Source organism: Gopherus evgoodei, chromosome 9 (genome assembly GCF_007399415.2).
Source record: "Gopherus evgoodei ecotype Sinaloan lineage chromosome 9, rGopEvg1_v1.p, whole genome shotgun sequence".
NCBI classification, from domain to species: domain Eukaryota; kingdom Metazoa; phylum Chordata; order Testudines; family Testudinidae; genus Gopherus; species Gopherus evgoodei.
This window is the reverse complement of record NC_044330.1, coordinates 53,519,793-53,591,204: the sequence shown is the minus strand read 5'-3', so window position 1 is coordinate 53,591,204 and position 71,412 is coordinate 53,519,793. Positions and strand designations below refer to the sequence as shown.

General features: G+C 45.0%; 2 protein-coding genes across 5 annotated transcripts; both read left to right on the top strand.

Annotated features, from left to right (window-relative positions):
• The first annotated feature begins 23,228 nt into the window (after positions 1 to 23,228).
• Positions 23,229 to 25,374, top strand: LOC115657822 (alpha-1,4-N-acetylglucosaminyltransferase-like). The gene is made up of 2 exons (XM_030576100.1): positions 23,229 to 23,639; positions 24,763 to 25,374. Exons 1-2 carry the CDS (start codon positions 23,229 to 23,231, stop codon positions 25,372 to 25,374), a joined length of 1,023 nt encoding a protein of 340 aa, XP_030431960.1.
• Positions 25,375 to 28,102: 2,728 nt separating this feature from the next.
• DZIP1L (DAZ interacting zinc finger protein 1 like) lies at positions 28,103 to 69,658 on the top strand. Of its 4 annotated transcripts, XR_004002081.1 has the most exons (17): positions 34,833 to 34,919; positions 36,540 to 37,118; positions 38,900 to 38,984; positions 40,402 to 40,526; positions 42,870 to 43,031; positions 43,767 to 43,904; positions 46,665 to 46,727; positions 51,395 to 51,535; positions 52,801 to 52,831; positions 54,238 to 54,288; positions 55,738 to 55,874; positions 57,307 to 57,499; positions 58,435 to 58,645; positions 60,096 to 60,295; positions 63,234 to 63,373; positions 65,129 to 65,571; positions 67,900 to 69,658. XR_004002081.1 is itself a non-coding variant. In XM_030576196.1 (16 exons), exons 2-16 carry the CDS (start codon positions 36,603 to 36,605, stop codon positions 65,306 to 65,308), a joined length of 2,373 nt encoding a protein of 790 aa, XP_030432056.1. In that variant the 5' UTR covers positions 28,103 to 28,350; positions 36,540 to 36,602; the 3' UTR covers positions 65,309 to 66,734. The 4 variants fall into 4 exon arrangements, 3 of the variants coding, with proteins under 3 accessions (XP_030432056.1, XP_030432055.1, XP_030432054.1); XM_030576196.1 differs by lacking the exons at positions 34,833 to 34,919; positions 67,900 to 69,658 and adding an exon at positions 28,103 to 28,350 and having other exon boundaries at positions 65,129 to 66,734; XM_030576195.1 differs by lacking the exon at positions 67,900 to 69,658 and having other exon boundaries at positions 55,741 to 55,874; positions 65,129 to 66,734.
• The last annotated feature ends 1,754 nt before the right edge of the window (positions 69,659 to 71,412 follow it).

Genomic DNA, 71,412 nt, shown 5'->3' with positions numbered 1-71,412 from the left:
GGTATGACAGGACTGCCTATGATGGCATGTGGCCTATTGGTAACTGCCAGTAGCAAACATCCCCAACAGCAGGAGACAGGACACTAGATGTGGAGGGCTCTGAGTTACTACAGAGAATTCATTCACAGGTGTCTGCCTGGTGGGTCTTGCCCACGTGCTTTGGGTCTAACTGATCACCATATTTTGGGTTGGGAAGGAATTTACAGATTGGTAGAGACCTGGGGGAAGGGGTTCCACATTCCTTTGCAGCATGGGGCATGGGTCACTTGCAGATTTAAACTAGTGTAAATGATGAATTCTCTGTAACTTGAAGTCTTTAATCATGATTTGAGAACTTCTGAAACTCAGCCAGAAGTTATGGGGCTATTACAGGAGTGAGCGGGTGAGGATCTATGGCCTGCAATGTGCAGGAGATCTGACTAGATGATCACGATGGTCCCTTCTGACCATAAAAGCTATGAGTCTATGTGTTATTTTTTTTGTTGTAAATTTCCTCTGCTAATCAGAACACAAGATCATACACTTTTTTATGAATTTGCTCCACACAGTGTATTCCCTGTAACCCTGAAGGAACTCCTGGGTAATACTGGAAGTGTCTGATAACCCAGAGAGGATCAGATTGATTTCTTTCTTTGACAGGGTAATTGATTTGGTTGCTAGGGGGAATGTCGTGGACATAATATAACTGGAGTTCAGCAAGACTTCTGACACAGTCCCACATGACATTCTGATAAGTAAGCTGGAGAAATGGGGGCTCAACAGAGCTACCATTAGGTGGATACATAAATAGTTAAGCAATCACAAACAAAACTATTAATGGACTATATGTTTGGAGGGAGGTCCCACAGGGATCTGTTCTGGGTCCGGTGTTGTTTAACATCTTTATTAATGACCTGGATGTAGGAATAGAGAGCATACTGATCAAGTCTGCAGATGACACAAACCTGGGGAGGTTGCCAGTACTATGGAGGACAGAGCTAAAATGTAGCTGGATCTTGACAAATTGGAGAACTGGGCTAGAGACAACAAAACAAAATTCAACAAAGACACATGCAAGGTGCTACACTTAAGGAAGAAAAACCAAATGCACAAATACAGAAGGGGGCTGAGGAGGACTGGCTTAGCGGCAGCACTGCTGAGAAATATCTGGGAGTTGTGGTGGATCACAATCACAGCATGAGTCAACAATGCAATGCTGTTGCAAAAAAAGCAAATGCAATTTTAGGTTGATTTAACAGAGGAATAGCATACAAGTCACGGGAGGTGAAAGTACCACTCTACTCAGTGCTGGTTAGGCCTCAGCTGGGGTACTGTGTCCAGTTTTAGTCAACAATGTATTGAAAGGATGTGGAGAAATTGGAAAGGATCTAGAGACAAGTGACAAAGATGATCAAAGGGATGGAATGCGAGCCATATGAGCAAAGGCTGAAGGAATGGGGTATTTTTAGTTTGGAAAAGAGGAGATTAAGGGGGAATATGATAGTGATCTTCAGACACTTGAAAGGCTGCTCTAAAAAAGATGGAGAAAAGTTGTTCTCTTTTGCCACAGAGGGCAGGACAAGAAGCAATGGGTTCAAACTGCAGTATAGCAGATTTAGATTAAATCTCAGGAAAAAACTTCCTAATTGCAAGAACAGTAGGACAATGGAACAGATGCATAGGGAAGTCGTGGCAGCTCCTTAGCTGGAGGTTTTCAAAAGGAGGCTGGATAGTCACCTGATATGACACTCTGTACCTTAGAGGAACACCCAGCACCCCCACGTTCATCCTTGTAAAATGATTGTGTGGTATCCAATGCAAAGTTTGTCGTGTGTCTTCAGAAGGCTCGTGATGCACTGAGCATTGTTGTTATAGTTCTGTTATAGAATCATAGAATCATAGAAGATCAGGGTTGGAAGAGACCTCAGGAGGTCATATAGTAATGTTATAGGTCATAATTAACCATAGTAGATTATAAGGTCATTATAGTAACGTTATAGGTTATAATTTCATGTATATTGTTATGAGGCTAAAAATGTATCCTCATGGCTTAAAGCAACCCCAGATAAAAACTCTCCAAGAGCAGAGAGGCATTTCACACGTCATCAGGGCAGGTACGGGACAAACCCAGCCCAGCATCACAGGAACAAAGGACGCTGGCCTAGGTGGCAACAAAAGAATCTGTTAGACTCTCATGTGAGTCACCCCCTTCCTTTGGTCAGTTTGTGACTGCAATGAGGTAATGCTCACCTGACTCTGAAAGGGGGGGTAAAGCCAAGAGAGAAGAAAGGACATGATAAAAGGGGAAGACTTTTGCCATGTTCTCTCTCTCTCTTCCACCTACATCTACAGACATCACCACTACCAAGCGACTGAAGTGCTGATCAAAGGGGAGAGACTTGCTGAAGAGCAACCAGCCAGCCTGTGTTGAGAAGCATCTAAATTTGTAAGGACATTGAAAATGTTAAGACCAGCTTAGAGTGCATTTTGCTTTTATTTCATTTGACCGAATCCAACTTGTTATGCTTTGACTTATAATCACTTTAAATCTATCTTTCATAGTTAATACATTTTTTGTTTATTCTACCTGAAGCAGTGTGTTTGGTTTGAAGTGTGTCAGAAACTCCCCTTGGGATAACAAGCCCAACATATATCAATTTCTCTGTTAAACTGACGAATTCATATAAGCTTGCATCATCCAGCGGGCATAACTGGACACTGCAAGATGGAGGTTCCTAGGGTTGTGTCTGGGACCAGAGATATTGGTTAGCGTCATTCGCTTGCAAGTAGCTGGGAGCAGCTTACGTGCCAGAGGCTGTGCGTGAACAGCCTGGGAGTGGGGTTCTCACAGCAAAGCAGGGTAAGGCTGGCTCCCAAAGTCAAGGATTGGAGTGACCTAGCAGATCACCGGTCTGGATAACACCAGAGGGGAACGTCACACCTGTCTTGTCATAAATCCTGCATCTTGGCAGGGGGTTAGCTAAATGACCCATGCAGTCCCTTGTCACCCTATAACTCTATGATTCAATGTTGCCAGACATATTTTACCAGGATAATATTGAGCAGCACATTATGAGTTTCCTAATGATACCTTATTTGACAATGCTGCCTGTGGGAGCCAGCTGAGGTCACTAAGTCAGGGTGAACTGCAAACAGAATGGGGCAGACAAACCCCAAATGCTGGTGGATATTCCAATACTTAGATTTACCAAGCCAGCATAAAACAGCTTCTATATTACAATACAGGTTACTTAGAGGTCTAAATAACACAGTTCCCTTAAAGTACCCAGCCTCAGACACTTGTCAGATATGATGATGATTATTGAAAATCTTATCTCATCATATAAAATAAAAGGTTCTCCTGATCTCAAAGGACCAAGCCCCAGACCCAGGTCAAATGATAACTTAGATCTTACCCAAAATACATGCTTATAGCCAATTCTTATTAACTAAACTAAAATTTATTAAAAAAGAAAAGACAGAGAGTCCTAGTTAAAAGATCAATATACATACAGACTTGAATTCAGTTCCTGAGGTTCAGATACATAGCAGAGATAAGCTTGTAGTTGCCAAAAGTCCTTTTAGAAATAGTCCATAGGTTACAGTCCAATGTCCATATTCAGGGTGACTCCAGACACTGACTGGAGATTTCAATCCCTATGGCTTAAGGTTTCCCCTTCTTGAAACCCAAAGCAGATCTGAGATGAAGAAGGGTCATGTCCCAGGGTTCTTATACATTTCCAGCAGCCTTTCGGCCTGAGAAAACAATAGGCTTAACTCTCCTTCTCCCAAACATCCTGGCAATTAGCACAGGGTAATTTATCCATTAAACAGTTCAGAAACAGGTTACCACATCCTTCAAAGAGACATATAGACAATAATACTATTTCACTCAAGTGTCTTCCTAAATGTTAATATTCCTTTTTTGATCTTTGAATCAAAGCTATTGCAATAGACAAGACTTGCTTGCTTACATCAGAAGACCTGAGCAAACATCTACCCTTCTATCTCTAACAATGCAGACGTGCCTTTCAGAGCTCTACTCATTTACATATCTTCCTAACCAGTCTCTAAAGTTTGGCCATGGGTCAAGTCAGTCTGTGAATTAATTAACTCTTTCTGGCACTGTCATCTTTCAATGAGATATTATAAGGCATAACTTGTACAAAGATTATTACTGTGGTGTGTAGGCTGTGCTTTAAGGAGTGGGTTGGACTAGATGACCTCCTGAGGTCCTTTCCAACCCTGATATTCTATGATTCTATGAATACAAGGGGTGTATTCCATCACATTGGGTCATGGGTGGTCAGGCCTACAGGTGAAAGTGAGAATTCAGCCTACCAGTTAGAGCTGGGTCCAGGATGGGCACAGTACAGGAAACAAGCCAAGGGTGAGCACTGGAGGGACTCAGAAGCCAAATGACAGACCTTGAGGGTAAACCAGAGTCGTAAGCCAGAGGCAGATTTGGGGATTGAAGTCAGAAGTCAGAAGATGGAGGGGCACAGGGACTGCAAGAGGCTGAAGCAAGGACTGGAACAAGGGCAAATGCAGCTCCAGGCATGGTACTCATTGAAGAGCTGCTGATCTGCTGTGGGGGCCAGCTAAAGCAGGGCTGCTAAACCAGCAGCCAGTCAGGAGCTCTGGCCACTTAGCCAGTTTCAAGGCAGTGCCTCTGCGTTCGTTGATTGCCTAGCAGCAGAATTAGTCAGGGAGCAGGCCAGCAGCTGGTCCTAGCTGGTCTGGTCCCTGACAGTCATTGATTGTTGGTAAAGCCTTTCAGGGAGAGAATGGGTCCATCAGTAGATGGGACTGTTAACGATTTCTTTCAGGAAGCCTCTGAAAAAAGCTGTTGCTGGGACACTGCTCAATAAATCATCTCTCAGGATAGATCATCCTTTTGGATACTTATGACCAAAAGGTGTTAGAATCATTGAATCATAGAATAACAGGGTTGGAAGGGACCTCAGGAGGTCACCTAGTTCAACCCCCTGCTCAAAGCAGGACCAATCCTCAACTAAATCACCCCAGCCAGGGCTTTGTCAAGCCTGACCGTAAAAACCTTTAAGGAAGGAGAGTCCACTACCACCCTAAGTAACTCATTCTAGTGCTTCACCACCCTCCTAGTGAAAAAGTTGTTCCTAATGTCCAACCTAAACCTCCCCCACTGCAACTTGAGACCATTACTCCTTGTTCTGTCATCTGCTGCCACTGAGAACAGTCTAGATGCATCCTCTTTGGAACTCCGTTTCAGGTAGTTGAAAGCAGCTATCAAATCCCTCCTCAATCTTCTCTTCTGCAGACTAAACAATCCCAGTTCCCTCAGCCTCTCCTCATAAGTCATGTGCTCCAGCCCCCTAATCATTTTTGTTGCCCTCCACTGGAATCTTTCCAATTTTTCCACATCCTTCTTGTAGTGTGGGGCCCAAAACTGGACACAGTACTCCAGATGAGCCCTCACCAATGCCATAAAGCAGGGAATGATTACATCCCTCAATCTGCTGGCAATGCCCCTACTTATACAGCCCAAAATGCCATTAGCCTTCTTAGCAACAAGGGCACACTGTTGACTCATATCCAGCTTCTCATCCACTGTAACCCCTAGGTCCTTTTCTGCAGAACTGCTGCCTAGCTATTTGGTCCCTAGTCTGTTGCAGTGCATGGGATTCTTCCGTCCTAAGTGCAGGACTCTGCACTTGTCCCTGTTGAACCTCATCAGATTTCTTTTGGCCCAATCCTCTAACTTTCTAGGTCCCTCTGTATCCTATCTCTACCCTCCAGCTTATCTACCACTTCCCCCAGTTTAGTGTCATCTGAAAACTTGCTGAGGGTGCAGTCCATTCCATCCTCCAGATCATTAATGAAGATATTGAACAAAACCAGCCCCAGGACCGACCTTTGGTCACTCCACTTGATACCGGCTGCCAACTAGACATGGAGCCATTGATCACTACCCGTTGAGCCCGATGATTTAGCCAGCTTTCTATCCATCTTATAGTCCATTCATCCAGCTCATGCTTCTTAGACTTTCAAGCAAGAATACTGTGGGAGACTGTATCAAAAGTTTTGCTAAAGTCAAGGAATAACATGTCCACTGCTTTCTCCTCATCCACAGAACCAGTTATCTCATCATAGAAAACAATTAGATTAGTCAGGTATGACTTGCCCTTGGTGAATCCATGCTGACTGTTCCTGATCACTTTCCTCTCCTATAAGTGCATCAGAATTGATTCCTTGAGGACCTGTTCCATGATTTTTCCAGTGACTGAGGTGAGGCTGACTGGCCTGTAGTTCCCTGGATCCTCATTCTTCCCTTTTTTAAAGATGGGCACTACAGTAGCCTTTTTCCAGTCATCTGGGACCTCCCTCGATTGCCATTAGTTTTCAGAGACAATGGCCAATGACTCTGCAATCACGTCCGCTAACTCTTTTAGTGCCCTCGGATGCAGCTCATCAGGCCCCGTGGACTTGTGCTTGTCCAGCTTTTCTAAATAGTCCAGAACCACTTCTTTCTCTATAGAGGGCTGGTCACCTTCTCCCCATGCTGTGCTTCCTGATTTGAAGCCTGCATGCCTGAGCAATATTTTTATACTCCTCCCTGGTCATTTGTCCAATGTTCCACTTCTTGTAAGCTTCTTTTTTGTGTTTAAGATCAGCAGGGATTTCACAGTTAAGCCAAGCTGGTCGCCTGCCATATTTACTATTCTTTCTACACATCGGGATGGTTTGTTCCTGCAACCTCAATAAGAATTCTTTAAAATACAGCCAGCTCTCCTGGTCTCCTTTTCCCCTCATGTTATTCTCCCAGAGGATCCTGCCCATCAGTTCCCTGAGGGAGTCAAAGTCTGCTTTTCTGAAGTCCTGGGCCCATATTTTGCTGCTTTCCTTTTTTCTTTGTGTCAGGTTCCTGAACTTGATCATCTCATGGTTACTGCCTCCCAGGTTCCCATCCACTTTTGCTTCCTCTATTAACTTTTCCTTGTTTGTGAGCAGCAGGTCAAGAAGAGCTCTGCCTCTAGTTGGTTCCTCCAGCACTTGCACCAGGAAATTGTCCCCTACACTTTCCAAAAACTTCCTGGATCATCTGTGCACCACTGTATTGCTCTCCCAGCAGATATCAGGGTGATTGAAGTCCCCCATGAGAACCAGGGCCTGTGATCTAGTAACTTCTATTAGTTGCCAGAAGAAAGTGTGGTCCACCTCATCCCCCTGGTCTGGTGGTCTGTAGCAGACTCCCACCACAACATCACTCTTGTTGCTCACACTTCTAAACTTAATCCAGAGACACTCAGGTTTTTCTGCAGTTTCATACTGGAGCTCTGAACAGTTATACTGCTCTCTTACATACAATGCAACTTCTCCACCTTTTATGCCCTGCCTGTCCCTCCTGAACAGTTTATATCCATCCACGATAGTACTCCAGTCATGTGAGTTATCCCACCAGGTTTCTGTTACTCCAATCACATCATAATTCCGTGACTGTGCCAGGACTTCCAGTTCTCCCTGCTTGTTTCCCAGGCTTCTTGCATGTGTGTATAGGTACTTAAGATAACTTGCTGATTGTCCCTCTTTCTCAGTATGAGACAGGAGTTCTCCCCTCTTGCACTCTCCCATTCATGCTTCCTCCTGGCATCCCATTTCCCCAGTTACCTCAGGGCTTTGGTCTCCTTCCTCTGGTGAACTTGGTTAAATCTCTCCTCATTAGATTAGCCAGCCTGCCTGCGAAGATGCTCTTCCATCTCTTCCTTAGGTGGAGCCCATCTCTGCCTGGCAATCCTTCTTCTTGGAACACCATCCCATGGTCAAAGAATCCAAAGCCTTCTCTCCGACACCACCTGCATAGCCATTTCATTGACTTCCATGATTCGATGGTCTCTACCCAGGCCTTTTGCTTGCACAGGGAGGATGGATGAGAACCCCACTAGCACCTCAAACTCCTTTATCCTTCTTCCTAAAGCCACTTAGTCTGCAGTGATCTGCTCAAAGTCATTCTTGGCACTATCATCGGTGCCCACGTGGAGAAGCAGGAAGGGGTAGCAATCCGAGAGCTTGATGAGTCTCGGTAGTCTCTCCATCAGATCGTGAATCTTAGCTCCTGGCACGCAGCATCCTTCTCAATTTTCTCGGTTTTCCCGGTCGGGGTGGCAGATAGATGACTGAGTCCCCCTGAGGACGGAGTCCCTGACCACCACCACCCACCTCCTTCTCTTGGGAGCAGTGATCATGGAACCCACATCCCTAGGACCCCATCTCATGCCTTCCAATCGGTGGAGTCTCCTTCTCCTCCCTTCCCTCAGATGTATCATCTAGTTCACTCTCAGCATTAGTACCAGTGGAGAAGTACAGCATCTGTCAGTGATAGACAGCAACCCTTCACTGTCTCCATTCTTCTCTGCACCAGAGGACTCATTGGGTACTGTTCGGTAATTGTTGTGTGCCCCTGTCCTGTGCAGAGCACCAGAGAGTTCTACTCTGTTGTTCCATTCTGTCCAGCACGTAAATGAGGCTGGCTGGTAGGGAGGATAGCACAGCTGTTTCCAGATGTGATGTCTCTAATCAAAACAAATAAACAATGTGCCAGTGACGCTCACTTCTCTGTCTGTTTCACTGGGCCAGGCTTATGCAGTTGATTACCAGTTGAACCTGTTTTGCTGGGATTTGGGCATGTCTGAGGGCAATCTTATCCAGACAGAGGCTGATGTTATGATAGCCCTAAAGTGTTAGCAGATGAATCCAGATCTGAACATACTTCTGGAGTGTGGTCTTCAAACTAATACGCTGTTTGAAAGATAAAATCATAAGAGCCTTTCATGTCTTTCTTAACAACATGGCAATTACTGGATTGTGACAAGTCACCTGCTGATTTTCTCATTGAAACAATTTAATTCATTTAAAGTGTAACCAGATACATATAGTGATGGGTGCCTTACAAATACATGTAATAACAATAACAATAATACATTTTTCTGAGACATCACATCTGGGCCATATTTCCCCAGTTTGAGATTGAACACGATAAGGCTGCAAGAGAACCTCCCATACATGTGCAGATGGAAAAGGAAAAACAAGAACAAGAAAAAGTTACTTGACAAACTCTCTTTATAACTCAGGGAATGTAGCCCTGGAGAATTCATTGCAACTTGGAGCAATGGCACGTAAGGAGGTAGGGCTGAACCTTTACATAAAATTTCCCCAAAATTTTCCCCAAAATTATATGAGCTCAAAACAGAAAGAGGACTTTAGTTAGTAGAAAATGCAAGCATTTCTAGCCTGTTATAACAGATTAACCTGCCTGCTTGGGCACTGAAGAATTTACCTGTGAACTCACTTGTATGATAAACTATGGATATAGCTGTGACCATGGCAGTGTATTAGATAGGACCCAATCTGCTGTGACCCCAAAGGATTTGGCTTTACCTGACACAAGACCAGTGGATTCTGTGTACTCAACACATCATCACCAACAATGCAAGAAGAGAATGCAGTTGCTTGTTTAAGACTTCCTGCTGATAGGACTGCCCCAACTTCTGTAAAAATGAGTAGTGGCAAAACTTGCAAAGAAAATCCAGAGACTCATGGGAATATGTAGACTTACTCTTTGTGAAACTATATGGATTGCTTTCCCTACAATAAAGCCTTCGTGGATTATGTAAAAAGGATGATGAGCAGCTCACATTTGTATATGCTGGTAAACTGGTGCAAATGCTTGTGGGATTAGCTACAGAAGCTTTCATTTTAGACTGTAAACACATCCAGGAACTGTCTCATCAGGGTAAATCGATTACCCTGTCAAGTAGTTGCTTTTTCTTGTGCATCAAACAAGATGCCAACTTCCTGGACCTCCTTGACAAAATATTTCTTTTTCTCTTGGTTGTTTCAATATTTCAAACACAATATGGAAATGGGGATGAGGCTGTGAGAAAGACTATGAAGAATGCCAGCTTGTTAAAGTACTGGTAACGTTGTGTGATAATTCCCTCAACTCAGTCTGTGAAATACTTGTTAAAGTAAGTTTCAGTCTAATCACCAGTAAATCATAGAATCGTAGGACTGGAAGGGACCACGAGAGGTCATGTATTCCAGTCCCCTGCACTCATGATAGGACTAAGCATTACTTAGAGTATATCAGCCCTGAGAAGTGTTTGTCTAACCTGTTCTTAAAAAATCCTAGTGATGGAGATTCCACAGCCTCTCTGAGCAATTTATTCCAGTGCTTAACCACTCAGAGAATTAGGAAGTTTTTCCTAATGTCAAACTTAAACTGCCATTGCTGCAATTTAAACCCATTGCTTCTTGTCCTATTCTCAGATCTTAACAAGAACAATTTTACTCCAATCTCCTTGTAACAACCTTTTATGTACTTGAAAACAGTGACCATATCCCCTTTCAGTCTTCTCTTCTCCATACTAAACAAACCCAATTTTTTTCTATCTTCCCTCATAGGTCATGTTTCAGAGTACAGCCGTGTTAGTCTGTATCCGCAAAAAGAACAGGAGTACTTGTGGTACCTTAGAGACTAGTCACTTTAGAGACTAGAGACCTTAGTCTCTAACGTGCCACAAGTACTCTTGTTCTCATAGGTCATGTTATCTAGACTTTAATCATTTTTGTTATTCTTCTCTGGACTTTCTCCAGTTTGTTCACTTCTTTCCTGAAATGTGGTGCCCAGAACTGGACACAATACTCCAGCTGAGGCCTAATCAGAGATGAAAGTAAGCCTGCAAGAGCCAGTACACCGTGCCACACTAGATCAGCTTCTGCGGTGATGACTGAAAGAGCCTAGGGCTCCAGTTGCTGTGGGGAGCCCCTGACACTTTAAAGTGCTGTCAGAGCTCCAGCAGCCAGGCTTGGGAGGGGATTTAAAGGGCCTGGTGCTCTGGCCGCTGCGGGGAGCCCCAGACCCTTTAAAGCAGCAGCACAGGAGCCAGCAAACAGAGCTGTAAACAGGGGAGTTTCAGTGGGAGTTTCCAGGGGGTGGTTGCAGGGGAGACTAAGACAGAGGAACCGACAAGCAAGTCAAGGGATAGGGTGGTGGTCTGGTGCCTGCTGGGGGCTTGTGTTGTGTTGACTACCAGGCGGCAGGTGGGAAGGCTTTGACTGATACAGAGGCAGCAGTGAAAGACACAATGAGGATGACTGGATGTGGAAGCTGTGGCATGTACATGATCCTGGAGGGGGCGCCTGAAAAGAGCTTTGTCTGCATGAAGTGCCGCCTGATAGAGCTGATGGAAGAGAAGATCCGAGGACTGGAGATGCAGGTGCAAACTCTGGTTGAGTTCAGAAGGGGGTTTGAGCAGACGATGGAGCACAGACACGAGGGGGCTGAAGGGATAAGCTCAGATGCGCAGATGGAAGCAGGACCAAAGAATTCAGAGGAGAGACTGCTGGGGGAGGAAAGTGGTCGGTGGAAGCATGTGACTACGAGAACCAGGCACAGGAAAAGATGGGCCAGTGAAGGAGAAATAGAACTCAGGAACAGGTTTGCAGAGTTGGAAAATGAAGAAGGGGCACAGCAGGTGGTCGCTGAAGGAGAGAGGGCAAGGAAAAAGAGAAGAGCTGATAGTCCTGCAAGAGGAGGGGAGGAGTCAATGGAGGCAACACCAAATATGAGCCCCAGGAGGATTGCAAGGGAGAATAGGAATTGAGAGGACTTGCAGCCGGTGGGTGCAAGAGATAGACCGGAGAAGCACACACTGTCACCAGGAAAAGGCAGGTCTACGTGATTGGAGACTCCTTACTGAGAACAATAGACAGGCCTGTGACTAGAGCTGATCGGGAGAACAGAAGGGTGTGCGGTATGCCGGGTGCTAAGATACAGGATGTGGAACTGAGGCTGAAAAGGATACTAGTGGGAGCGGGGAAGAATCCGTTGATTGTCCTTCATGTAGGAATGAATGATACAGCTAGATACTCTCTGGAATGTATCTAGGGAGACTATGCCAGACTGGGGAAGACGCTTAAGGAAATTGAGGTTCAGGTGATCTTCAGTGGGATTCTGCCAGTTCCTAGAGAAGGGCGACAAAGGTGTGACAAGATTATGGCGATCAACAGATGGCTCAGGCAGTGGTGCTATAAGGAGGGCTTTGGGATGTACGGCCATTGGGAAGCATTTACGGACAGAAGACTGTTCTCTCAGGATGGACTCCACCTGAGAAAGGAGGGAAATAGACTTCTAGGATGGAGGCTCGCCGACCTGATTAAGAGAGCTTTAAACTAGAAATTTGGGGGAGATGGTTGGGAGATGTTCGAGAGATCTCCACGCCGGAATTTAACCTTGAGAGGGAAGTAAACAAAGTAAGAGGGGATACAGCCTTGGACAGAAGAATTGGCATAAGGAGGAAGGGTAGTGTAGATAACAGACTAACAGCTGATGTTGGTGGTAGAATGTCAGTGCCTAACAGGGTACAGAATGTGAGTGAGGCCAAACGGGAAAAATTAAGTTGTCTGTACACTAATGCGCGGACCCTAGGGAACAAAATGGAGGAACTAGAGCTACTGGTGCAGGAAGTGAAACCAGATATTATAGGGATAACAGAAACGTGGTGGAATAGTAGTCATGACTGGAGTACAGGTATTGAAGGCTATGTGCTGTTTAGGAAAGATAGAAATAAAGGCAAAGGTGGTGGAGTAGCATTGCAAATCAATGAGGAGGTTAACTATAAAGAAATAAGAAGTGATGGAATGGACAAGACAGAGTCTGTCTGGGCAAAAATCACACTGGGAAAGAAAGCTACTAGAGCCTCCCCTGAGATAGTGCTTGGGGTGTGCTACAGACCACCGGGATCTGATTTGGATATGGATAGAGACCTCTTTAATGTTTTTAAGGAAGTAAACACTAATGGGAATTGTGTGATCATGGGAGACTTTAACTTCCCAAACATAGACTGGAGTACAAGTGCTAGCAAGAATAGTAGGGATCAGATTTTTCTGGATGTGATAGCTGATGGATTCCTTCACCAAGTAGTTGAAGAACCGACAAGAGGGGATGTCATCTTAGATTTGGTTTTGGTGAGCAGTGTGGACCTCGTAGAAGAAATGGTTGTAGGGGACAACCTTGCTTCGAGTGATCATGAGCTAATTCAGTTCAAACTAGATGGAAGGATAAACAAAAATAGATCTGGGACTAGGGTTTTTGATTTCAAAAGGGCTAACTTTAAAGAATTAAGGAAATTAGTTAGGGAAGTGGATTGGACTGAAGAACTTGTGGATCTAAATGCGGAAGAGGCCTGGAATTACTTTAAGTTGCAGCTGCAGAAACTATCGGAAGCCTGCATCCCAAGAAAGGGGGAAAAAACCATAGGCAGGAGGTTGTAGACCAAGCTGGATGAGCAAGCATCTCAGAGAGGTGATTAAGAAAAAGCAGAAAGCCTACAAGGAGTGGAAGAAGGGTGGGATTAGCAAGGAAAGCTATCTTAGTGAGGTCAGAACTTGTAGGGATAAAGTGAGAAAGGCTAAAAGCCAAGTAGAGTTGAACCTTGCAAAGGAAATTAAAAGCAATAGTAAAAGGTTCTATAGCCATATAAATAAGAAGAAAACAAAGAAAGAAGAAGTGGGACTGCTACACACTGAGGATGGAAAGGAGGTTAAGGATAACCTAGCCATGGCCCAATATCTAAATAAGTACTTTGCCTCAGTCTTTAATAAGGCTAATGAGGAGCTTAGGGGTAATAGAAGGATGACAAACGGGAATGAGGATATGGAGGTGGATATTACCACATCTGAGGTAGAAGCCATACTTGAACAGCTTAATGGGACAAAATCGGAGGGCCCGGACAATTTTCATCCGAGAATATTAAAGGAACTGGCGCATAAAATTGCAAGCCCGTTAGCGAGAATTTTTAATGAATCGGTAAACTCAGGGGTTGTACCATATGACTGGAGAATTGCTAACATAGTTCCTATCTTTAAGAAAGGGAGAAAGAGTGATCCGCGTAACTATAGGCTTGTTAGTTTGACATCTGTAGTATGTAAGGTCTTGGAAAAAATTTTGAAGGAGAAAGTAGTTAAGGACATTGAGGTCAATGGTAATTGGGACAAAGTACAACATGGTTTTACTAAAGGTAGATCATGCCAAACCAACCTGATCTCCTTCTTTGAGAAGGTGACAGACTATTTAGACAAAGGAAATGCGGTAGACCTAATTTACCTAGATTTCAGTAAGGCATTTGACACCGTTCCACATGCGGAATTATTAGTCAAATTGGAAAAGATGGGGATCAATATGAGAACTGAAAGGTGGATAAGGAACTGGTTAAAGGGGAGACTACAACGGGTCATACTGAAGGGTGAACTGTCAGGCTGGAAGGAGGTTACTAGTGGAGTTCCTCAAGGATCGGTTCTGGGACCAATCTTATTTAACCTTTTTATTACCGACCTTGGCACAAAAAGCGGGAATGTGCTAATAAAGTTTGCGGATGACACGAAGCTGGGGGGTATTGCTAACACGGAGAAGGACCGGGATATCATACAGGAAGATTTGGACGACCTTGTAAACTGGAGTAATAGTAATAGGATGAAATTTAATAGTGAAAAGTGCAAGGTCATGCACTTAGGGATTAATAATAAGAACTTTAGATATAGATTGGGGACGCATCAGTTGGAAGCAACAGAGGAGGAGAAGGACCTTGGGGTATTGGTAGATCACAGGATGACTATGAGCCGCCAATGTGATATGGCCGTTAAAAAAGCTAATGCGGTTTTAGGATGCATTAGGCGAGGTATTTCCAGCAAAGATAAGGAGGTGTTAGTACCGTTATATAAGGCGCTGGTGAGACCCCACCTGGAATACTGTGTGCAGTTCTGGTCTCCCATGTTTAAGAAGGATGAATTCAAACTGGAACAGGTTCAGAGACGGGCTACTAGGATGATCCGAGGAATGGAAAACCTGTCATATGAAAGGAGACTCAAAGAGCTTGGCTTGTTTAGTCTAGCCAAAAGAAGGCTGAGGGGGGATATGCTTGCTCTTTATAAATATATGAGAGGGATTAATATTAGGGAGGGAGAGGAATTATTTAAGCTTAGTACCAATGTAGACACAAGAACAAATGGGTATAAACTGGACACTAGGAAGTTTAGACTTGAAATTAGACGAAGGTTTCTAACCATTAGAGGAGTGAAGTTCTGGAACAGCCTTCCAAGGGGAGTAGTGGGGGCAAAAGACATATCTGGCTTTAAGATTAAGCTTGATATGGAAGGGATGGTATGATGGGAGAGCCTAATTTTGGCAACTGATCTTTGATTATCGCCAGATAAGTATGCCCAGTGGTTGGTGATGGGATGGAATCTGAGTTACTGCAGAGAATTCTTTCCTGAGTGCTGGCTGGTGAGTCTTGCCCACATGCTCAGGGTTTAGCTGATCGCCATATTTGGGGTCGGGAGGGAATTTTCCTCCAGGGCAGATCGGCAGAGGTCCTGGAGATTTTTCGCCTTCCCCTGCAGTGTGGGGCATGGGTCACTTGCTGGTGGATTCTCTGCAGGTTGAGGTCTTCAGACCACAATTTGAAGACTTCAATAACTCAGGCATAGGTTAGGGGTTTGCTATAGAAGTGGATGGATAGGGTTCTGTGGCCTGCTTTGTGCAGGGGGTCGGACTAGATGATCACATTGGTTCCTTCTGACCCTAGAATCTATGAATCTATGAATCTATAAGCACCTCTGGAGCTCTGGCAGCTGGGCTCACACTGGGATTTAAATTGCCCGGAGCTCTGGCCACTGTGAGGAGCCCAGGGCTCTTTAAAGTGCCACCGAAGCTCCAGCAACCGGGCTGTGGTGGGGATTTAAATGGCCTGGTGCTCTGGCCACTGTGGGGATCCCCAGGCCCTTTAAAGCGCTGCCAGAGCTCCAGCAGCCGGGTTTCCATGGTGATTTAAAGGGCCTGGAGCTCCGCGGCAGCCTGAGCCTCAGGCCCTTTAATTTGCCCCTGAGCCCTGGGGCTCCCAGCCACCTCTGCAGCTGGTAGCTCCAGGGTGATTTAAAGGCCCTGGGGCTCCCAGCCACAGCCGGAGCCCCAGAGTCTTTAACTCTTGAAAGCCCCACCTCTTCCGGTTGAGGCCACTCCCATGCTCAGGACTCCGGTGTACTGGCAAGTCCTTTAAATTGCTTTCACCCCTGGGCCTAATCAGCACAGATTAGAGCAGAAGAATTACTTCTCATGTTTTGTTTACCACACTCCTGCTAATATATCCCAGAATGATGTTTGCTTTTTTTGCAACAGTGTAACAAAGGATTTTAGTTTTTAAGATGAATACATAAATCAGAAGTGATGAGCTGAAGTCTAAGGGTGAAATCCTGTCCCCACGGAAGTAGGTGGAAAAACTCTTTTACTCTGTGGAGGCAGGATTTCATCCTAAGTTTATGCATTTTACAAGAACTAGAAATACTACAGAAGGGGTATGTGTGAGAGAGCCACACACAGAGAGAGTTTGTAATTGAGAGTCAACATACCTACCTCTATTTATTATTTCTCATGTCTTTTCCACACTTTGGTTCATTGTTCTCTAGGTCTCCCTGGCAAATTGTATTGACAAGTACGGGCTGCTGGAGGTGCAGCGGTCTACAGTGCACTACCGTCTGTTTGAAAAGTTGAGGTTGGTTGATTGCTGAGTCAACTGTATACACTTCCCCTCACCTTCCCTGAAGTCCCAAACAAATCAGGCTTTTGAAGACTGGGCACCGTCTTTCACAAGGGAGCTGGAAGATCCAGCTCCTTCAATATCAGCCCCCTCAAGATGAATTATTTGCTAAGTGGGAATGAAGATATAGAAAGGAAAGGAAAAAAAAACAATCAAAGAAAGGAAACTTTGTAGGTGACCCTGAGATTCTAAATCAAATGTACGTACACACACACACACACATACGCACATACATGCAGTAACATAAACACATGCACACATACAAACATAAAAGCATATTTGACTTCTCCATCTCTTTTTGCCTTCCCATTCAGACTGCAGCCACATCCTGCCTTTTCTTCCTCCAGATTCCAGAACCTATAAGGAAAGGTATCCTTTCTATCTTTTGCTACAGTGTAATCACTGCCAAACTTTCCAGCTTCCCCTGAACAATTTCTCTGATGCTGTTACAGCAGTCAGTAACTTACTGAAAACTGAATAGGTAGGAACAATGTAGAGCAAAGTAAATTTAACATCCAAATGAATAATCCAGGGGAGGCTGAATTTCCACCAATATGCCAGAGCATCCAGGGACCCCCTAGTAGAATTTTGATGTAGTTTAGAAACATAAGAACAGCCATACTGGGTCAGCCCATATAGTCCAGTATCCAGTCTTCTGACTGTGATAGGGTGTCCACCCATACTGGACTGGAAGGGGTGAAGGTAGCCAGGTAGGCCTATTAACTCCACAGCCTGCACCAGAAGGGAGAGCCAGGGAGCAGGAAACTGACTGCAAGCAGGTTCACCAGGGTAGGAACAAGTGGTGGCTATAAAGCCAGGAAGCTGGCAATGGAGACTAGGTCATTTGCTCCCTGGGAAGAGGATTTGGATCTGGTCTACTCAGAGAAAGGAGGGGAACCAGGAGTTGTATGAAGCTTTCCAGGGAAGGAACCGGGAGGGCTGGGAGAGGAAAGCCCAGAACTGCTGGGTTGAAAGTCACTGGACTGGAACCCAGAGAAGAGCATGGTTCCGAGTTCCTCTACACACTGCTGGGGAAGTGGCACCAGTAAGGCAATGAATAGGAAGATTGGCTGAGTTATTGTGGGAATGACAGAGGATGTGAAGGGCTGTACCCTGGAAGGGAGAATGCTGAGGGAGTTAGCCAGAGGGCTGAGTCATGAAGAGGACATGGCAGTTCCTGTAATGAGAGAGGGTCTGCAGACCAGAGCGAGAGAGAGACGGAGAGAGAGATGGTGTGACAGCATGCAGGATCCTACAGGTGGGAAATAGGAGAAAGTGAAAGGGCCAGAAATGGTCTGGCACTAGGAGGTCAGAGGCCCAACCCTGAAGGTGGAAAGGTTGTGGAGAAGGGCCATATAAAGAGACATAGCATCTACAGAGAAAAGAAAGACAGTCAATAAAAGAAAGAAGAAACAGAGGCCTGTGACGTTTGAGTATAATATAATATCTCATTGAAAGGTGACAGGGCCAGAAAAAGTTAATTAACTCACTGACTGACCTGACCCATGTGTGAACCTTAAGAACTGGTTAGGAAGATATGTAAATGAACAGAGCTTTGAAATATAGTCTGCATTGTTAGAGATCTCAAGGGTAGATGTTTCCTCAGGTCTTGTGATGTAAGCAAACAAGTCTTGTCTATTGCTATAGTTTTAATTCAAAGATCAAAAAGGAATCTTAACATTTATGATGATATTTGAGTGAAATAATATTATTGTCTATGTGTCTCTTTGAAAGTTGTGGTAACCTGTATCGGAACTGTTTAATGAATAAATTACCCTGTGCTAATTGCCATGATGTTTGGGAGAAGGAGTTCAGCCTATTGTTTTCTCAGGCCGAAAGGCTGCTGGAAATGTATAAGAACCTGGGACACGATCCTATTTCATCTCAGGTCTGCTTTGGGTTTCAAGAGGGGGAAACCTTAAGCTACAAGGATTGAAATCCCCAGTCATTAACTGGAGTCACCCTGAATATGGAAATTGGACTGTAACCTGTGGACTATTTCTAAAAGAACTTTTGGCAACTACAAACTCATCTCTACTATGGGCTTGGCTACACTTGAGAGTTACGGCACTGGTGGTGGCTTTACAGCACGGTGACTTACTCTCCGTCCACACTGGCAAGGCACATACAGTGCTGTATCTCCCTGGCTACAGCGCTGCATGTACTCCACCTCGACGAGAGGAATAAAGAGAACAGCTCTGCTGTTGCAGCGCTGGGGTGCCAGTGTAAACAGTGATTAATCTTACTACACTGTAACTGACCTCCGGAACATTCCCATAATGCTTTTAAGTAAAGATAACACTCTTTGTTTTGTTGTGAACTCGGGGCTTCCAGAGCTGTTTATCTAAAAAACAAACACAGCTACTGTTTGCAGTGAATGAGCAGAGGCAGGGGGACCCCTTTGGAATGTCCACAGCTAGTGTTTGCTTGAGGAGAGATGCAGCACGACGGTGGGGGGTGGGAGGGGTCTGTTTTGGAGCAACTGCTTATCTGGTCTGTGAGGAAAAAAACAAAGAAGGCTATTTGCATTTAGTGAATGAAAGAGGGGTGGGGGAAGGGGTCGGAACTTGCAAGGCAGGGAGCTGACACAGTGTTAGCTCCAAAACTCCACTCTCTCTATCTCTCCCACGCTCCCTGTCACACTCCACTCCACCCCACCCCCCTCTTTTGAAAAGCACGTTGCAGCCACTTGAACACTGGGATAGCTGCCCACAATGCACCACTCCCAACACCACTGCAAATGCTGCAAATGTGGACACACTGCAGCACTGGTAGCTGTCAGTGTGGCCACACTGTAGCACTTTCCCTACACAGCTGTACGAAGACAGCTGTAACTCCCAGTGCTGTACAGCTGCAAGTGTAGCCAAACCCTATGTATCTGAACCTCAAGAATTGAATTCAAGTCTGTATGTAAATTGATCTTTTAACCAACATTTGCTCTCTTTTCTTTTTTAATAAATGTTAGCGTAGTTAATGAAAATTGACTATAGCGTGTATTTTTGGTAAGATCTAAGTTATAATTGGACCTGGGTATGTGGCTGATCCTCTGGGATTGGAAGAACCTTTTCTTTTGTATGATGAAGTAAGATTTTCAGTAATCATCATCATATATGACAGCTATGTCTGGACGGAGGTCTAAGGCTGAGTACTTTAAGGGAACTTCATGGTTTGGACTTCTAAGTGACCAGTGAGGTACTATAGAAGCTGTTTTGTGCTGGCTTGGTAAATCTAAGTATTAAAATAACCACCAGCATTTGGAGTTTGTCTGCCCCCTTTTGTTTGCAGTTTACCCTGATTGAGTGACCTCAGCTGGCTCCCACGGGCAGCACTATCACAAGGCCCATAATGAATCTATAGATATGAGAAAAGTGGAGAGGCAGCTAAGACTGGGGGGAGGAGAGAGACCCCCAGGGAGGAAGCTGAAGCACGTAGGAATTAGCACCAGGATGAACCACAAGACTGTGGGGACTCAGACTCTGGGAGAGAGGGTGCTGAGGGACTCACTGGAGAAGATGAAGCAGCTGCAGGGGAGGCTGGTAGCTACAGAGCAGGCCTTTCAGGTGGCTGTGCATCAACTGGAAACCTAGTGGAAGAAATTAAGAGATGACATGGGGGGTGTTTCTCATGAAGGGTGATATAAAGCAGGAGAGGGACAGTCTGTGTGCTTACTATGTAAGAAGCAGGGGAGATGATACTTGCTCCCTTCCCTCCTATGGGTAGCAATCTAGAGTGGGAGAGTATGTGATGGGGTGTCCACCCCACACAGACTGGAGGGGGGTATTAACTCCACAGCCTGCACCTGGAGGAAGACTAAGAGCCATGGAGCAGGGAACTGACTGCAAGCAGGTTCACCTGGGCAGGAACAGGCGGGGCCCATAAAGCCAAGAAGCTGGCAACAGAGGGGCTGCTGCTAGGAAAGGGAAGTCACGCCTTGGGAAAAGGGAGGAGTGGCTGGAGCTGATCTACCCAGAGAAAGGAGGGGAACCAGGAGTTGTAGGACGCAGTCCAGGGAAGGAGCAGTGAGGGCTGGGAAAGGAAAGCCCAGAGCTGATGGGTTGAGGGTCCCTAGACTGGAACCTACCCGGGTTCCCCTACCTGCCATGTGGCACCGGGAAGGAAGACTGCCTGAGTCACTGTGAAAGTGACAGAGATTTGAAGGACTGTACCCTGGAAGTGGGGGAATGCTGAGTGACCTGGCTGGAGGCCATGTCACGAAGAGGACACTGTGGTTCCTGGAAGGAGAGAGGGGCTGCAGACCAGAGAGAGAGAGATGGTGTAACAGTGTGCAAACTGTGGAAAGGGGCACTGACCTCAAGCACTAATCCCCAGAGTGATCAGCAGGAGGTGCCAGACAAGAGGTGAGTGGCGCTCCCTGTGACACCCACCTTGGTCAGTGCCAGATGCTTCAAAAGGAATGAACAGAACAAGATAATTTTGAGTGATCCATCCCTGTTATGCCAGCTCAGCTTTTGGCAGTCTGTGTGTCCCTAAACCTCTGATCATGGGGTTGCATTCTTGACCATCCTGGCCAATAGCCAGTGATGGACCTATCCTCTCTGAACTTATCTAATTCTTTTTTTAAACCAGTTATATTTTTGGCCTTTACAACATCCCCTGGCAACAAGTTTCACAGGTTGACTGTGTGTTGTAGGAAAAAGTACTCCCTTTTGTTTGTTTTAAACCTGTTGTCTACTGTATTCATTTCACTGGGTGATCCCTGATTCTTATATTATGTGGAGGATTAAATAACATTCCTCTATGCACTTTCTCCCCATGTTCATGATTAGATACCACTTTACTTTATTCCCTATTTGTTGTCTCATTTCTAAGCTGAGCAGTCCTGGTCTTTGTAATCTCTCCTCATATTGCAGCTGTTCCATACCCCTAATTATTTTTGTTGCCCTTCTCTGTATTTTTTGCAATTCTAAAATATCTTTTTTTTGAGATGGGGCAAACAGAACTGCCTGCAGTATTCAAGGTGTGGACATATCATGGATTTATATAGTGGCACTATGATATCTGATGTCTTATCTATCCTTTTCCTAATGCTTCGTAGCATTCTGTTTGTTTTTTTGACTGCTGCTTCAAATTGAGCAGATGTTTAGGGGACTATCTACAATGATTCCAAGATCTTTTTTGAGTGGTAACAGCTAATTTAGACCCCAACATATTGTATGTATAGTTAGGATTATGTCTGCCAATGTGCATTACTTTGCATTTATCAACACTGAATTTCATCTGCCGTTTTCTTGCCCAGTCACCCAATTTTGTGAGATTCCTTTGTAACATTTCGCAGTCAGGTTTGGACTTAACTATCTTGATTAATTTTGTATCACTTGCAAACTTTGCTATCTCATTATTTACCTCCTTTTCCAGATCACTTATGAATATGTTGAACAACACCAATATCACTACTGATTCTTCACCAGGTCCCTGATATTTACTTTTCTCTGCTGTGAAAACTGACCATTTATTCCTACCCTTTGTTTCCTATCTTTTAACAAAGTACTGTTCCATGAGAAGACCTTCCCTCTTATCCCACAGTTGCTCACTTTATTTAAGAGCTTTTGGTGAGGGACCTTGTCACAGGCTTTCTGAAAGCCCAAGTACGCAATATCAACTGGATCATCCTTGTCCACATACTTGTTGACCCCCTCAAAGAATTCTAATAGATCAGTGAGGCATGATTTCCCTTTACAAAAAGCCATGTTGACTCTTCCCCAGTTCATCTGTGTCTGATAATTGGTGCGCAGTACATGGTACTTTGTCTATATTCTGATCTGTTTAATTAGTTAATAAAACAAGTTACCAGATAAACGTGGGTGTATCTCCTAACTTTACCTGCCTCTCATGCAGCAACTTCTGATCTACTGGGATTGTGCAGGAATGCTGAATTTGGCCTATGCATTTATTTTTCACTTTACGCAGCCAAAATAAAATAGAAGGTGAATGGATAGTAATCCTGGGTTCCACAGACACTGCACAGCCAGGTAGACTGGGTTTCTTCTAATATTACTATTGACCTGCAGTGAGAATATACATGCAAAAATACACTACCCACTTCCTTTGGGATTTCATATGATCTGAAAGGTGTGAGTGACTGACTCTTCTGCTCTCTTATATGGAGCTCCCAAGAAAAGAGAGAAGGTTGTTCATCGGGGCCTTTAACTGGGTCTTCTTCAAACACCCACTACCTTAGCTCAGGAGGGTCCTTTGCTTGTGTGCAGTACACTGCTCAACTATAGTCCAGGCAGTTTCTCCTTCCTGTTATGATCTAGGGCCCTTCTCGTTGCCACTGAATTCCATTAAGTTCAGTAAGAACATCTCTGGTTTGAGGACTGCAAACTTCAGGGCTCCAACCCATAGACAGTTGACAAGTCATTTTCATAAACTGCAGCCTGAGTCAAAGAGGCTGATGCCAGCTCAGGTATGTGATTGGTTTAACACTTGATGCCTCAGTTTTGTAATATGCTGTCAATCACATAAGAAATAATCCAAGGTAGTAATAATTTTAGAAATCCTGTCCTGAAACATTTTTCTCCCAGCAATGAACAATGAACCACTGACATTGACTTTGTTTGTTTTTTTTATTAAGAGACAGATATCCAAGGAAAAGCAAGAATGTTGAAGGAGTTCCAAATAGTGCTCTGGTTCCTTTTTGTCTTTGTCTCAGCCATTTTCTATAAACTCTCCCTGCAGTCTGGCTGCATCTTCTCTTGCATGCCTATTACTAAGCAATTCCTGACGCAAGAGGATGTTATGAGCCAGAGCAGAAGCATCATCTTTGTGGAGATCACAGATCGCCTTGAGCCTCCTCCACTGGTTTCATGTTCTGTGGAATCTGCTGCCAGGATCTACCATGACAGACCTGTTGTTTTCTTCATGAAAGGCCTGAACAATAGCACACGGCGGGATTCAAATTCCACTTCCGCAGCCTTCTCACTTTTATCTGCTATGAAGAATGTCTTCATTTTTCCTTTACAGATGGAAACTTTGTTCCAGGAGACACCTCTACTCCCATGGTATCATAAGGTGAGAGGAAATGTTTTTGAACAAGATTTAAAGTAGAGGTGGTGGAAAATGAAGCTGTTGTCATTTTGTTGCACCCAATATGGACCCCTTGTTTATGACAATTTGCCAGGCATTAGTCAAAATATTTATTGAAATTGTTATGGACATTTACCATTTCCTGATGACAGGAGTTATGGTAAATGGAACATTTCAATAATGATTTTGATTAACCATTTTGATAAAATATGGTTAATCACCATCTTTTCAAAAAAGGCAATGTATTGATGATAAATGTATTTGAAAAATTTCAGTCAGCGTGAATTTGAAGTGAGCTTTTACTGTTTGCAGAAATGATTTTAGTGCTTCTTAAAGGCATCAGAAACAGCAATAAAAATGTCTGTGGACAAGCTCTAGAAGCAAGAGGGTCATTCAGAGGTCAGTTTTGGGGGAAAAAGGCAGTGACGCTCTTCCAAGCTCCACCCATGCCTCACAGAACTGTTGTTCAGGGAGTTCGTGCCCCTTTGAGTTCTTGTTCCGAGTCCTTTGAGTCCTGCCTGAAAACCATTACAGCTAAGGACTTCTTTATTTTATTTATTTTTAAATGAAAGTGGAGAATCTGGAGAATAAATAGGGAGCTGGCTGCTGTACTGGTACTCCAGCCCTCCGTGCACCAGCATAACCCAAGGCCTGAATTTCTCTCTCTCTTTTTATCCTCTTTAGAGATTGCCAGGAGGGGCCTATTCCAAAACCCACTGAAGTCAATGGGACTCTTTCAATTGAATCTCACGGGCTTTGAATCAGACAGTGAGTGTGTAAATTGAGATGAGGCAGGGTTGTTTTTGTGGAAATTACAGTTAATGATTCATATTCTCGTTATTTCATAAATATTGCATGTTTCCTTGGCATTTACTGCACCTTGGAAACACTTGTAGAATCACATTAAACAAAACCTACATCTGCTTTTGCCTTTTTCCAGCAAAGTTTCATAGCTAGAAAAGAAAAACAGACATTAATTTTTAAAGGGATTAAAGTGAGGCTAGACACTGCTGAGAGTTTTATAGAATATATAGCTAATGGGATCGGGTGTTTAGAAATTTCGAAGTGGAGTCCATTGCATCTCTGTGATCCCTTTCCAACTCTGCAGGTAAATGCAGCCCAGGAAAAGTATTGGGTTCATGTTAGCTCTGATGCCAGCAGACTTGCTCTGATCTGGAAATACGGTGGGATCTACATGGACACAGATGTCATCTCCATCAGGCCTATTACACTGGCAAACTTCCTAACAGCTGAGGCTTCCAAGGTCTCCAGCAGCGGGGTTTTTGGCTTTCCTCACCATCACTGGTTCCTTTGGGATTGCATGAAAGATTTTGTTCGAAACTACAATGGACGCATTTGGGGAAACCAAGGACCCATCTTGATGACGAGGAGACTGCGAGCCTTGTGCAACCTAACCAATTTCCATAATGTGGAGGATCAGAGCTGTCAGAACATTTCCTTCTTACATCCTCAGCGTTTCTACCCCATCCCTTACCCAGCATGGAGGCAGTACTACAAAGTTTGGAAGAGACGCCCTGACTTCAACAACTCCTTTGCTTTGCACCTGTGGAACTTCATGAACAAGGAACACAAGACTGTGGTTGCAGGAAGTAACACGTTAGCGGAAAATCTGTACAAAACATACTGCCCCACCACTTATAAGGACCTTATTCAAGGCACAGAAGGCGGTGGTCATATGCAACAAAACAAGACTGAATGACTGGATCTAGCAGAACGAGCTGTTCTTTCCAGCCCTGATAGTCCTTTGACTAAAATAAACTGCACAACGTGTACCTCCTCTTAGTCAGTGACTCTCAGCCATTTTCTATCTGCAAACCACTTTGTAGGAGAGAACCTCTCAAAAACCACCTCTTTTCCCAAGTTTCCCCAGGACCTAATGAAATGTGTAGGAAGCTATGTGTGTCTGTGTGTGCGGGGGGCAAGGAGGGGGGATAAATATCATGTCATCACCAATGGTAAGTATATTTTGTCCTTTAGGGTAAAAGTTTCCAAAGCAGCTAAGTGATCTAGGAGCCTGAGTCCCACTTTCAAGTCACGTTGGCTTTGGGAGCCAAAGATCCACTGAAAATCAGTGGGACCTAGGAACCCAAGGGTCAGATTGTTGAAGGCATTTGGTGCCTACAGATGCAGATAAGTGCTTTTGCAAATCCCATTAGGCATCTATCTGCATCTTTAGGGGCCTAAATGCCTTCAACAATCTGGCCTCTTAGATGCTTTTAGAAATTTTTGCCCAGTCATTTGCTGTGTGCTTGTACAGCACTTTGTGCAATGAAGCCCCAAACTGGCTGAGGCCTCTTGTGCTACTGTAATATCAATGTTCAGTAATAATGAATATAATGATAATCAATTGTAGCCCAAATTTTCCCCACTCCAAGTGTTCATGAGCATTGTTTATTTTTCCTTTCTTTTGCTTCAGTTATGTACTCTATCTTCTGGCCAGTAACATTTTAAATGCACATGTAAATAAAATATCTAACCCACTCCAATGGCGCTGAATTTGTATTCCCTTCTCAAGCCTCTTTCAAGCTTCTGGGATGGAGTGAAGAGAAAAGGGAGTTGTGTTTATTCATTGTTTCTTATGACCCTATTCTTACAGCATTTGGGCAGCTCACTTAAATTATTGAATTTCATTTCCCAACAACTTGTGAGGATGGGAAGTGCTATTCTCCCCATTGTACAGCTGGAAAAGCAAGGCCTGGAGATGAAGGCCTAGATCCAAAAAGGAACCAGGCACCTAAAGCCCAGTTTTAGGCACTACCACAATCTACAAAACCCCCATTCAGCTATTGCCTAACCCTGTAGGTGCTGAACTCATGATTTAAGTTCCCTTGGCACTTAAGTTTCTTCCTCTAGACACATGTGCTGCCTGCAGGGCCCAGTCTGGTAGGTTTTTCTCTGAGTATACCTAACAAAATGGGCAGGGGAAGGAGCCTCCCTTATAACCTTTATCCCAGTGGTTAGGGAACTCACACCAAGTGAAGAGGACACCAGTTCAATTCCCCCCTTTGCCTGCAAGGGGAAGGAATTGTAACCTGGGCTTCCCACCTCTCAGGGGACTGACCAAGCCTCTGAACTATGGGGTATTCTGATGTGAAAGTCTTTCTTGATGAAGCCTGGTCCACTTTTTAGGAATAATTAAATATGCATTGGGGCAGAGAAAACACGACCCTTGGTACATCCTCAGGCAGTTAGCCTCTGCCAGGCTGTGGCTACATTGCTATTTTTAGCATGTTAGCTCAATCAGAGGTAGCACATGTATATTACATAATGTAAGAGACCAAGGCACAGGCAGTGTGGCCAAGCAGTGACAGCCAGATTGGGATCCACATGGCAGGGACAGTGGTCAGCGGAATTGCTAGATCGAGGTTCAATAAATAAGATTTGGGATCAAAGTCAGCCAGGGTCAGAGACCAGAGATAGTGTCAGGATGCAGTCGGGAGTCAACTACCTGGGGCACCCTCCAGGGTTATATACGGCTCCTGGCCAATCAAACGGCCATAAGGCACTGTCACTCTGGGTCACTTCCTGCAGCTCCTACTCTTCACCATGCTCCCTGGCTGTGACTTTGCATGGACTCTGAGTGGTGATGTCCCAGACTCTGCAGACCTGGGTCCTCATCCCTTAATTCTTACACCTGTCTTGGAAATTACACCTCCAGCTGCAGTGTAGCTGCACCTTAGGAAAAGAATGACAAGATCTTTCACCCTCACCCCTTGTAATTCACCATGCTGTTTACCCCTAAAAACACACCCTCTCCTAGTCTTCCGTGTGGTATGATTTGCAAGCCACAACAGCAAGAAAGTCTTCCCAAATTTTAGTCTCCTGGCATTTTATTAGCCGGTTACATTTATTTAGAAAGAAGTGTAAACTGGATTCTTTCCCAGTGTTAATTCCAATCCTTTCAAGCCCAGACCTTGAACAAGTCTAAATAGCAAATCCCTTTCTGCTCTGCCAGAAAGGCTCTTTAGAAATCCAAAGCCCAGGGAATGGCAGTTTAATAACCCATTATCAAATGTTTGCCATGGTGTCTTTTGTAAACACAGCCGCTAACAAGCAGACTGCAATCTGTAGCTTTTTCTGTCCTGCAGCAAGTTACAGTAGAATTTACTAGCAGGAGTATGTACACGTGTACACACGCACATGCATAGTGAACCCTGAGCGCTGTTCCCTTAAATCATGGGGCCAGATTCTCCTGTCACTCACCACAGTCAATCAGGAGTAACTGCACCAAAGTCCCTACAGCTACACCAGTGTCAATAGGCTAAATGCCAGAGGAGAGTCAAACCGAGTGTTTCCAGTTGCCAGAGCAACAGCTTGGCTTTGGGGAGCATTTTAGCATTTGTTCTTCCCTGGAGAAGCCCTCTCGGGGGAACGGGCGCGGCACAGGCTGCTTTCATCAGCGCATAGGCTGAGCTGTATTTTTCTTCTTGTGCTGAGACAAGGGAACTGGGATTTTGCTTGAGCTCAGCACTGACAACTGCTTTTCCTGGGTGGTTTTGAATTTCCCGGTGGGAGATACAGGGAGGGGTGTAGTGTTACAGACAGGAAACGCTCCCTATTTTCCACCAGCTTTGCATGGCCCTTCTGTGTTAGAAACCACTTTTTAACCCTCTGCATTCATCGCTCCAAGCCGACCTTTATAGACTCTTTACAAACTCTTCCTCTCTGGGGACAGGTAAGGATTTGCTTTTCTTGTGTTCTAGGGCTGGGATTTGCAGTCTCTCCTGCCCGATGGAGTAATAAATACTGTATGTAGAAATCTAGCTCGGAAAAGGACTCTAGGCCAGTGTTTCTCAACCTTTTTGATACCAGGGACCAGCTTGCTGCCTTCTTAAACTGTGTCAGGGAGATCTCAGGGACTGGTGCTGTGCACGGACTGATCCTTGAGAAACACTGTGTCCAGTTGGAAAGAGCTTCTGTTTGCTCTCATGAACTGGAAAAGGAAATATTGCAGAGGTTCCGCTTGGTTAAGTATTAGCTGCTGTGTCATGTCTCTAGCAGGCGAAGGGAGCACGGGTACATCCCCCTCCCCCTCCAGTTGGCTGTGTGCTAAGTTTGCAGACGATGGGGGATTTTTTATAACCAGCCCATGAGACCTGAGATCTGCACACAGAATCCCTGCCTTGCTCCAGCAGTTAGAGGGTGTTCCTGCTGCATCCATCCAGGAGAAAGAGAGTTTTGTGTGTGTGCCAGTGGCTTCCCCAGGAAGGGAAGTCTGGAGCAGGAATGCAATAGAGGACCCTCCCAAGAAAGGAGGCGACCCCAGCACACTGCTGTCACTCACTCCAGGTCTTAGGGAGGGCTGTTAGTCTGCTAAATTGTTTCTGAACCAAGGCCCAAATCCTGAAGTCCACAATCTGGTTCTGAAGCCAGTGGGAGATTTTCCTGAATGAGGTGGGGTCACCACCTTTGAAATGCAAAAAACCCAGCACCCTTATAGCAAGCCTGCTGCAACTGCAACCCCCAAGATAACTCTACAACAGCCCCCACCCCACAGCCATTTATAATATCTGGAGAGAGAGAACACATATAGATAAGACTGATAACATCACAAGTCTCCTCACTCTCCTGTGACTCAAACCCTCTCTCACACACACCGTTGGCTTGTGTGTTGGTGGGCAGACAGCTGCTCTCTTTTCAACAATTTTGATCTGTTATCACTTCAACCGTGGAAGTGGGAACACTGCAGCATCTCTAGCTGGACACAGACACTTTTATATATCCCAGTGCATTGTCAAAATAATGCAAATCTTTAGACCCATGTAAAAACAAAACAAAACAGCAGATTAAATAATTTTTCTATCAACTGGCAAATCCATTTTAAAAAATGGCCAGGCTGGTCAAATACTGGCCAGGTGATAGGCCTAGAGTAAGGGTTGAGAATTGAGAATACAACTGTCAGCATTTGGGAACTTTTTTCCAAGGGACAAATTTCCAAATAAGTGGGTTTGGTGTGGGGATGGAGGGAGAGGCTACTGTCTCCTCTGTGTGAATGGGGTGCATTAGTTTTCCCCGCAGCTCGAGTGCCTTTCAGAAGGGAAAAATAGGGCCAGGAAAATAACCAGGATGTCCCTAGAATGCTGAGATAGCAGAGGAAGGATGGTGGGTGGGAATGGGAATGGTGGGGTAGGAAACAATGCTGGTGGAAGATTCGATAATAATTGATAATTCTTAACATTTACTTATACCCTTTGCATGTTCAAAGTGCTTTACACGTGTTAACTAAATACTCTGTGTATTGTAAATTCCCTAGTGCAGGGCCTGCCTTTTCCTTGTGGGTTTGTAAAACACCTAGCACTGTGGGCACCTAGGTGCTTTGGTAATGCAAATAAGTAAGAGGAGGGGGAAGGCCCTCAGCCCCTCCAATAACCTTCCTATAGTTTTCTAATCGTTAAAACAAACTGTCAAACCTCATATCACAATATACAACGTAAATATTGTTAAATCAGAGCCTAAGAAGTTCTCAAGCAGCATTTTTCTTCCTTTGCCTCCCTGTATATTTTGATTATTATCTATGGAAATATTTTTGTTGGTTTGTATGTGTACAGTGAAATGAACATTTGCCGACATTTACCGATAAAAATCTAATCCTTCCAAACCTAGCTGTAGACTTACAGGTAGCCTCTTTTCAGAATAATACACTGGAGAGGATGAATTTATCACCTACTCCATCTTTCACAACGACTAGGTGGGGAGCGGTTTCTCAAAGTGCATAAGGAAGCTACTTATTCAATTTCTAAAAGTTGAGGCCTTTTCTTAGCCTCATTTTATACTAACCTATGACCAGGTTTGTCCTTGAAATTTGAGGATGAACTCAAAACATTAACCCTGACTCAATGCTATGGAAGCCAAAATGATCAATGCTTTTGGGGGGTTCAGATTTACACAATGGAGAGTTAATACCACTGTGCTGAGTTGCACAGCAATCTAACATGCTTGGACGCAGGTGAGGACAAATAGTGAAGTCCTGACTCCATTGTAGTCCATTGGGGAAGGATTTCATGCAGAGAGCCTCAGCTGGTGTAAATCACGACAGTGCCCTGGAAATCAAGGGAGTTGTGTTGATTTACACCGGCTGAGGATCTGGCCCAGATCTAGTGGCCTCAGTAACTGCCCCAGCAGCTAGGGTGGCTCTCCTTGGGTGAGGACAGCCCTGCAGTGCCTTGTTCCTCCTGCCGTTTAGAGTTCTCACCTGGGGTTGGGGTGTTGGACCATCAGTGGGCTCCCTTGGCTCCGCCTGACACTATAGGAAACAGAGTTTGATGGTACAAAACAAAGTTGTATTGAAGTTTTGCTTGAGCCACCCACCAAAGCCCTTCCATGCAGTGCTGTGTATCAACGAGGCTGCAGAAAACGATGGCAAAGGCAAAGAGTTCACTGTCACCCAGACACATACTTAACGGTAAGCAATAGCATGCTTAGAGTTGTATTGCCAGGCACCAAATTCATGATGAAAATCAGGTTAAACACCATTCCCTTGGAGCAGAAGGAGACTATTAATATTAATGAGGTTGCACAACAGCGCCTGCCTCCATTGTCATGGAGCAGCTCATTAGTGGATTCTAATTAGTGCTCTGACAATACACAGGAAGTGCCCCTGGGCTGAGGGAATCTGGAGACGTTCAGACTGTGTTGCTGGCTACAAAATTTGATGGGGAGCCAAATTTACTGAATTTGGATTCAGCCCTCGATGCCTCTTTTTGTCCGTGTTACAGAGATGGGTGGGCTTCCAGAAGAGTTGGGGGAGACATTCTCCTTAGCCATATGTGCTGAGCAAGACAACCAGATCCCTCCAGTCATGTTGTGGCAGGGGAGGTCCTGGAACACAGGCAAACTGAATTTATAGATTCACATCCTCAGCCGATGTAAATCAACACCGCTCCCTCATTGCAAAAAGAAATTGTGTCTTTTGCATTTTACACAACAGAAATACTACACAGAAACAACAAAGACATGGTGGGATTCAAATAACTGTACTGACCAACTACACACAATACACAAGATCTAGTTACACATTACACACAAAAACTAATGTTAAAAATACTATTTAGGTTGCAAAGTTGAACACGCAAAAGTCAGGAAATGCCAGAATTAATGTTGTCAGCGTCTGTATTAGCATATGACTATGTAATTAAAGACAATGCCATAGTGCTCAAGAAGAGCTAAATAAAGATTGTAAAACAACTTCAATTCTGACAGTTCTTAGCTTTTGAGTGCTTGCCTTTGAAAACTCAGTAATGTTCTTTTCATGTTGGGTTTGTGTGTGGAATTTCCCAGGTTTTTTAAAAAGCAAACGGCAAAACAGATATTCTGGACTGTTAGAGATAAGCATCCAGGTCTTTTCTCCTTCTTTTTCCCTACCTCTCTTGTCCTACCCCCCCATCTCCTCACCAGCAGGACTATACTCACTCTTTCTTTCACGCTGTCTAAAATACTATAAATATATGTAATATATAGAGCATTGTGTTCTCTATAATTCTGTATTTCTTCAGCAGCCGTGTGGTTACCTTTGCTATATGTAAACAGTGCAGGGCACTTTCGATACTGTCATTGCCTGGGTAACCATAACAACAGGAGTCAATAACCCAAGGCTAGAAGCGATCTCTGCAGGTTTCTATTTCACAGAGTGCTGCTCAGCATTCCTGTCCCCAGATCATATTGCATGTCACATTGCATGGCAGTCCCGCTCTCAGGGCCCCCCTTGTTTTGTCACAGCAACAGTGAAATAGATGTTTCACTGCAGGACACAGAAAACTGACAGCAGTTGGCTGGTTAATCTGATTTTGTGATTAACTGTTTTGAGCCGGGACTGGGGTTTGTGCCTGTTTTTTTTCACAGTGCCTGGCACACTGCGGTTCTGATCTCAACTGGGGCCTCTAGATCAATGTTTCTCAAACTTGTTCCGCCGCTTGTGTAGGGAAAACCCCAGGTGGGCCGGGCTGGTTTGTTTACCTGCCCCATCTGCAGGTCTGGCCGATCGCGGCTCCCGCTGGTTGCGGTTTGCTGCTCCAGGCCAATGGGAGCTGCTGGAAGTGGTGCAGGACGAGGGATTTACTGGCCATCACTTCCAGCAGCTCACTTTGGCCTGGAGCAGCGAACCGCGGCCAGTGGGGGCCGCAATTGGCCAGACCTGTGGACAGGATAGGTAAACAAACCAGCCCAACCCGCAAGGGCTTTTCCTACACAAGCGGCGACTCCAGTTTGAGAAATACTGCTCTTGATGCTACCACAGTGCAAATCCTAATCAATAAATAGCAATCATTACTTCTGCAGGCCAGAAATATGGTGCATCTGGGTATTAGTCATGGTAATCTTACCATTAGGGTTGCCAACTTTCTAATTGCACAAAACTGAACATCCTTGCCCTGCCCTGCCCCTTCCCCAAGGTCCCACACTGCCCCGCCCTTTCTCTGAGGCCCTCCTCCCTCTGTCGTTCACTCTCCCCCACCCTCACTCACGTTCACTGGGCTGGGGCAGGGCATTGAGGGCAGGAGCGGATGAGGGCTTCAGATGGAGGTGCGGGCTCTGAGGTGGGCTGGGGATGAAGGGTTTGAGGTGCAGGAGGGGGCTTTGGGCTGGGGCAAGGGGTTGGGATGGGAGGGAGTTTGGGTGCATAAGGGGTTCCAACCTGGGGTAGGCAGCTGGGGTGCAGGTGGAGGTATGGGGTCTGGGAGGGAGTTAGGGTGTGGGGAGGGGGTTCTGACCTGGGGCAGGGGATTCAGGGTGCGGGCTCTGACTGGGCAGTGCTTACCTCAAGCGGCTCCTGGTTGGCAGTGCAGCAGGACTAAGGCAGACTCCCTGCCTGCTCTGGCTCCACACAGTTCCTGGAAGCAGCCGGCATGTCCAGCCCTTCGGTGGAGGCATAGACAGTCAGATCTGCGTGGTGCATCTTGCCTGCACCCACCACCCCTGCTTCTCCCTTTGGCCACTGTTCCCAGACAATGGGAACTGCAGAGTCAGTGGCAGAGGCGGAGGCAGTGCACGGAGCCCCCCTGATTACCCCTGCTCCTAGGAGGCAGACATGCCGGCTGCTTCTGGGAGCAGAGTAGAGCCAGGGCAGGCATGGAGCCAGCCTTAGCCCTGGGATCCCGCCCACCGGACTTTTAACAGCCCAGGTAACAGTGCTGACCCAGAGTGGCCAGGGTTCCTTTTCGACTGGGCATTCCGGTCGAAAACCAGATGCCAGGCAACCCTACTTGCCATTTCTTTCCCAATGAGTGATGAAGTCAGGTTGTGCAAGATGGGCTTTTAAAAGGTTTTTATTCACTTGTAGAAAAGCTATGAAGTAGGAAACAAACCTATCCCATTATTTGGTCCAAAAATTCAATTGTAGGCAGAAGTATGTTGCCCAGGTGCACACTGCCTCCCCCTTGAAGAACTACTGGGGAGATACAACTGTAACAAATGCACGCAGGTAGCTGATTTCCAAGCTCACCATTTCCTGTGTTCCTTGAATGCAGGACAAGTGTCTCAGCATTAGTCACGGTCAGCCCGATTCTTGCCCGCTGACACCAGTGCAAATGAGGGGCAACTCCATTGAAGTCCATGTGATTTCTCCTGTGTGAAATAGGTATAGGTGAGATCAGGCTCAGGCTCCAGCCCAGGACATGCACACCCCAGATAGATAGATTATGCTTCAGGAGGTTCTGGGTGGGAAGAACTCTGGCCGAGTTCTCTCAGCTGGGCTGTTTGTGACTCTCCCTCTCCTTGTTGCCTTGTGTCACTTCATTTTACCCCCTTGGGCACAACTCAGGAGAAACACACGGGATGGATCCTCCCCTGGTATAAATCCTCACCTTTGAAGTTGATAAACCTATGTTGAGTACACCAGCTGCGAATGTGGCCCATGAGTCTCTATTTAAGTGTGCTAGAGGCTGTGAACAAATGCTGCCTTATCTTCCTTTGGGAGTTCAGCCTGGACAGAAGCTCAGAAAAATCTGATAGAGCTCTGCATTCATGAAATGTACCCAGATCTGCATAAACTCTCACTCTGTTTCCTGGCCCTGTTAATTACTTGCATCAGACACACGCACCCTGCACCCTCAAACAATTTCAGACAATGAAATTGTCACATGTTTATTTTAACCACCTGGAGATCTCAGGCTGGCTGCGGTATAAGTCTACAACAGGCCACCCTTAGGCATCTTGTTACTATTGCTCGTGACACACCTAGTAACACACTGTTGCTCTACACAACTCTCTGTGGTCAGTCTTCTTGGTGTTCAGAGTTGATCTGAAAATATGGTATGTAACATTTTATAAATGGCAGTTTTTCTAAATAACTTCTCTGTAGGAATAGAACAGCAGGTATCCCATCCCATTCAGGATGATTGTAAACACAGAGAGCAGAATTTTAGAATCCTGTAACAGATGTCCTGATTTTAATGGTTAAATTATTCTTACATTTTACAGTTTGTGGATATTAACCCCTAACAGAATTTCCAGCTCCCAAGGCTAATGAGAAAGATTCCTTGAAACTATATTGAGAGGTTTACAGATTTTTAAAATATCTTTTAAGCCTGGTTATCTAACTGCTCTAATATGTATGTCTGTATTTTAGGACACAAAATGACCAAACACTGTGTCATGGAATAACTTAGATTTAAATCAGAGCTAGGTAACACAAAAAAGTGTTTTTGGCCTGTGGATGGCACAAACAAAAATTTTTTGCAATATTTAAATACAGTCAATGCATCTGTTTAACGTGTGACATTTGAAAGCAGTCAGAACTGGCTGCTACCATGAAGAACTCTGTGTGTGTGTTGTTTATATGTGTGTGAGAGCGAGACAGAACATTTAAAGAGTTGTAACTCAAAAAGGATGAGTTTCTTTTTAAAGTTTCCACTTTGAAGAATTAAAAGCTGAAAAGTATCTTCAGCATAGTTACCATCTGTTGATTTTCCACATATCTAGTGATTGCTCCATCTTCAATATATCAGTAGCTGACATGTATTTCCCTGAAGAATTTAACAAAATCTACCGATAACATTTCTTCACAGAGAATCATTTTCTAATAGTCTGTTCTATTTATACGAGCTATTCTTTATATGGATATGTGCGTCGCTATGCATGTGTACGTGTGTATGTATACAGTGTAGCTATAGCCATGTGTTATTGGGATTCATACACTGTGGATGCATGCATATGTTTTAGGTGTGTATGCAGGCTTTAAGTACAGGTGTGCTGTACAGAGATGTTTGTATGATCATTAGATATGTATTTGTAAAATGTAGGTATGTGTATGCGTAAAGTTGTGAGTACTAAGGCTCCTATATTAAAAAGTGCTTTTCTGAAATTGGCTCCTCAATACACATTTAGGCACCTAAATAAGTTATCTGATTTTCAAAGGGTTGAGCACAGCAGTTTGCACTGACTTTGTATAGGCATACATGTATATGCAAAAACCATGGGTATGTAAAAGCAGCAAAGAGTCCTGTGGCACCTTATAGACTAACAGACGTATTGGAGCATGAGCTTTCGTGAGTGAGTTCTATACAGAGTTGGTAAAAATGTATTTTAATTACCACAAAAAATTGAAGAAAATTTTCCTCAAAATAATTTGGTTTTGCATTTAAAAAAAAAAAAGAACCATTGAAGGAGATAGTTGGGATTTTTTTGGAACAAAAATCCAAAATATTCCAACAAAACCAGAAATTTTCTTGCAAAAATTCAGAAAGCCATTTTTTTGTTCTGAAAAATGTTTTGACAAAATTTTGTGGCCAGCCCTAGGATCACAGAGATTTGAAAGTATGCAGATGAAAGGTAGCATTGTGTATGCACACAATAGATGTGCATGCTCAGTACGGATCTGTGTGTGTGAAGAATGATAAACATACCTACCAGCCTTTTTTCCTTATTTTCCAGCCTTTCTTCCAAAATACATACTACCCATTGCATTGGCCTGTCTTCAGAACTAAGTGGCTGGGTATGCCAGGGCACACCACTTCCATGAGCTACCCTACTAGTGGGATTGTCTTTGGGAACATGCTGGCCAACTCAGGTGGAATTCCTGCCTTCAAATTCCAGTCCCGTCGAGACAGCGTTGACTGGAGGCGGTTCAGTGCCATAGATGTGGAGCGGGTGGCTCGGGAGCTAGACGTGACCACGCTCCAAGAGAACATTGCCAGCGTCACCTTCTGTAACCTGGACTCGGAGAAGTGCCCGCACTGCCAGCAGCCCATAGACCCGGTTCTCTTAAAGGTCCTTAAGATGGCACAGCTGACCATCGAGTACCTGCTGCACTCGCAGGAATACCTGACTGCCAGCATGGCTCTGCAGGAGGAGCAGCTGCAGGCTACCCTGGAAGAGCTGAAGCGCACCAAGCAGGAGCTGGACAAGCAGGCAGAGGAGCTGAAGGGAGTGAAGGAGGAGAGCCGGAAGCGGAAGAAGATGATTGCCACCCAACAGCTCCTCTTGCAGGCTGGGACCAATAACTACCATAAGGTGAGCTCTGGGGCAGAGAACAAAAATAACCTTCCAGCCTTGATTGTCCTGGAAGTGTGAGAGGAAGGAGCCTTTTCACCACTGACTTCAGCGGCACTGGCGATTCAGTCCCCAGCAGCACTAGGTAAGCGTGACCTAGACCAGGTGCTAGACAGAACAATTTCCTGTTCAGCCCTGATCCAGCCAAGCTGAACTGGAACCTTGTGAAGAGTTCCATTGACTACTGCCCTTCCTCCAGGTAAGTATGTGCTTAAGTGCTTGGCAGGATCATGGCCCTGGTGGCTCGGGCACTCACCCAGGATGTGGGAGACCCTGATCAAGTCCCCCCTCTTCCTGCTGAGGAGAAAAGATTTGATCAGAGATCTCCCACGTCTCAGGTGAGCTCCTAGAACCACTGGGCTAGGGACGTTCTGAGGTGGGTCTCCCTCAGTCTCTCTTGTTGAAACCTCTTTCATTAAATGTCAGTTGGGCCAGAGCCAGTGAGAATGACTCTCTAGCCCAGCAGTTGGAGTAGTCCCCTGAGAGGTGACAGATGCCTGGTCAAACCCCTTCTCCCCCTTCCAGGTAGCTGAGATGGGGTCTCCCACATCTGGGGTGAGGGCTCTAACTACTGGGCTAAAAAATTTAAGGGAGGAGATCCTCCTCCTTTTCCCCTCCCCCCAGGCTGTTTTGTGTGGAGTGAGAGAGGTACCTAAGATGCCCAGCTCCTGGCGAGGGGCCTCCCTGCAGCCCAGACTTAGGTGCCTAACTCTGGGAGGGAGCATGGCTTAGGGCACACCCCTCTCCTCAGCATCTCCCATTGGCTATCTTAGACTACTCCCTGCCTAGTGTGCTGGCTTTATGGATCCCATTCTTAGGTGCCTCTCTCTCCCCATTTGTTGTATAAGGAGACTAGGTGCCTCGCTCAGGCTCTGTGGATCCCAGGGTGTTCCTGTGATTTGCTAGGCACCTAAAAGTTAGGGGTTGCAATGCCGAAGGCCCTTTGTGGATCCAAGCTGAGGTGCTCAGATTCTACGGTCCTGGGGGTCATATAAATACCTATGATAAATATATGACAGGAAATGCTAGGATCAGTCTTTCTTTGGTAATCAGTAGCACACTTCTTTCCTCCAGTCACATTGTACCTACCCACTTATCCATTATTATTAAAAACAAGTGATTGACAATAAATCACCACATCGGTCAGCTAATTTTCTTACTGCTGTGCAATGCGTGTCCTACAAACCATTGGATTTATATTCATCTATTCCAAACTGTCTCTAAGCTGCAGCTCTTCCATCTTTATTAATGACTCCTGCTTCACTTCCATCTTTTTCCAGTTGAAGACCAATTTTTTTTTAAATTGCAGTACTTAAGCCATTTTTGAATCATTAATTCATCCTCCTCCTCGTTTGTTAATGAGCCTACTCTCTCCCTAGTACTTCTTTCCTCCTGAATATCTTTATAAAAGCCCTTCTTTTTGTCCTTCATCACCCTGTGGCTGATATTGACTTGTTTTGGTCATCTGTGGCCAAAAGTTTTCCCTGCAAGCCTGAGCGGTCTCTGAATCTTCTTCTTGGATTGTCTCTTCTTCTCCAACCCTATGAGAGGTTCTCTTTTGGCCTCAGAGTAAAGATGCTCCTGATAATCGTGCTGTGATAAGGTTCTGACTCAGTTATCCTGGTATGTTGGGAACTTTGCTTTCAACTAACAGAATGAAGTCTTTTTTGTTTGGGGTGGGATGGTAGGATGGGCTGGGATAACCTGACCCCTTTCACTCACTCACTCTTTCTAATGCCCAGTGTCAGCTGTGTGACAAGGCCTTCATGAACTACTCCTACCTCCAAGCCCACATTCAGCGCAGACATACTGAGGCCAGTGAAGCTGGTGAGTATGGGGCTGAGCTTTTCTCCTTTGGCTTCTTTTTGTAAGGGTTTTAGGCCTCCTAGCTGCAGGGGATGACAAGTCTTGGAGAGGAGCAACATGGGCATGCAGCACACTTTATTGTTTTTAAGACTGGCTTTCTCTGATATACTTTTGTTCTAAGTATATCATACTTTCCTTTAAGGAAGCTGCTGGGTCACTAATTTCCACTATCATTGCCCTGATGGGAGCAGCACTGCAGATCTGACTCCAAGTCCAAGCTGCTAAGGTGATTGCAGTGTATTGCCACCCAGCATCCAGTCTGAGAGTGGGCAAAACGTATCTTCTCACCCCTCAAAAGAGGTGACAGACCCAGGGCTGGGACCCAGAATGGGTGTTGTCAGAGAGACCAGGGGCTGTGTGAGGTACAGTTAGCCCAATAGCTATGATACTCAGCATCTCTGAAAATCAAGCTGTATATTTAGGTTCATAGAAATGGATCTGCATGACTAACATTAGATGCCCATCTGCACTGCTGAAGATCCCAAATCAGTAATGAAGCATTTGCATCTAAAATGAGAAACAACACATTTGAAAACATATAGATGTCTCCTTTATTCAAAAAAAAAAAAGAAAAAAGAAAGAAAGAAAGGAGAGACAGGGTGACTAGAGCAATGGACTGGAACTCAGGAGATCTAGGTTCTAATCCTGGTGCTGCCACTGGCCTGCTGGGTGACACTAGGCAAGTCACTGCTCCTTATGTGCCTCAGTTTCCCCATCTGTAAAATAGAGATGATGTTATTGCTCTCCTTTGTAAAGCACTTTGCTATCTGTAGATCTACTTAGTCACTTATCAAGACCAGAATTCCAGTGCTTCAACTTGGCAGAGAAGAGAAGTCAGAACTGGAGCCACACAGACTCTATATTCACCTGTTGCACTACCCACAAACAAGTTGCCCGAAGGAAAGAAATCACAACACTGGGTACAAAGAATTCAAGCTGAGCTCAACTCAGGGACGGCTCTTCAGCTGCTGTGATATACATTCTTTCCAGCAGAGGGTAGCGGTGTTATATATATATATATATCTTACACATGTGTCTGATCCTTACGCCATTTTCCCAAGTATGTTATTTTAAAATTGCAGCAGCTGTTCAAAAAAACTTGCAGTGAAAAGCAAAAAATGGCATGGCATTTTTAATTTTGTTACAAATTTGGACATGTCCCACATTTTGCAAATGTTTTTGTTCAGTGAAAATTGAGCTCCTTTTCTGGGACAAATTACTCAAGAGTTGATCCTGAAGCTTTAAAGTCAACAAGAGTTTTTCCACTGGCTTTAATGAAAGCAGGATCAAATCCTAAAGACCCCAAATAAGTCACAGCAGAAGCCTCTGGCAATTCAGGCCATCACTCATGGTTCCACGGTTTGAATGGCCTTCACAGAGAGACAGAAGAAGAAGCAGGTGGAGCAAATGGAAGATGAGATTCAAGAACTAAGAATGAAGCTGAAAGAGACCCACACCCAGCTAGAAATTGAGAGAGAGGCTGAGACTCAGCGCAGAGTTCAGGTATGAAAAAAAAAGTGTATTTCCAAGGATTGTGGGGGGAGCAATGGGGAAGAGAGAGAGGAAGGAGGGACATTTATTTTACTTAGGGTCAACAGACAGCAAGTGTGAAAAATCAGGACAGGAGGTGGGGGGTAATAGGAGTCTATATAAGAAAAAGCCCCAAATATTGGGACTGTCCCTTTAAAATCAGGACATCTGGTCACCTTAATTTTACTTTGACCTGAAACAAAATGAAAAACTCAGTGAACATTTTCCAATATCAAGGAAAAGTCTAATTTCCTTTGAAAATTTTCACAGAAAATCTGCAATAAAAGGCAAAACTGCTCAACAGTAACAAAATTTTTGATATGTCCTAAAAGTAACATTCCTTTAAAAATAAACAAACTTTCATATAAATGTAGGCCTAGTCTACACTAGAAAAGGTTTTCTGGTGTCACGATACAGGTATATACAGTCAGTGCTATACCAGCAAACCCTCCTAATGGAGATGCAGCTATTACTACCAAAGAGTGTTTTTGCTAGTATTGCTTATACTAGTCCCCCAGACTGAATAAGCCATGGCCTTTTTGCCAGTGTAACTACAGCTACACTAGGGATTCTGCCACTATCAAAATGTCATTAAGTCGTAGCCCTGACTGACATTATTATACCAGCAACTGTTTCCACCATAGACCTGACTTTAGCCTAAGGCTGTCTCCACACATTTTTTGCAGTGGTGTAACTAAGGATATGTCTACACTGCAGTCACAGGGTGTGGCTGCAGCTGGTTGTAGACATATGTGAGCTAGTTCTCATCTAGCTAGCTAGGGTACCAGAGCAGTGATGCTGTGGCAGCCTGGGCTGTACTAGCCAACTTGGAATTCTCGGTAATTCACACTGTTGTCATAAACAAACCAGGGAAAGCAACCTAGATGGAGTGGTTGGAAAACCATTCCCAAAGAGTAGTTATCAGTCATTCAAAGTCAATCTGGAAGGGCATAACGAGTGGGGTCCTGCAGTGATCAGTTCTGGGTCCTGTTCTGTTCGATATCTTCATCAATGATTTGGATAATGGCACAGAGATTACACTTGTAAAGTTTGTGGATGATACCAGGCTGGGAGGGGTCACAAGTGCTTTGGAGCATAGGATTAAAATTCAATATAATCAGGACGAACTGGAGAAATGGTCTGAAGTAAACAAGATTAAATTCAATAAAGACAAATTCAAAGTACTCCACTTAGGACCGAACAATCAGTTGCACATATACAAAAGAAAATGACTCCCTAGGAAGGAGTACTGCAGAAAGGGATCTGGAGGTCACAGTGGATCACAAGTTAAATATGAGTCAACAGTATAATACTGTTGCAAAAAAACACAAACATCATTCTGGGATGTATTAGCAGGAGAGTTGTAAGCAAGATATGAGAAGTAATTCTTCCACTCTACTCCGTGCTGATTAGGCCTCAGCTGAAGTATAGTGTCCAGTTCTGGATGCCACATTTCAGGAAAGATGTGGACAAATAGGAGGAAGTCCAGAGAAGAGCAACAAAAATGATTAAAGGTCTAGAAAACATTACCTATGAGAAAAGATTGAAAAAAATGGGTTTGTTTAGTCTGGAGAACACTGATAGGGGACATGATAACAGTTTTCAAGTACATAAAAGGTTGTTACAAAGAGGAGGGAGAAAAATTGTTCTTAAATACTGAGGACAGGACAAAAAGCAACGGGGTTAAATTGCAGCAAGGGTGGTTTAGGTTGGACATGAGGAAAAACTTCCTAACTGGTGGTTAAGAACTGTAATAAATTGCTTAGGGAGGTTGTGGAATCTTTGTCATTTGAGATTTTTAAGAGTGGGTTAGACAAACACCTGTCAGGGATGGTCTAGATAATATTTAGTCCTGCCCTGTGTGCAGGGGAGTGGTTTAGATGACCTCTCGAGGTCCCTTCCAGTCTTTCACTTCTTTGATTCTATAATTACATACTCTTGTCAATTGGGGGTGTGAGTTTATTCTGAAATGGTTATTCTGGTAGAAGTGCTAGTGTGGTTGCAGTTACACTGGTATAGCTATGTCTGATACCAGGATACCTTATAGGAATAAGCACCTCTATACCAATTTAACCGCGTTCACACTTGAATGGGGAGGTATCACTTTAGTTATACCAGTATTGTCAAATCAATACAAAATTTGAGTGCAGGTATGATCTAAGCTCAGAGAAGCTGACAGATCCATGAAGTGAGATTGTCAGAGCTTATTTCACTGAGAGCTGGGGTTGGGCGGAGTAGTGGGGCGGGGGATCTGAATCATTTGACAGGCTCTGTTTTCCTCTCAGCTCCAGCTTGGAGTTTATATTTTCTTGGCAGGAAGCAGAGAAAGTTCACCAGAGGGAAGAGGAGGGAAGAAGGGAATTTGAGAGATGGAAAGAGGAGGAGAGAATAAAGTTTCAGGAGGAAATGGACGGCCTGCGACAGTTGTTCTTGACAGAATTCAAGGACATTGCCAGCAAGAACTCTGCTTTGGAAGGGGTGAGTGAAATGTGAGGGCTAATGTTCTTCTGTTGAAACAGATACTCAGCTTTCCCCCTGGCATGTGTGTTGGCTTCTATAAGTCCCATTGCTTTTTCTCTCTAATGTCGTCAGATCAGAGCAAAATATCAAAGGTTGTCAAGGATGTTTTTCATCCATAGGCTGATCAGTATAGCTCCCCTTTATACCAATGGGGAAGGTGAAGGAGTGTCACACAAGGAAATGTCAGTGAAACTAGCAAACAAAAAAACTGGCTTAAAATAGTGCTGGAAACCCAAACGAGTGACAGCAAGAAATGAGACTGCAAGGGGCGCTGAACATGCTCAGTGGAGTCAGTGGGATTTCAGAGCTCGGTGACCTGTATATTCCAGCCCTGAAATGCCCTGGCATTTTAATTTGCAATTTAATTTTTAATCAGTTTGACAACACGGATGAGTCTCTCTCGGAATGGGGACCAATATTGACCTGTTCAAGGAAACTCCCTACCATGCCCTGCCATGTCATGTACAACATCAACCCAGGATTGCTTGTATCTAGTTCAGTTGCATTGCTTTTTTTATGGTAAGTCTCACCTAAAGGAAAACAATATTCTAAGGTCAAGCACTCCCATCTGACAGGCAATGCAGCAGTTTGATAAGTAAGTCGCAGGTGTCAGGGCTTGAGTCACTACCCATCAGGTACCATTGCTAACTGGTATCTGACACAGGTAGAAATATTTCCTTCCATCCTCTCCAGAAACTGCAGGAGCTGCAGGCCAAAAACCTGGTGGCGTCCAATCTGGGGGTCCTGCGGGATGATGACTCTGATGACAAGCGGCAGTGGGCACTGACTCAGAGAGAGCTCCAGGGCATGAGGGAGAAGACTGAATTACAGGTGAGGATGTGCCTCCAGCTGCAGCAGCCCATTTGGTTCTGATCAGTTACCCATCAGCCAGCTCTGGGGAATGTCTCATACGACTGCACAATATAGCGCAGGGCAAGGGACAGCCAGTAATGCCCCTTGCATGGAATTTCATGGCACACTAGGGCTCACATTCAGGATAGCACTGAGCACATGCTTAATTTTTAGCGTGTCTTAATCCCAAGTGCTTTCCTGAATCATGGCCTGCATGTGTTTTCCAGTCTTCACAGCTCTGCAGAAGGGTTATAAGCCCTCATGCTCCAGTGCATAACTGACTTCTAATTCATGGGGGAGAGAAGCTTTCCTTGGTGGCAGGCAGCTTAAGCCATAACCACCCCTTGCAGAGGTTCCTGCACCATCCACTGAAACAACCTGGTGACAGGCTATTGGAGTAGATAGAGCTGTGGTCTGATCCGATCTGGCAATTCCTATGTGCCGATGAGGTGAAATTTTAAGACATAGCTCTTGCTCTCTACCCACGCAGAGGTGAAAGTAAGCCGGTACGGTTCAGTACGGTGTACCGGCAAGAGCCAATACGCCATGCCAGACTAATTGGCTTCTCCGGTGGTGATTTAAAGGGCCCAGGGCTCCAGCCTCTGTGGGGAGCCCCGGGCCTTTTAAATTGCTGCTGGAGCCCTGGGGCAGCGCATCAGGGCTAGGGCGGTGATTTAAAGGGCCTGGGGCTCTGGCCGCTGTGGAGAGCCCTGGGCCCTTTAAAGCACTGCCCAAGCCCCGCTGCTGGAGCTCCGCAGTGGCTGGAGCCCCGGGCCCTTTTGAGAACTGCCACAGCCCTGTTGCCATTACCCACGGTGATTTAAAGGGCCCGGAGCTCTGCGGCGGCCGGAGACCTGGCCCTTTAATTCACCTCTGAACCCTGGGGCTCCCAGATGCCTCTGCAGCTGGTAGCTCCGGGGTGATTTAAAGTCCTGGGGCTCCCAGCCACAGCCAGACCCCCAGGGCCTTTAAATCTTGAAAGGCCCTGCCTCTTCTGGTTGAGGCCACACCTCTTCTGATTGAGGCCATGCCCCCACTGAGGACTCCAACATACCGGTAAGTCCTTTAAGTTACTTTCACCCAGGGATGGCTCCAGGCCCCAGCATGCCAAGCGCATGCTTGGGGTGGCAAGCTGTGGGGGGTGCTCTGCCGGCGCCACGAGGGCAGCAGGCAGGTTGCATTCGACGGCTTGCCTGCGGAGGGTCTGCTGGTCCCGCAGCTTCGGAGGACCTCTTGCAGGCATGCCTGCGGAGGGTCCGCTGGTCCCGCGGCTTCGCAGGACCTCCCGCAGGCACACCTGCGGGAGGTCCGCCGAAGCCATGGGACCAGCAGACCCTCTTCAGGCAAATGCCAGAGGCAACCTGCCTGCCATGCTTGGGGCGGCAAAATCCCTAGAGCCGCCCCTGCTTTCACCCCTGTACCCGCGGTACATGCACAGTGGAATGGTCCATTCTTCCTGCAGATATTATTCCATTGGACAAAGGCTCCATCTGTTCAAAGTGAGGATTTGGAATATCTGACCAAGCAAGCTCACTGATTAAATTGCCCCATTGCTCTCTTCTCTGCTCGATGTTTGCGTGCTGTGCCAAGGTTAAGTTTGGCGGAAGACAGTCTGAGCAGACAATCCCTAGAGGCAAAAGACAGAGGCATGCATTGTATGGTTGACCATGCTTTTAATTTTAGACACAGTCATGGGCCAGCTGAAATATAGAACCTCCAGTCTCCTGTCCCCTCTGCTAAGTTATGGGGCTGTTCACCATCCTTCCAGTTAGTGAAGCTGTAAATAGAGCTGGCTGCCAGTGGCTCCCAGCAGCCATTACAATATATTTGACTACAACTGTTTGACTACACGCATGGCTCATTCTTTAAAACATTCAAGAGACCAAATAACCAAATTTATTGTCTAAAAACAAAGCAGTAGAATATGAAAAAGAGAAATACATGCCATTCTTCCAAGGAGCAAATTCTCGTAGTGGATTCACGTTACACAGAAGATGTGCTTCCCCAATGGCTCCTTAAACTAGCCGTCTCTTATAGCTGTTCACATGTTACAAAGCAGTATTCACATCACTTAAAGTTTAACTAGCCAGCATTGTCTTTGCTGCCTCCCTGTACTTTTCCACCTGTCGTTTGACTATTACATTCCAGACATTAAGGGGCATGAAGATATTCCGTATTACGATGCATTCATACATCTTACATTATTGTCTTGTACCTTTGTTTCATAACACTCATCCAGCTAACTTTTGACAGTTCTTAAATTTCCTTAAGCCAAGTACTGAACTGTATTTGTTCCAGGGCATCATGGGATATCTGGCTTAGCATAAGTGAGCAAGAATAAGCATAGTAAAATTTAACAATCTATACCCTGCACATAATACTATTAATGTGGTGCATTGGTGAGTGTGTAAAATAACCTATATGCATTGGCTAAAAAATAATGGGGGATTACAAGAGTACAAGAATACTGGCGACAGCCCCTCTTACTCAGCCATGGTCTCTATGCCAGAGTGTGGTTGGAGGAAGAGCCCTATCCCAGGTTTAAGGCTGCCCTGAAACAGTCATATGAGGTCCAAAGGTCAAGCCAGAGAAAGCTAGGTAGCTTGGAGAATGGAAACATTGGGAAGTGCTCCGTACGAGCCTTAACCTCTGAAACTTTGGATAACAGTAATGGTGAATAATGGCACACTCGTGGCAAACTGAATAAGAAGAAAAACCAAAGTATTTTTGATTTGCCAGAAAACAGAATGGAAGAAGAAGCTGAAGGAGCTTCAGAAGGAGCACCAGATGGAAAAGGAAGAGGTAAGTACCACACGGAAGCTAAAAGCGATGACTCAGAGTTCTCCCATGGGTTGCACGTCAGTCATAAGCTCCTGAGGCCCGCAGTAAGATCCTGCTTGTGCTACCCAGACTCACATCTCACAGACGCATTTGCAGAAGGTTCTTTCTGCCTCAGTTTAACACATCAGCAATATTAGACCACATCAGCTGCACAGAGCTCCCTCGGCAGAATTCGATCCATCCACTGGAAACAAAGAAGACAGCCCTGCAGTGTAGCGCAAAGGCTCAATAGTAACTATTTTTTATTTTTATTTTTTTTTTTGCCATAGGATGTTGTGAAGGCCAAAAGTATAAGTGGGCTCAACAAAGAATTAGATGAGTTCATGAAGTGGATAGGTCCATCAATGGCTGTTAGCCAAAGCGGATCGTATGCTCCATATGTCCCTAAAAGCTCTAGTTCCCAGAAGCTGGGATTGGGTGATGGAATGGATCACTCACAATTGCCCTATTCTGTTCACTCCTTCTGAATCGTCAGGCACTGGCCAGTCAGAAGACACGATACTGGTCTAGATGGATCATTGGTCAGACCCAGTATGGCCGTTCTTATGTTCTTTTTCAATAGTAGCTTTCTTACAAAATAGCTTAAGGGGAAAGGCCTTATTTGCGCACAGACTGGCTAACCTAGTAAGGAGTGCTTTAAACTAGGTTCGACGGGGACAGGTGAGCAAACCCCACAGGTAAGTGGGGAACAAGACCTGGGAGATGGGTTGGAAACAGGAGGGAGCACGGGCTATAATGGCAGAGAGGAAGGAGGGTCAGGGCAAAGCTGGGAGGCAAGATCAAACCAGTATCTTAGATGCCTATATACAAATGCAAGAAGTATGGGTAATAAGCAGGAAGAACTGGAAGTGCTAATAAATAAATACAACTATGACATTGTTGGCATTACTGAAACTTGGTGGGATAATACACACGACTGGAATGTTGGTGTGGATGGGTATAGTTTGCTCAGGAAGGATAGACAGGGGAAAAAGGGAGGAGGTGTTGCCTTATATATTAAAAATGTACACACTTGGACTGAGGTGGAGATGGACATAGGAGACGGAAGTGTTGAGAGTCTCTGGGTTAGGCTAAAAGTGGTAAAAAACACGGGTGATGTCGTGCTGGGAGTCTACTACAGGCCACCTAATCAGGTGGAAGAGGTGGATGAGGCTTTTTTCAAACAACTAACAAAATCATCCAAAGCCCAAGATTTGGTGGTGATGGGGGACTTCAACTATCCAGATATATGTTGGGAAAATAACACCGCGGGGCACAGACTATCCAATAAGTTCCTGGACTGCATTGCAGACAACTTTTTATTTCAGAAAGTTGAAAAAGCTACTAGGGGGGAAGCTGTTCTAGACTTGATTTTAACAGATAGGGAGGAACTTGTTGAGAATTTGAAAGTAGAAGGAAGCTTGGGTAAAAGTGATCATGAAATCATAGAATTTGCAATTCTAAGGAAGGGTAGAAGGGAGTACAGCAGAATAGAGACAATGGATTTCAGGAAGGCGGATTTTGGTATGCTCAGAGAGCTGATAGGTAAGGTCCCATGGGAATCAAGACTGAGGGGAAAAACAACTGAGGAGAGTTGGCAGTTTTTCAAAGGGACACTATTAAGGTCCCAAAAGCAAGCTATTCCGATGGTTAGGAAAGATAAAAAATGTGGCAAAAGACCACCTTGGCTTAACCACGAGATCTTGCATGACCTACAAAATAAAAAGGCATCATATAAAAAATGGAAACTAGGTCAGATTACAAAGGATGAATATAGGCAAATAACACAGGAATGCAGAGGCAAGATTAGAAAGGCAAAGGCACAAAATGAACTCAAACTAGCTATGGGAATAAAGGGAAACAAGAAGACTTTTTATCAATACATTAGAAGCAAGAGGAAGACCAAGGACAGGGTAGGCCCACTGCTCAGTAAGGAGGGGGAAACAGTAACGGGAGACTTGGAAATGGCAGAGATGCTTAATGACTTCTTTGTTTCGGTCTTCACTGAGAAGTCTGAAGGAATGTCTAATATAGTGAATGCTTACGGGAAGAGGGTAGGTTTAGAAGATAAAATAAAAAAAGAGCAAGTAAAAAATCACTTAGAAAAGTTAGATGCCTGCAAGTCACCAGGGCCTCAGGAAATGCATCCTAGAATACTCAAGGAGTTAATAGAAGAGGTATCTGAGCCTCTAGCTATTATCTTTGGGAAATCATGGGAGACGGGGGAGATTCCAGAAGACTGGAAAAGGGCAATATAGTGCCCATCTATAAAAAGGGAAATAAAAACAACCCAGGAAACTACAGACCAGTTAGTTTAACTTCTGTGCCAGGGAAAATAATGGAGCAGGTAATTAAAGAAATCATCTGCAAACACTTGGAAAGTGGTAAGGTGATAGGGAATAGCCAGCATGGATTTGTAAAGAACAAATCGTGTCAAACTAATCTGATAGCATTCTTTGATAGGATAACGAGCCTTGTGGATAAGGGACAAGCGGTGGATGTGATATACCTAGACTTTAATAAGGCATTTGATACAGTCTCGCATGATATTCTTATAGATAAACTAGGAAAGTACAATTTAGATGGGGCTACTATAAGGTGGGTGCATAACTGGCTGGATAACCGTACTCAGAGAGTAGTTGTTAATGGCTCCCAATCCTGCTGGAAAGGTATAACAAGTGGGGTTCCATAGGGGTCTGTTTTGGGACCTGTTCTGTTCAATATCTTCATCAACGATTTAGATGTTGGCATAGAAAGTACGCTTATTAAGTTTGCGGACGATACCAAACTGGGAGGGATTGCAACTACTTTGGAGGACAGGGTCAAAATTCAAAATGATCTGGACAAATTGGAGAAATGGTCTGAGGTAAACGGGATGAAGTTCAATAAAGATAAATGCGAAGTGCTCCACTTAGGAAGGAACAATCAGTTTCACACATACAGAATGGGAAGAGACTGTCTAGGAAGGAGTATGGCAGAAAGAGATCTAGGGGTCATAGTAGACCACAAGCTTAATATGAGTCAACAGTGTGATACTGTTGCAAAAAAAGCAAACGTGATTCCGGGATGCATTAACAGGTGTGTTGTAAACAAGACACGAAAGAAAGATGTGGAGAAATTGGAGAGGGTCCAGAGAAGAGCAACAAGAATGATTAAAGGTCTTGAGAACATGACCTATGAAGGAAGGCTGAAGGAATTGGGTTTGTTTAGTTTGGAAAAGAGAAGACTGAGAGGGGACCTGACAGCAGTTTTCAGGTATCTAAAAGGGTGTCATCAGGAGGAGGGAGAAAACTTGTTCACCTTAGCCTCCAATGATAGAACAAGAAGCAGTGGGCTTAAACTGCAGCAAGGGAGATTTAGGTTGGACATTAGGAAAAGGTTCCTAACTGTCAGGGTAGTTAAACACTGGAATAGATTGCCTAGGGAAGTTGTGGAATCTCCATCTCTGGAGATATTTAAGAGTAGGTTAGATAAATGTCTATTAGGGATGGTCTAGACAATATTTGGTCCTGCCATGAGGGCAGGGGACTGGACTCGATGACCTCTCGAGGTCCCTTCCAGTCCTGGAGTCTATGAGTCTATGAGCTCAAGGGGTTTTACAATGAGGGGTTTCAGTAGGGTTGCCAACAGCCCCTTATTACAAGCAGCTTCCCTTATTTTTTCATCTCTGTGCCACAAGATTGGGAATTACTGAGTGCTGCAGAAAGCTGCAAGAAATAGCCCTGGTGCAGGTAGGTGAGTACTTAATAAATAAAATAATAATGATAATAATATCAGGAGGAGGATGGTGGGCAGGGGTACTTAGAAAACCATCTCTTATTTTTGAAATACAATGTTGGCAGCCCTACAATATAGAAGAAACACTTTACAGAGCTGGTCATGGACTGATTAGGGTAAACAAAAATGTATCTTGAAATATAAGGGCCCAATGTGACTCCAGTTAAAGTCAATGGGAAGATTCCCACGGTACCGTCAGTTGTCGCAGTGGCTTTGTGATGCAGCCATGCATGCTTCCAGAAGTGGAAAGTGACCATCTGCTAACATTACACAGAGGACACTGAGCACCATCAGACAGCAGCAGCTGTGGATCACTTGCTACTAGAGCTGGTTGGAAGATAGAATTTCCACCTGGTGGGAAATTCTGACCCTTTTGAAATGTCTTGTGAAATGAAAATTTTTGACCATTGAAATGTTTCATTTCAATAATATTGAAACATGATAAAATATTAACTAATACAGATTCATCTTTAATATAATTGAAACAAAATTGATCAAAATGATACATATTAATTTCAATGATATATTTATCACTATAGATACATATAATATGTTAATTTTAATGTAATATAGACAAATTGAATCAGAATTGTAAAGTCAAATCTATAATGTCTGCATTTTCTGTTTCTTCTCTCTCTGCTTGGTCTTGATTTGAACCTATGATCAAGCAGGAAAAAAGAGCTCAGAAGTTTATAAATATGCCACTGGGTCTCAGTGCAAAATAAAATCTCAAGGCAAAGTGAAAATTCAGGAGCTGCCCCACTTAACAGTGGCCAGGAGAGCAATCTGAGCTAACGGGCAAAATGGTATTTTCACCATAGTTTATATTCGTCAAGTCCAGGTCTCATAATTACCTTCCTTGTCTCTCTCAGTTACAGAGTGAAAATGAGAGACTCCGGGCCTCCCTGTCTCAGGACCAACGGATAGCTGCCGACCGCTTCCAACAGCAAATGGGCTCGCTCAATGCTCAGCTCAAAGAGCAGACCAAGGTTATCAGGTCGCAGGAGAAAACAGTAAGCTTGCCATGTTCTTGTGGGCCTGTGCATACAGCATGGCTCTTTGTCCCACTCCAAAGGCTAATAACCTAGTCTATGAGTCTGCCACAGCCTTTGAGCTACAGAAGAAGGCATCTTCAGCTCAGGCAGTAACAGTTATTTGCTTTAGAGTGCATCTGAAGTGTGATTTTTAAGCCACTCACTTTGCCTCAGTAAGGACCATATACCTGAGGTATTTCAGCTTCCCACACGAACTGCTGAAGTACTAGAGCTATCCAAAAATGAGTGGAGGATTTTTACAATGGGGAAAACATTGGGTTTTTTTACTCAGTCTCAAAAATGACTAGTTTTGAAGGGGGGGAAAAAGGGCAAACAGTTATAAGGAGGCAAGAAGGGTCCTTCAAGGCCCCCAACTGTAACTGCTGCTGGTGCTTGAGCTAAAATATAGTGATGATACAATTAAAGATGTGGGCCCTGATTCAGCAAAGCACTTAAGCATGTCCTTAACTTTAAGCACATGCTTAAATGTTTTACTAATTCAGGATGGATTTAAGCAGGAGCCTGTGCTAAAATGGTTTGTCAAATCAGGGTCTCAGGCTTGGGCTACACTTCAGTTTAGGTCGTCCTAGCTATACTGCTCAGGGGTGTGAAAAATTCACATCCCTGAGCTCTATAGTTAAGGCAGCCTAACCCCTGGTATAGACATGCCTCAACTGATGGAAGAATTCTTTTGCTGATCTAGCTACCGCTGCTTGGGGAGATGGATTAACTACATGGATGAAAAACCCCTTCCATAGATGTAGGAAGCATCTGCACTATGGTGCTACATTGGCATTGTAGTGCCTGTAGTATAGAAATGGCCTAAGTCCCACAAAATCGCAACACAACACATACATATGGGAATGAGCAGGCATGAGCCATGTACAGAATAATAATGGGACAACATTTTGTATTGAGGCTTGGAAATTATTTTATTCTTTTCCAGACCTTTGGCTGAGACAGTGTTACATATAACTGTATGTAATAAATAAAACTTTTCCTTTTGTCTGCTGGCAAAGTGTCCACCTAAGAACCATCTGGTGTATAATTCCAGCAAAAATGTCTTCCTTCCATGTATGATGAACTCAGCTTAGGCTTTGGCCTTTCATCAAATTATTTTGTGCATCCTTTGATGATGTGCTCAATGGTGCAAACTCCATTTAGAGATAAAAAAGTTACTAGACTTTGCAGACAAAAGAAACTGGTCTTTGAATGGTGGATAATGATAGATAATTTCTTTGCAGATCAGGATACTGTCTGCAAGCAAAGCTGAAGGTAATGTTGTGTCTTTTGGGTTAATGAGAGTGAGAACTGATAAAATTTCCATAGCTGTGACCGCACTACCCAGCTGCATGTACAACTTCATCTCTCTCTTGACAGCCTTTACAACATACTTTCTGGTTCAGGCAAGCAAGCAAGGAAAATATCTCAGCAGTGTAAAAAAAACTTGAAAGACACAAGTTACAGCGACTAAACACTGTCCACACTGGCGCTATGTCAGTGGGAGATGCTCTCCCACCAACATAGCTTCTACCTCTCACAGAAGTGAAGTAATTATGCTGATGGGAGTGCGCCTTCCCATCGGCATACAGCATCTTTACCAGTCGCGCTACAGCAATGCAGTTATGTCAATGTAGCACGATAGTGTAGACTTGCCCCTAGGGATTTAGATATAAATCAAGATCTGGCAAGAAAAGTAAGAGCCCCACCCAAATGATTCTTTGTTCCAGTAAACCAGTTGCACATGAATAAGGAATTTTTCCATCTCAGAGTTTCACACTGAGAGCAGAGTTTCCCACAATGCCAGTGCCAGGGCAGAGCGAGGACTTCCCTTCAGATGCTGTGGCTGCTAAGCTGCAGAAAGCCCAGAAGTGTCAGAAACCAGTCTTGGCAGCAAAGAGATTTTAGATATTTCTGCCATCACTGTAACAGTCTCCTCCCCACTAGGCACTCTCTTGTGGCCTGGCTTGGTATTGCAGCTCTCACACTGGGCCAGCACCCCCTGCCAACCATCATTCCAATGCTGTGGCGGCTTGTTGGGTAAATTGTCAGTTGAGTTGGTTCAGGATTTTAAGGCCACCCCTTCCCGAGTCACAACTGTCCCAACTAAAAGGTCCAAAATGTCCATAACAGAAACAAAAAAAATCCTTCCACCTTCTCTGGGGCTTCTTCTTGGCTCAATCTGCTGCTCCCTTGCTGGGCTCAGCTACCTTTGTAAAGGGTTTATGCCAGTGAGGGAGCCCAGCCCCACCCTCAACTCTGGGTTCCATCGACTCTGGGTTGGATCTGTATTGCAGTTGTCCCAGAACCCCTTCCTAACTTGAAGGTCTCCCAGACTGTTCTGCATTTAGTCAGGGTCTCACCTGATTCCTCTCAGATGGGACCCATCCTGTAATCAGGGATGACTTAGGCCCAGGCTCTGCACCCGTCTGTTACAAGCACAAAGTTACAGTGCCAGACTCAAACAAATGGGGCAGACCTTCTCACCTCCTCACATCCTACAAGGTCCTAAGAGTCTGTGTGGGGAACTAGTTGAGTCACTAGCTTTGAAGACCCCACTGTTTTCATAGTGTTCATTAGAGGAGTGAGTCTTCCTTTTCTGGGGATAAGGTCCCTCCCAGCAGATATGTAACTAATCGTACATAGGTCTCTGAGTCATCAAGGATTTCTCTTCTCTGCAGTGACCCAGGAAACACCCAAGGTACCAGATCTAGAGGAGTCTTCTGAAGAAGGTATCTATCATATAAATGAAAGTCCTTCTCTCCTGGTGTCATACAGGTGTTGGACTTTAGACATTGATCAGGATGTGCAAAAAGGAAGAATTTCTGGACAAAACAGGCCTTGGGTGAGGTACTCTGTCCCAGATGTTTTCTCCCCAAGGTTGAGCACAGCACGGTCACTTGATTGCAACAGCATCACAGCAAGCCATCTTCTGCATGCTCCTTGGGGTTAGATATTTTCAACAAGGATGCCCTTCTTGCACTCAGGCCCACACTGTCTCCCTGTAAGAAAGAACCTGACTGTACCTCGGCTCTCAACATCATACAACCCAACAGCACCCAGAGGGTAATGCCACCCTGAAGTCAGCACTCTACCTCTCCCTCAGAAGAATAGTGCTGTCTGCAGGAGCAACCCCTGAGCTCTGAGGAGAGTTTGAGTGGAAGGAAAAGCCAAGAATCACTTACCGACCCAGCCATGTACTGTGAGCTGGTCAAAAATGGGAAGAAGTTTTTGACAAAAATGAAAGAAAATAATCACCCCACATTTTCATTTATTTTTTTCCCGACAAAAATATTCAATTTTTCAGCAGAAAAATAACTACCAAACAAAAAATCAGCTGAAAACCAAAGTATTTCAATTTGGAAATACTGCTATGGTGCCTCATGGGAGTTGTAGTTTGGGTGCTTCATGCTCCCATTCTTCTCTATAATTCAGGCTCCTGAGTTGGGCTACATCTCCCAGGATGCACCATGGAATCATCTCTTGGAGAGAGGAGGTGGAACATCAGGGAATCCCAAGAGGAGACCATGGTGCATCATGGGAGATATATTCTGAGGAATTTTTGGCAAAAACATTTCAGTTTTGGGGCATTTGTTTTTTGACCAAAAAAATCAAATAATTTCAGAGAAAGTAGAAACTTCATGAAAAATTTTGTTTAGATGAAAATCCAATTTTCCATCAAAATCAGTTTAGATGGAAAATTTGCAACCAGCCTGAGAAACGTAGTATGAATGTGTGGCAACACAATAACTGCAGAATTGAGCACCTGATTCTCCCAGTGAAAGTTGGGATGGGTCCCAACTTACTCATTAAATTAGCATAATCTGCCTTCCAACAGCAGAGTCAGGGATGTGGCCTGGGGTGGTCAGATATTGAGAAAGTTATGATGGGGACAGATTAAGGCAAAGGCGCAATAGACATGTGCCTAGTGCCCAGCTCCCAGGATCTTTTTGTGATGTTAGAATCTCAGCTTTTGTTTATATATGTCTTGCCCTTGTGGTTGTGAAAAAAAAACTTGAAAACATGCCAAAGCTGGGGAAGAGGGCACTACCAATCCACCTCTGCTACAGAGGAGAGTCTCCAGGAGGGACCAGGCCTCTGGTCCCAGAGTCTCTGGCTCTGATTTTGATATTGAGAGTTTGGTCCATCCAAACCCAGCCTTGTGATTTTGGGTTTTTCAGCAGACTTGGAGGACACTCTCAACGTGAAGCAGAGGCTCCTGGAAGCCCTGCGGAGGAATCCTAACCTGCTGAAGCAGTTCCGCCCCATTCTGGAGGAGACATTGGAGGAGAAGCTGGAGAGTATGGGTGTGAAGAGGGTGAGTATGAGGAGAGGGAAAACCAAAAAAGGGTGGAGAGAGACATCTCTCTATTTGCAGTGCAACTCCTTCGCTCCTTGTCCCTTTCATGCCTTCCAGTGTTTCAAATGTTAATTAGCTAGCCGGGGTACAGTTAATATTTGGGAGAGAACATTGCATGGATATAAAGAGCACCTCAAATTTCATTTAAGTTACTGTGCTAAGTAGAGGCCCTAACTGAGATCAGTATCCCATTGCAACAGGTGCTGTGTAGAGAGTCCCTGCCCAGTGCTTGTCATCCAGTTTCTGTGTCCTTCCTTCATGCTCCAGAGAGGGAGAGTGCATCCTTCCCAGGGAGACCCAGCAGAGCCAAAAGCAACTGAGACCTGCATTGAAGTGGGGCATGGGAGAGAGGGGAGCACCCCCAGTCTGCCTCAGGTCCTCCAGGGCTTGCATGCAGTTAGCATGTGAGTGACCCTGCAGGCAACAGAGCCAGTTCTCTGAGCTTGTTCCTATCCCTTCGGAGACATGTGGGATTGCACTGGGAGGACTAACCACACCACTGCAGCTGCTAAAGCAATGCTCGCTGTCTACGCTGGCACTTCATAGGTGGAGAGCAACATGGTGGTGGGTGACATAGGGGGTATGACTACACTGCAGATGAGGTGGCATGGGTAACACTGGTAGTGGGGACTAGCCCAGCGGGGACTCTGGGTATGTATTTACATTGTTAGCCTACTCCAGGATCCATGCCACCATGTCCTCACTGCTATTGCTACCCGTGCTAGCTGGATTAAAGCTAGCACAGGTATATCTGCCCCTGCTACAATCACCCCTTCATCTGCAGTGAGATGTACCCAATGGTTAGCCTTGCTCAGAGCAGGTATAGTCCAGGCGTGTGTGCCCCTATATACTACCAGTGACACTCTTGTGACTGGGTGGTGTGTTCTGGAGAGGTGGGGGTTGAATGTCACCAGTCTCTAGTGTAGACAGGGCTAAGTGAAGAAAATAATTAAAAATCTCTAGTGGGTCTGGGGACTGGCATACGTGATGCTGACAGAAGTGGAGGGTCGAGAGCGCTCACTTGTCCACACCGGTGGTAAGTACCCTGTTGCAGTGCACCTCAATGGAGCATACACCCCTCTGGGCTGGGACTCTTATTACATATATTGTCAACCCCCCAGTACAAAGGATGGATGGAATCTGATACTGGGTCACCTGATGGGGGAGAAGTCTCTCTATCTTATGCTGATGACCATTCTGGGCATAAGGCCGGATCCAAAGCCAGGTGAATCTGATGGAAAGTTAGGTGAGATCCATAGTTTGCAGAAGGCCAGGTTCTCTTTCAGAGGTGATGGAAACCTTAGGGGAGAAGGCTTGTTTCACCATCTGAGGCAGTGTCAGAATTATGTCGGAGTGGTTATCATGTTACCCACAATTTTCTCTGCTTTAGGCTGCGAAGGGGATTCCAGCTCAGACCTATAAAAATCTGAGCTCCCTCGTAAGGACTCAGCAGCAGCAGAAGGCCAAGAAATTTCCAAATCTCCTCAGTTTGAGGGACAAGCTAGTACGAGAGGTCACCTGGAAAGTCAAGCAGCACCAGAAGAATTATGACGTTTTGCCACAGCAACTTTCAGTAGTCTCAGGTAAAGAGCTGTGATGCTGTCTTTGGAAACCTGTGCTGCAGACAAGAGTTCAATCCCAACATAGTACTATTGTCACGAGACATTTCCGTGACCCATTGTGCATCCCCAAGGAAAACTGGGCAAGATAGATATTGTGTTCAGTGTCAAATAACCATTTACATTTGCTGTGTGCACTGCTTGCCTTGAGTGAGCTTGCAAAAAATAGATATATATATATAAATAAAACACACACTTCTCAGCTCTGGGAAGTTGGGGGGAAGAGCTCAAAGAGAAAAGAGCTACAAGAAAAGCCTGGTCCGCAAACTCTCTTCCTTCTGCCTGTTGCTAGAACATGCAGAGAGCCAATTTATCACCATTGAATGGAAGTTACGGGGAACCACAATGCACAGTATCATCACACATTAGTGGAATGCCACACAGGAAATATCAGAAGGACAGTGCAGGTGGGGTGAGGAAAGGAAGGTGGTTCTAACCCACCTTTCTGCTTCTCTATTTTGGGGCCAGCTAGGGACCAAAACATCCTTCAGCACAGTTTAGAGCAGCCTAAAAACAGCTCTCTGTTACACCAGCTGAGTTACTGTATTGGCCAAGTATCAGAAAGAGTCACATATGTCAACCTCTCATCCCAGTGTGAAGTGGATGTATGGGGATGGGAGGGGAAGGAAATCACCTAACACTGGCTACATTGGCTGTGTGACATTTTGAGAATGTTAGATAGTAAAGCATGGGAGTTCTCATCAGCCACTCAATTTGTACATCTTTTTCTTTTCTTAAGCCAATCCAGTTTGGCAACATCAATTTACAAGCACTAATCCTGGCTGCTGGGCAAATACCTGCATGGGTCAAGCAGTTTGTAGGTGTTAAAGAATGTCTATATTGGGTCAGACCAAAGGTCCATCTAGCCTTTGCTCTCAGCATGCCTTGTACCTTTCCAGCTAAAAGCCAGAGGAGCCCACTGTCGTCTTGCCGGGTCACATCTGCCCAGTCTAGAGTGCTGCAAGCTGAGTTACAGCCCTATGCGAAGGAGACGCCCAAACCAACTCCTCGGAGCAAAGCCAGCTATTTCCACAGCCCAGAAAAGGTTCCCAGAGTAATGCCACAAAGCAAAGCCAGCAGCCCACGACGTGCTGCCATCCAGCAGCCAAGGTGAGGCCCATCCACACCTTGCATCCTCACCACAGACATTGCACTCATGCCTTTCACTAGCATGCTTACTGGGGCGAGCAGCCTCGTACTGAGCTTGGACATCCTTATTGTATTACAATGTGTACTGCAGTAGCTCCAGGGCCCCACTGTGCTAGGTGCAGTGCAAATGCATATCATTTGTTGTGGCAGGAAGCTTTGCGTGGGGTGGACCTGAAATGTCTGACCTGCAGGTCCTACGGAGGGTATGTCTACCCTAAGGATGGAGGTGTAATTTCAAGCTCAAGTAGATACACCAGCACTAACTCTGATTCATAAAACCATGGGGTGAGAAAGGACTGCAAGGGTCATCTAATCTAACCCCCTGGTAACATGCAGGATTTGTTGTGTCTAAACCATCCAAGACTATATAGCTTCCTTTTGAAAATCTCCAGAGAAGGAGCTTCCACATGTTTTAACATGACAATTTCCCAAAAACGAAATTCAAAAAACGTTGTGGAGGTCCATAGAAACATTGATAAAATCTAAACATTGGTTCCAATTTAACCTTTTCCTTTTTCAAGTTTCATAGAATATAAAATAAAACCCAATTAATTTTGTTTCCAACTGAAAAGTCTAAACATTCCATTCCAAGAATATCAAACCAGGACATTTTGAGATCATCAAAATGCTTTATGTTGGGTTTTTTCCCCTCTACAGGAAATGTCAACACTTTTTCAGAACATTTCTATTTTGACAAAAAAGTGACATTTCCAAGTAGCTCTAGTAATAAAAGAGACTAGAAGGACAAGAATGGAGAGTCCATGCTGCTTAGGCAGAATGAAGAGGGCAACTGGGAGGGGTTAAGAGATGACTGAGGAGAGGTATGGAGTAACTGAGTTGTGTGGGGTTTTAAAAGTGAGAACAAGAAGCTCACATTTGCCCCTGGGAGGAAAAGGAAGCCAGCTGAGGCTTTTGAAGATGGGCTGGAAATAGACCAAGAATTGGTCAAAATACTTGAGTATTTGTGGCAGCATTTTGGACTGAAGAGAATGGATTGGCAGTCAGAAGTTCCTGCTCCCCCTGCTGGTAGGGAACAAGCTAGGTACTGAAGCTGTGATAGCCTGGCCCTGAAAGTGGTGTGGTGCTGAGGCCAAGGTTGAGGTACATGGAGCAGCTGCTGCAGGTACCAGTGGAATTGGGGTGAAGGAGAGAAGAGGAAAACAGGCCCAGTATTTGTTCCAGTAGTCTACCTTGCTGTTCAGAGTTTCAGTGCTGGTTGTACATATGCTCTTGCCACACCAGGGGACTTGAACACACAAGCTTTCTAGCCAAAGCGCTGCCACTCTGTATTTAATGACAACAATCTCGGTCTCCTCATCACAGATTGTCTCAGATATTTCTGACCCAGCTGCTCAGAGCCCTCCGCATCCTTCATGTCCGACCTTTCCTTCTTCCATCATTTTACTTTCAGCACCCCACCTTTCAGTTCTGAGGAGGACTCTGGGGGGGACCATGCCAGCCTCACTCCTGTGAAATTCAAACATCCCATCACCCTGCAGCAAACGCAAACGCCTTTGAGGCTGACCCAGAATGATGAAACCTCATCAGACTGGTCTGACATCGATTCCTCGGAGGGAAAAGCCAGCCCAGCCATAGGAACCACTCCAACAGGTGAATCATAAATAATAATGTTAATCTATCAAAATATAGTTAATGTGCTAAAATCAGAAATCTCCATCATAGTTCATGCCCTGATACTGAAGGAAAGAGGAAATTTGCATGCACATCTGTTTCTACATATGACAGCTTAAGCCAACAAAAGGGGCAATTGTATGTTAGTGTCTATTTGGCCCCTGTTCTCAGCCTGGGGGAAACTGATTGTGAAGAGAATGGGGTGGTCATTCTTCAGCAATAGAATCCTAAGTGCACTAGTGCTAAGGCCCCAGAAAAGGACATTTCTCATCCTGCCTTTCCTAACACAAGACCCAGAGGTGCCAAGCTAAGAGTGTCAGGAGCAAGACTTTGTCCTGATGCATCTGCACTCTTGGAAGTCAGTTGCAGTGGCACGCTGCTGGTTCTGCTAAGGGGTGTTCACAGATAGGTAGCCTTCACCCTGCTCCGGGATGCGTACTCCTCCCCATGGGAAACAGAACCAGGTTCTATTTTCCTGCAGAGCCATTACTAAGTCACTTTGGCCCCAATCCACATGAGCAGTCCCACTGAAGTCCAGGGGACTATTCACTGCATAAAGATACACATGTACACAAGTACCTTCCTGGATTAGGGCCTTTGTGAGGGGATTAACACTAATGTGCTTTCAAAATGCAGTCACTCCCCTCTTAATCCCCAGAGAGTGGAGTGCATGGTTCCTTCTCTATCCCTTTAGAATAGGCCTTGCCATTAATCCAGGGGATTTCTCAATATTTTCTCTAGGTATAAGAAATAATGTTGTTCAAAGGGACCTCTCAGCCTGGCATTTTTTAATGGACTAAAATGGTAGTTTCTGCTAGCTCACCCTTGAAAGTGGGTATGCTGTCTTTTTAAACAATGCTTTTGGGGAACAAATATCAGGGATTTTCTGCTGCCCTACTGAGATTTATTGGCGGGGGGGCGCATTTCAAGCAAGATAGAAACTGACTATACAGGGAAACAATGAAACAAACTATGTACAAAGGGCTGTCAAATGCACAGCAGAGAGAATCATTTATTTCAACTAGCTCCCGTCTATTATAGAAGCCTTAGGTGCTGTAGTAGATACCGCAGTTCCCTGGCTGAATCCCCAGTGGGGAATAAATCGAAAGCTTTTAGCTCCAATGCACCAGCTTCTCCTGCTTGAGCTAAATGATGTCCATTGCCTGGGAGCAGCAGCAGGCATCTTTCATCTGTGGAGCAGCCACTGCAGAGACAGACATATGGCAAGTCTGTTACATTGGGTACCACATTTTTAGTCCCACAGGTTGAAGTTGTCCCTTTAAGCGACACTCCTGATGCACATTATTGGCAAAGGACTTGTGTACACCAAAGGTGTTTTAGCTGGCACTACACAAAGGACTTGTGTAGCACCAAAAGTGTTTTAGCTAGCACTACACAAAGGACTTGTGTAGCACCAAAGGTTTCTTAGGCTAGTGTGAATGCTCCCCAAGCATTTGTTGAAGGCTATAAACCTTGTACACAGGGGAACCACAGGGAGAGGTATAGTGTTGATCTCGCAGACCATTCTCGCAGTAAAAACTTCAGAGCCTTGTCTCCCCTAGGGCTTTCCAGCAGGATAATTAATGCGCTCTAGTTATCCCACAGTAAAACCAATGGGTTTTGGCAGTGAAAACTATTGCCTTTGTGGTTCACTCTGTGCCCAGCTCCATGGTCAACTAGAGGTGTTTTTTATCCTGGAATAGGTATTTGGGGCATGTTAAGACTATTTCTTATACACATGCTAACTATGTTGAGTTAACTGGCAATCTGTTAACTGGAGGTCACTAGACAGGCCCTAAACCATTGGAGCAGTTTACAAAGGTTTGTGGTGGATTCTCTGTCACTAGGGTGACCAGACAGAAAGTGTGAAGAATTGGGACAGGGGGTGGGAGGTAATAGGTACCTATAGAAGAAAAAGCCCCAAATATCGGGACTATCCCTATAAAATAGGGACATCTGGTCACCCTATCTGTCGCTGACAATTTTTAAATCCAGACGGGCTGTGTTTCTAAAAGCTCTGCTCTAGGAATTACTTTGGGGAAGTTCTCTGGCCTGTGCTACACAGAAGATCAGACTGGATGGTGCCAATGGTTCCTTCTGGCCTTGGCATCCATGGAAATGACCCAGTGGCTCCACCGGCCACGATGTCAGTACTTTGCACTGACATCTCCAATAACTGGGTAATCTCAGTGATTGGCCATGAGCCACAAAGCCTTTCATGTGCAGGCAGCAGTTCAGAGCTGAACCAGGCCAGGTGTGGACAAAAGTCATTCTTCCCTGGCTGCTAGTCAGCCCTGTCTATGAAATGAGTGGGTGGCTTCTATCCACTGCCTAGCTGCCAGCCATTTGCATCACAAAAATTGTCACCACAACGAGAGTCCACATTAGCTCTTTTTGGAAGGCCTGACTAGACATGGACTAGCAGCTCCAGTGCTTAGCAGGAGCCTTAGCAACTCAGGATTGAGGCACACTGCTGTGGTAGCCTGCAGCTGATTGTATTTACCCTATGGATGAATTGAGGCTGGAAGTTAGGACTGTTTCTAACCATCAGGGGAGTGAGGTTTTGGAACAGCTAACTGATAAGAGCACTGAGGGTAAACAACTGAATTGTTTGAAGATGGAGTTTGGTAAGTTTGCAAGCAATATGATTGGGTTGCCTGAGAAGGCATGAGACTGGACTCAGTGACCCAGGAGGTCCCTCCCAGTCCTGTGTACTATAAACTATAGTTGGCTTCTCAGCTCCGTCACTGACACCTTTCACCAGCAACACATTCCCTTTTAAACTGGAAAAGAGGTTGGGAAGGAAATCCTTTCTCATTCACTCTGAGTCCTGATGAGCAATTCAGTTGTGCAGTGATATTAACCATGTGACTGCAGGGCCCTGGATTCCAGTTCTAACAAGCTGTGTTCTGTGCAGGGACGCTGGTGTCTGCAATGGCTAAAAAACTGGAGCACACACTGAGCATGCCAGCAAAGAAGCCTGCTGGTGGGAAAAAACTCCTCCCCGACTTGCCCTCTGACTCTCCTAAAGCAAGTCACTCAGACAAGAAACTCCAGGTATCTTGGGCAACAGGCAGACTTTTGGAGAAAGCTGGGCAAGCCGTGCAGAGAAAGGGAAATGTCTGGCATTTGGGAATGCAATGATTTAGTGTTGAAACCAGCGTCATCTCAGCATTTAGCCCAATGGGACTGATTGTCAATTGGTGTAAATCGGCCCAGCGGCCTGGTCACATAGACAGTCTCTGCTGGGAGGAGTGATGGTAATTTACAGCTGTGGAGGATCTGCCTCATCATCCAGTTATTCTGTAGCCCTTTCCAAATATTTGCCTATTCACCATCTTTGGAAAATGGAAATTCACATGGTTACAGACAGACATGAAATGCCTGGGAATGAAATAAAACAGAAGTCTCTGAAACATGTCCAGAGCTAACTGGGGTGACATGATGAAAAAACTATCAGATTTCTAAAATGGGACATATGTATTCTCAATTTTAATTACACTAACTATTTATCATAAATGGCTGCAGCACTGAAGTCCTATTGCTTTTTAAAATTACTTTCCCTGAACAGCTCCACTGAGCATACCAAAAAGTTTCTTCACAACAATGTGAAAGAGATTCTCTGCCTTCATCTGGCAAAGTAGAAAGCCGAGAGTGAGATTTACAAAATGATTTGCAACCCATGAACATGGGGGGAAAGAGTCTAGCAAGCATCAAATTACATCCTCACATTAAATCTTGCGCTTCTCATGCAACTTGGGCACAATATGGTGTTGTGGGATAAATTAGAAATAATCCCAGCCAAGCCACTAACACAGGGGATTCCTTACTGAAATCACAGTAGGAACCTGAAAACAGTCCTCAGAGGCGGGGTAAATGAATGACATGCAAAGTAAGGCCAAATCTCGCCCAAGAAAATACAAAGATACCTCTGTTTGGGTGTAAAGTAACCCGATCCTGCTATAAGATACTTGTGGGTACAAGGAACTATCCTGGCAAATCCAGCTTCAGGATTGGGTCTTTAGATCCCTGGGAAGACTGTGTTGTAGCTGTAATTTACATAAAGTATCAGACCTGTTCAATGAGTGAAATGTCATTGGTTTTATTGAAACAGATGCCGAGCCAAAAGTGAATGTCAGTGCCCACTGGCAATAGGTCATGAGGGATTGTTTAGGAATAGATTCAGGGGAAGACTTTCTGCAACTATCTCAACATTGTTCCCTAAGTATTTTTTTTTCCAGTTTTTGAAATGTCATGAAAATTCTGTAATTTGACACACTTCAAGCATCTCTGCCCAGTTCCTCTCTCAGATCCATTAAATCAAGACTGGATGTCTCATTCTAAAATATACATTCCAGTTCAACCCACAAGATGTAGGCTTGGTGCAAGAATCCCAGGCTGATCCTCTGTCCTGTGTTATGCAAGAGGTCAAACTAGATGATCCCAACAGCCTGATCAGCCCCATAACTGTTTGTTTGAGTTTCCTAGGGAATCCTTATAGTTCATGCTCCATAATCTGACCCTATAAGTAGTTCTGCTGTTGGGCAACAGATGGCCCTGCCTTGCCCTGGGAAGTGCTGGGGAGCTGTAACAGAAAACCAATAGCTGAAGGAAGCATTTGATAAACCTACATTTTTATTTGGCTGAGAAGGAAGGCTTGCCACGTAGAAATGCTCCCATGGGTGCAGACCGCAAGCACTACACTAACCCCATGCCAGCCCTCTGCAATCAGCCAAGCCATTATCAGCAAAGACGGCACCGGCTCACGCTCACCATATTTGCTCATTCTGTCTCCTCTCATTCCCCATGCAGTTTGTGGATGAGAACAGCGACTTGGAGACTTCCTCCCTTGAAGAGATCACCCAACTCCTGGACACCAAGAGCCAGACGAAGCAGCAGCGGCAACCAGCTGTGAGGCACAGTGGGGACTCGACAGGGTCGCAGGGCACCAGCATCTGGAGTTCCAGCAGCACGAGGGCTGGAGGCTGGTGACTTGCTTGACAGCCCCTTCGCTGTACCCTACAAGGGCTTGGATTTCAGGGCCCAGTGCCAAAGCTGGAAGTTCCTGCTATGTGGCCACAAGGCTTTGGAATCCTGTTACTATAGGAAGATCAGGCACTGGGCTTAGATTTAAAAACAACCCGCCAGTTTAGAGCAATCAGAATGGGAATCCCTGTCCCATGGCCCCAAGTGATCCCTAGCTATGATGCATTTTTGCAACGACTGCCCAGGTGCCCTCTCCACAGTGCGTGCGGGTCAGTGTCTCCTGGGCTGGTTGGAAAAACGTATCGTTCAACACCCCTGCGTGTGGAGGGGCACATTCTGCTGCCCAGCCATCAGTGTGAAGAAAGTAGTGGGCTGAGCGCATGGAGGGAAGAGTCTGGGGCAGCATTCAGGGGATACACAGGACTGTGGGGGCAAGGCAAGGACATGGCTGCCATCCTTTGGACACTCTGGAGAGGGGTCGCACATAGTATGGAGGCCATTGTGACATCAAGGCTGCAGGTGCAGCCCCCAGGCTTCTCATCCCCTCCTCAGCCAAGTGGAGGAAGGAATCCCTCACTCCTCCTGCCCAGAGAGATCCCCAACAGACAGCTTACTGTGCATAGATTCACAGTAAGATCAACCCCTTCCATGTGGCTACGGGATCAGCTGCCTTGGTGGCATCATCCCCCCATTCGCCCAGTCCTGTGGTGGGTGATCCTTGGTCTGCCGGGGGGAGAAGATGGGCCAGGGAGATAGGGCAGGGCCCTGGGAGGGATGGGGAAGCATTTTAGACTGCCACAGCCCTGCACACGTCTCCATGAAAAGATAATACAGGCCACAGCTAGGTTATTTTAATGCCTCCCCACTGTCTGCACTGGGGAGCCCCCCTGTAGGAGGGATCCTAGTGAAAGCTGCTGGCTGCAAGGCCCCATCAGCTCAGTTCCATAGGAGGCACTTTGCCACGGAGCAGGCGTGGGAGGAGGGATTGGGGCACAGGGTCTCAGATGGACGGCTGGTCCTCCCAGACTGTGGGATGGTTGGGCTGGCTCCATGGCCTGTTCTGCAGTGGGCAAACCTCCTCTCCCCACTGGAACACTCTCCACAAGGAGAGCCTCAGCAGGTTTCTATCCCCCTTCCCCACCTCACACTGGAGGTGTTCCCCTAGGAGTGTGAATCAGGCCCTGATTTTATAGCAGGGGAGCAAAAGATAAGATACAAGAAACAGGAATCTGTTAACCCTCTCAGTGCTGCAGGGACAGGCCCATCAGCACTGGCCTGGCTGCAGCTACTCCCTTTGACAGAGTACACCAGCTCTGATGAGCCATGTCCTACAGCTGACAAAGCAATGCAGAAGGTGACAAAGGAAACACTTCAGAGTAGCAGCCATGTTAGTCTGTATCCACAAAAAGAACAGGAGTACTTGTCGCACCTTAGAGACTAACAAATTTATTTCAGCATGAGCTTTTGTGGGCTACAGCTCACTGCATCCGAAGAAGTGAGCTGTAGCCCACGAAAGCTCATGCTGAAATAAATTTGTTAGTCTCTAAGGTGCCACAAGTACTCCTGTTCTTTTTAAAGGAAACACTAATACAGCTGGCAATGCTCGGCAAGTTCTCTGAGAACACACGTACAGAAACACCCACCCGATGGCGCCACAGCCTCAGAAAGGAGCAGGGCTGCTATACTTAGTACTGACTCAGGTTGCTGCTGGAAACTCAGGAGCAGGTTGCAGGAACAGATCTGCTCTAGCAGGTGCACTTATGTAAAGCACATTACAGAAAGCAGCGGAGCTCTGTCACATAAATATGCAGAGCCCAGCTCTCTGTGAGCTTGCACCTTATGCTGCTGCTTACACCAAGGAGCGTAAAATATTACCTAGTCAGAACAGTAGCTGCTTAGATCCTCCCCGTGGATGTGCATAAAGTGTTACACAAGGTGCAGTGCCGAGGATCAGCTCCACAGTGTCATGCCCTGAAAAGCACAGGAAGTTCAAATGAAGCCGCATCCTGTGTACTGTGTACTTTGTGTATTGAGAATCCACAAGGTTCAGCAGTGAACTCTACAGTGCCTCACAATCTCTCCAGCTGCACCAGAGGAACACGGCCCCTAGCCGTTACGGCCAGTAGCACTGGGAATTTAAGGTATATCTGCAAGGTGGCTTGTGGCTGTGCCTTATTCAGGTTCACAAAGGAGGAGGATGCAAACACTTCCCTAGCGTCCCACTGGCAAGGGACCTCTGCAATCTGTGGCCACGCCAGAGTGCAGGAGCTGCTCCGTGCAAGTGCTTCCTGAATCTCAAGGGAGGTAGGGTGCTAGCTGTGCCTTAATGACGGATCTGGCCCCCTGTGTGACTAGAATGGCTGGATATGGTGTATTACTTACATAACAATCAATATAACAGCCTTCCCAAATGCTACCTCCGACTCACTTGAGGATGCTTTCCATGGTACTTTTACAAGGCTGTGATATATTTCCACAGACTCCAAAGGTTTAACAAGGTTTCACCGCATTTGCTCTAGCTCCCTTTGCTTTACAACGTATCTGCTACTGATTTGCACTGTCCTTCTTAATCAGGGTATTTTTCTTCTTTGTTGCAGAGTTCCTCTGTGTTGCTCTAGCAAGAGAGTTATTCTGCTCCTAGGCCTTGATGCAGCAAAGCACGTTAGCATGGGAATGGTCCCTCTGTCTTCAGTGCATCAGTGCTTGATATTATGCTTGTGCTTAAGGCCCAGATCCTGAAAAGTATTTCAGTGGGAGCTAGGCACCTTTGAGGAGCTGGGCTTAACTGCTTTGCTAGATAAGTGTTTCAGAGGCAACTGCCTGTGTTCAAGGGACACTTTCATTTTGAAATCGAGTGTCTTTTTAAAACACTTAAAAATATCCCTGCTCCTGAGTCCGGCTGCCCTTTTTTGTTGTACAATCAAATTATCATTTTTTAAAAATATGATTTGTCTCCCCCCTGCTAAGGGAAACTGACTAGACAAGGAGAAACACAAAGTGACTTGACAAAGAGTGCTGTCAAAAGTAAAAATTTAATGGAAAAATAGGAACAAAAGTAGGTTTTCAGATTGGCATCACTGAAGAGACCGAACCATTGCTTGAAAGAAGAGTATGTGAAAAAGTGTCAGACTTGGTGGGGGGATTAAATGAATGGTGCCCCTTTAGTATTCCCATCAAAAACATCTGTTCATGAGTTTAGAACTGGTTTTAGAAAGCAAAAGGACTCTTAAGAGCATAAGAATGACCATACTGGGTCAGATCAATGGTCCATCTAGCCCAGTATCCTGTCTACTGACAGTGACCACTGTCAGATGCTTCAGCGAGATAGGGCAATTATCAAGTGATCCCTCCCCTTTCATCCAGTCCCTGTTTCTGGCATTTGGAGGGTTAGGAACACCCAGAGCAGGGGTTGTGTCCCTGACAGTCTTGGCTAGTAGCCATTGCTGGATCAATCCTCTTCCTGTTATGTCACCCTCCATATGATGGGAAACAACCAGGGCCTTCCTGCTCTAGAAGGGAGTTTGCCTGTGCACAGCTGAACAGAAATGCAGATCAGAGCTTTTCTCCCCTTCTTATTTTTAAATTATTGGAGGACCCTATCCAAAGAATCAATATAGTCAGTGTAAATAAGTTACTGCATAAAATGAGTGTTGCTGTGTAAATTTAGCCTTAAAAATGAAGTAAGTGCCAGGAAATCTATACATTTTTGTACATCTACTTATATGCTGCGTATGAGAGAATTTTGACAATTCAGATTTCTAACTTTTGTAAATTTGTAAAACAGGAAAATCTGTGACATTTTTACAATCTCCATGCCCCCCCTTTTTTTTTCAACCAAGTGTAGAGTTGCTTTAAGTTTTTGTAATTTCACTTTTTTAAAAAAAAATGATCAAATTAAAAGCAAAATTCATTATATTTTCCCACTTTTTTCATCCAATTTAATTTCTAGTGCCTTTGTCATTAGGGAAAAATATTTTAATCTAACATTTTACATGTCTGGTCTCATCATCTGTGGATTGTAAAAGAGTCTGAGTTTAGGAGAATGGAAATAGAAATTCAATCCAAAATGTCGTTTCTGAGCTTTTATAAAATATCAAAGATACCTGGTAACCAACAATCTCAAAACAAGTGCAAACAAACCCTATTTGAAAACATGGAAGCGTGTTCCATACACCCCAGCAATAATTAATGTTCCCGTTTTAAGTAAGAATTACGATGTATTGGTATTAATTATTTATTATGGCTACAGTGTCATAGCTATGCTGGATACTATACAATTACTTTAACAGATGTTATCCTTTGGCTGATGATCAGCCTATTTTTGAATGCTTCCTTCAGTAAAACATATTTGTTTCAGCAGTGGGGTTTTCTTTTAAGTAGTTCCTTTTAGAGTTTTTGTCTGGGGAAAACAAATGAAAGAGTCCCACCAAACATGCTCTGGAATAGTAAATGAGTTTACATTGTCACAGGTCCAAGGTGTTAGCTGAAGTGCTCCTTAAGCTAGAGTAAATACATATGGGCTAAGGAAATCAAATCCTGTTCCTAACTCATGGGCCACAAGCCTCCACTCCCTAGCTGTAGCTCTCTTACTGTTATCAAAGATTTCTGATACTTCCAGCTCAGCACAGCGTGCTAGGTGCTGTACAATCACATAGTAAGAGATTGACCCTGCAGATCTTCCAATCTAAAGAGTCAAAACACAGGCATAACGAGGTGAAGTGATTTACACAGCAGGGCAATGGAATTGCTCAGCTGCTGCCTTAGTCATTGGACCACACTGGTTCTCTCATCTAGAGACACCACACGCAGTCCTGTAGGCTTTGGCTCCCATTGCCACTCCCCTGGCTCTGCCTGAGCCCAGCCCCCTCCCCACACGTCATTGCTCTAGAAATGGTTTGGGGGCAGGTGTCTCTGTGTTATGCAGGTCAGAAGACAGAATCACAATGGTCACTTCTGACCTTGGAATCTATGAATATGGATCCCATGCAGAAGCCTAACAATGGCCTTTAGATTGATGTCCACTTTGTAATAGGGATTCCAAGGCAGCTGCTCTCATGGCCCTGGCCAGCATTTTTAACCATTTCAGTGAAGAGAGTCTAGGAACATGTGGAAAGAACCATAAAGACCACAAGGGCAGTCAGAGACTCCCAAAGTTTCATGTCTCACTGACCTGGCCAACAGGAGAGCCAAAACTCATTGAAAGGAGCAGGTAGCCCTGCATTCACAAATGAGGGGAAGAAGAAAAGAATCTGTGTGCCAGCTAGGAATGGCTGCAAACAAGAGGCGCCACACAATGGGGGCCGTCAGTGGGAATGCCTGGGTCCCTTTCTATACTTGCTGGATTGAAAATAGCATCATACACTTGCACTGCGGTAGTGCGCTAACTGGAATCTGGATATTCTACAGATTGATCTATCTTTTAACCAGCATTCCAGGTCTTGGTAACCTTTAATATCCACGGCTAGGAACCCTGGAAATTTATTTACCAGTCTCTGCTATTCAATTAGCACTCCCATGGAGCACAATGCTGTATTAATTAAGCATCACCACAGGTTGCAATAGTCTTTAGATCAAAATCAATTAAGTTTGACCTGGATAAATCATTTCCAACCTGCAAACAAACAATACAGCCTCATGCTTGAAAGAGCCTCTGCCACACTTCAGCACATTCAATGAAAACAACCAGTTTTATCAGTGCAAGTGTATGTGTTCCAACTATCCCTGTGCTCACTGGGTACATGTCACCTCAGGAAGGGATGCAGAGATGAAGTTTCTAGATGCTAATAATGACAGCTTCTTGGAGCAGCTAGTCTGGGAACCCACAAGGGGGGAGCCAATTCTTGATTTAGTCCTAAGTGGAGCACAGGAGGTCCAAGAGGTGAATATAGCTGAACCACTCAGCTATAGCAACTATCATATAATTAAATTTAACATCCTTGGGGGTGGATGGCAAGATACTAAAGAACCTCATCACAGCAGCATTTAATTTCCAAAAGGGGACCTACACAAAAATGATGAAGCTAGTTAAACAGAAAATTAAAAGTAACAGTCACAAGAATGAAATGCCTGCAGCTGCATGAAAACTTGTGTTTTTTTTTTAAAATATCGTA

Bases quoted from the DNA above. Each gene is read 5' to 3' on its own strand.
- DZIP1L (XM_030576194.1), top strand. The intron at 51,536-52,800 runs GTAAGCTTGCCA...ATTTCTTTGCAG, and splicing joins TCAGGTCGCAGGAGAAAACA to ATCAGGATACTGTCTGCAAG. The intron at 63,374-65,128 runs GTATCTTGGGCA...TTCCCCATGCAG, and splicing joins ACTCAGACAAGAAACTCCAG to TTTGTGGATGAGAACAGCGA.
- LOC115657822 (XM_030576100.1), top strand. From the start codon at position 23,229: ATGTTGAAGGAGTTCCAAATAGTGCTCTGGTTCCTTTTTGTCTTTGTC. The intron at 23,640-24,762 runs GTGAGAGGAAAT...CCAACTCTGCAG, and splicing joins TACTCCCATGGTATCATAAG to GTAAATGCAGCCCAGGAAAA.